The following is a 70526-nucleotide window of genomic DNA, read 5'->3' on the forward strand; positions in this document are numbered from 1 at the left end:
AAGTTAAGCTTGAACAGATTACAGACATCATGGTTGTTAATTAGCCAGCCGAGTTTACCAGAAACACCCCGCAAACTTCTGTAAATGTCAAACTTTGTCTTTACGTAAACAGTTTTGTGTCTGTGCAAGAACATTTGAAGCCGACCGCAGGAAACGGAGAGTTTTTCAGGTAGCAAAGATTTTCGTGACTTTTCTTTCAGGTCAGTTAAACCGAATTTACCACAAATAACTGCGTTTCATGAGAGTTACGGCAGCTCGGTCTCAGAGGCAGAGGTTTCCAGTTAGTGTCCAAAAAAGTTTAAATGAGCTGTTTTTTAAACGGTCTCTGGTGAGAACGTCACCTCCACGAGTCTCTCCAGCAGCTCCTCCTCGGCCCCGAACACCAGCTCCTCCAGCAGCTTCACCGAGCTATTCTTCTCCCCCAGCACCGCCAGGTTCTTTACGTTCCTCCGCCGCTCCTCCTCCTCTTCCTCCAGGCTAGACTGCGGGAGTTTCGCCCTCTTCTTGGCCGGCTGTTTGCCCTCATCGGCCGGCAGCTTAATGAAGCTCATGTCCTCCATGTTTGTTCCGTCCTCTGTACCAAACTCCAATCAGAAAACTGCGAATTTAAGCCAGCCTCACAACACTTGTAATCCTTTTCTTAGCATGGAGCAGACCGTGTTGCACATGTGGAGACCAGTGCGTGTTTTTTCCCCCCCCCCTCACTCGCAGTGCAATCACGTGCTTCCGGTGAGATGACCTCCGAACCCGGAAAAATAAAGTCCGCCCCCTAGTGATTGAAAGCAGAAATGCCAAAAAGAAAATAGATTTTTAGTTTTTAAACTCTAAATGTAAACTCAGTCTCCACATAAATATCAAATAATATAATTACTGAATTAATGTTGTTTTTTCTAAATGATATTTATTTTCTCAAACTCTTTCATGTTTAGACTGCTGCTAAAAAATGTGATTTTTGAGCTAACTTTCATGTAATTTCTACACAACATCAGATTTTATAACAGAGCCATAGAAATATTGTGTGAGGAGATGAGACAGGACACAGAGAGTCGCTGAGGAGTTTATTGAGAGCAGAGGAGCATGCTGTTAAACTGGGACTGAAGGTTCAGCCTCAGTGAAGCTGCAGGACAGCCCGACACTATCGTCACTACGGTTACCATCACTACCACCACCCTGCAGCACACGGGTCGCTTTGTTACAGCTTTTAGTAGTTTCTTTACAGAGTCTAACTGTGTGTAAGGCAGAACAGAGCAGGCATGGGGCAGGAGGCTCTGCTGCAGTTCAAAATGCATCATCAAAGAACACAAAATCAGACAGTTTGCTATAAAATGGAACGAAGCGTGCAGACTGAGCCGCATTCTGCTGCTGCAGGACCGCAAGCGAAGATCCAAAGAAGAAGAGCCGAAATCTGCTCTGACCGCAAACACCTCAAACCTGAGCACCACATCAGATTCAGTCTCAAACCGCTCATGGGTCACGTGACCAGGATTCAGGACACGATGGGAAAAAGGCTTCATGTGAAAAACAAAACGAGTCATCGAACATGAACGTACGTTTAAAAATATCGAAACAGTCACAAGAAACTGGAAACATGAGTGTGACACGGACACGTTAGAGAAAACGAGGTAAATGAAAACATCCTGATTTTACACGTTACAGTTTCTCTTTTTCAGCTTTATCAAAGAAATGTAATCAATCGGACTTCATTTCCAGAAATTTCCTCATTTTCTCTAAATGTCATTTTGTTATTTTAATCAACTCGAGCATTAAATCAAAATTATTTTCAGAGCTTTTTTAAATTAAATGTTTTATCACATCAAACATTAAAGCATTTCTACTGACAAATTATTCCAACAACTTTCATTAGTATCATTTTTACTTGTGTGAATCTTCATCGGGACTTCTCGACTTCGTCGCTCTCAGATTATTTTACATCGTCAGCTTCCTGATTTGAACCTCAAACAAAACTCAAGATTCAGCTCCTGAAATCAGAGCGAGTGTCGACCTGCTGCTCACACCTGCGCGCTCTGCATCATGGGTAATTATTTAACACTGCATGTTAAAAAAAAAAGAAATGTGCTCTCTCACGCACACACAGCTCAGATAAAGACAACATGCACCAGGTTTAGTCTGTAGTTAGAGGGAAGAAAAAAGGAAGGAAGTCCTCGCTGCAGGTGGGAGACTTCCAGTCTGTCTGTGATGGTTTGTTCCATCACCCCCACACAGTCCACAACATGGTATAAGCTGCTGATGACCTGCAGCAGGAGTCAGCTGATCCCAGATGAGTTACTCCCACTTGGCACTTAAAGACCCGCCTGCTCACGGACCAGCTCCAGTCTCAGTAAGAGGTCAATGACATCACCACGGCAGGTGACGATGACGAAGCAGTTACGCTGCCATCGTGTCTCCTCACACAGGAAGTGAGTTCCGTTCAGGTCCCGATCCAGCTTTCTACAGGAAACATGAGTTGAAGCCTCGTTAAAGGAGCGACTCAATGTTTCGTCATGGTCTCAGGGACACGACGAGTCTCCTGTCAATCAGCTCCTTGTAGAAGGTTTCCTAAAACGCCGAGCGGCTCCTTTCAGCTCATTCACTGAGTGACTTTGTTCTTGTGTCCTGCGTCCGTGCAGACGTCTGTGAAAACAAAAAGTGCCGGTGCAAAACTAAAAACGGTGCAGAGAGGAGGCTCAGCGCCTCCAGAGCTTCACATTTATCTCGGAGGACTCGTGCACGGACGTACTGGCCCTTTAAATCAGGCTCCTCAGTGCTTCCTCCCGCCATCTCTCTGAGACTCGTCAGTCTGTCAGACCTCTCTCAGCCAATCAGCTGTGAGCATAGATGAGGCAGCGATGGAGAAGGCGAGGATGACGAAGCCGGAACGCCGCAGACTTCAGACAGGATGATGGATGTAAGGTGTGTGTGCCTCTGTGCGTGTGTGTCTGTGTGTCTGCGTGTGTCTGCGTGTGTCTGTGTGTCTGTCCGTGTGTCTCTGTGTGTGTGTCCGTGTGTGTCTGCGTGTGTCTGTGTGTGTGTCTGTGTGTCTGTCCGTGTGTCTCTGTGTGTGTGTCCGTGTGTGTCTGTGTGTGTGTCTCTGCGTGTGTCTGTGTGTGTGTGTGGTCCAGGTGTGTGATCTTCCTGGTTCACCTCCCGACCGGAGGAAGGGGAGGAGCTCCTCGCATCACTGAAACAAACAAAAATGTTTGTTAAACTTCTGAGCTCCCCCTGTGTCTGCTCGGATTCTGTTTGTAATAATAATAATAATAATAATAATAATAATAATAATAATAATAAAAATAAATAAATAATAAAACATGACGGATCCACTGAACCTCTTTCTGTTTCAGCAGAACTCGTCGTCCTAACGTCACTTCCTGTTCTGTGTTATTTTCGTGAATAAACGGACGAATGAAAACAAAGACGTGCACGAGGTCGTACCTCTGTTGGCCTTGCTCGGGTAGATCTTGGTGAAGTGTCTGTACTCGTCCGGAGGAGGGAAGTCGTCCAGAGGATGGAACGAGTACTTGGACTCAAAATCATCTGCAGGAGGACGACACAGAGTCAGGACATGGAAACAGCTCAGAGTGATACAAACAGCTGCGTGTGCGTTTACACGGCTTTACAAATAAAAGGAGAAGAGGGGAGAGACAGGAGGAGGACACAGCAGCGAGGAGACGAATTCAGATCTAATCAGATCATCACAGAGGAAATCAGCAGCAGCTTCATTGACCGCCTGCTGGAGACGGACTCACCCGCAAACGAGCGAGGGACGGAGGAGGAGTGCCCGTTTCGGAGAGGAGGGGGAGGCGGGGGAGGAGCGGCTGGGGTGCGGGTGGGCGGGGGAGGAGGTTTTCCTCGGGTCGGGGGATCGGAAGAGAGGGAAGGGCTACCATGTGTCCTGTAAGGAGGGGGAGGCGGGGCTTCTCTGCCACCAGCCCTCAAGGACGTCTGGACCGGAACCGGAGGAGCTGAGGAGAGATCGACACAGGTGATCGACACAGGTGACTGTACTTCTAAAAACTGTCTAACAATCAAAAATAATTTGTTAAATTTTTATGAAGTTAAAACAATTTCATAATAAGTTTTTTAAAAAAAACGAAACCAAAGGTAAAAAATCTGAATATTTTCAGAACAAGTACGATTAAATAAATTCCATCACATGACGTCAAGAGTTGAACATGATTTGAACTCCCCTGAGGGTGAAAACCTCAGAATCTCTTCTTTTATTCCAGTATTTCCACCTTAAACCCGTCTCTGCATCTAATTTAAACCCTGAGTGTCCACAGCTCGTGTGCTCAGATCACAGCAGCTGGTCTACCTGCTCCATGACTGAAGAGCAGACACACCCACTTCATCACACACTCACTGTTGTAATTACACATCAGCGAGGAGCTCACAGCCGGAGCGAGCAAGCAGACTTTTACTAAGTAAAGCAGCTGAACGGTGTAGTACATGACTTAATAATTGATCAACAAATCAATTTACTCTGCCTTACAGAAACCTGGTTGCAGCAGGATGATTATGTTAGTTTAAATGAATCAACACCCCCGAGTCATTCTAACTACCAGAAACCTCGAAGCACAGGCCGAGGGGGAGGTGTGGCAGCAATTTTTCACACCAGCCTATTAATCAACCAAAGACCCAGACAGACTTAATTCATTTGAAAGCCTGATGCTTAGCCTCGTCCACCCCAGCTGTAAAACTCAGAAACCAGTCTTACTTGTTATCATCTATCGTCCACCTGGGCCTTACACAGAGTTTCTGTCTGATTTCTCAGACTTTATATCTAATTTAGTTCTGAGCTCAGATAAAATAATTATTGTGGGTGATTTTAACATTCATGTAGATGCTAAAAATGACAGCCTCAACATGGCATTTAATCTGTTATTAGACTCAATTGGTTTCTGTCAAAATGTAAAAGAACCCACCCACCACTTTAATCACACTCTAGATCTTGTTTTAACATATGGCATAGAAACTGAACATTTAACAGTGTTTCCTGAAAACCCTCTCCTGTCTGATCATTTCCTGATAACATTTACATTTACAATAATTGATTACACAGCAGTGGAGAGTAGACTTTATCAAAGTAGATGTCTTTCTGAAAGCGCTGTAACTAAGTTTAAGAATATAATCCACCCACTGTTATCATCTTCAATGCCCTGTACCAACACAGAGCAGAGCAGCTACCTGAACGCTACCCCAACAGAGGTCGATTATCTTGTTAATAATAATTTCACCTCCTCACTACGTACGACTCTGGATACTGTAGCTCCTGTGAAAACTAAGGTCTCTAATCAGAAGTACCTGACTCCGTGGTATAATTCTCAAACACGTAGCCTAAAGCAGATGACTCGTAAGCTGGAGAGGAAATGGCGTGTTACAAATTTAGAGGATCATCATTTAGCCTGGAGAAATAAAAAAATAAAACTAGACCTGTCTTAGCTAATTATAGGCCAGATAACACCAATGAGTTAAACTGCAGGAATGTCTACAGAACGCAAAACATTATTATTTTAAATACAATTTTTTTTATTAAAATGTGTTATATTTGTTAAAGCGTTCATGAAAATAAAATGAACATTTGCTCTTAAATTTCCCATAATGCACCCGGAGCACTATGTCTTACTGCCTGTGTAACTTAAGGACATCACCTCTCACCTGCTCCTCTACCTGGCGGCTCTCTAACAGGGGGCGGTGGCCTGTTGGCACCCTGCTGGGAGGGTGTAGGTGACGCTGGAGGAGGTGGAGGGGCAGGGCCTCTGGAAGGGGTGTGGCCCCCTGGTGAGGGGGCGGGCCTCTTGTTGCTGAGTGAGTTGTGGCGCTGTGGCAGCTCGGGTGCTGCCTCTCCACCGCCACCAGCTGGGCCGTTAGTGATGCGGTATGGTGGAGGGGGCGGGGCCAGAGAGGAGGAGGACACGGGGTTTCCTCCCGAGGTAGGAGGGCGCCTGCTGTTGCTAGGAGATGGTGGGGGTTTGGAGGGCAGTGGAGGGGTGTTGTTGGGAGTGGGGGGAAGGGGCTTCTCTCTGTTGTAAGCGGAGGTGGGAGGGGAGGGGGCGTTACCTCTGCGACATAAGGGAGGGGGTGGAGGAGGGGCAGAGGAAGAGTGTTTCATGCCGGTGGAGGGGGATGAGGCTGTAGAGGAGGGGGAAGAGGGAGAAGGGGATGAAGACAGGTTGGGGAGGGAAGGACGCGGCGTGCGAGATGTCTCCATGGGTGATGATGCCTGAGGGGAGGGGCTCTCTGCATCATCATGGCGATGGCTGGGAGGGCGGGGCGCAGCAGCCCGAGTGGAGGGAGAGCGACCGACGGCGCCATCTATGGAAAATATGGAAAGGTAACTTTACAAACATCTAAAACTTTATTAACACCCGTTTATTTTTATTTGTAAATTAAATAAAAATAAACAATAAAAATAAAAAAATATCATTAAAAGTTTTAAAATTTGACAAGATTTTTTATAAAAACAAAACAAAAAAAAAATGAAAACAAATAAAAACGATCTGAAATTGAAAAAATACAAAGTGACAAAGTAGCAAATGACCTCTCACCTCCGACTGGCCTCAGTTTGGGAACTCCGCCTGTGAACAGGCCTCCGATTGGTGCAGCAGAACCAGATGGACTGCCTGCTCCGCTCCCATTGGCTCCTGCAGCTGCTGCTCCACCTCCTTTCGGCTCTGAGAACCACAACCATCGGACAGATGAGTGAGGGCTCCGCCTCCTGACGGTGTGACATCACTGCTTCACACCGACACCACAGCTACGACACTACGATGACGTCACTGACGTGACGATGGGATGGATTAGTGCGCGAGGTAGGATGCAGGTGAGGTCAGGAGACTGCCACAGGTGAGATGAGGTGAGATGAAGTGAGACTTTAAGTTTAAGTGTTTTACGCTCCCACGCAGCTCCGATGACATCATCGCCAGCACAACAAACAGTCGAAAACACATCGATTATAACCTATTACATCACAGTGACATCATCAGGGCTGCATCAGTCAGGAACAAACTGGAGACATTGTATCCGTCAGGTAGGGCGAAAGAGGAAGGAGTCACGTCACCACCATCAGACCAGACGTCATGACGACTGAAAACATGCTACAGGAAGTAGATGTAAAGTTGGTCTGAAGTGTGGCCACGCCCACCCGTGAGATAAAATGTCTTTATTTCACCTTTACCTGAAGGCTCATTCTGCTTCTAAAGTTAGCACCGCCCCTTTTCCATGCTCATGAAGCCAGTGGGTTAACGAGGCGATGTTAGAACAAATAAATTCACCTCCAATCCTGCAGTTCCTCTACCGTCCAGTAGAGGCAGCAGTGAGTCAGAGTTTGCATTGTTAGGGGCGGGGCCTGAGTGTTAACCTCTCAGACACTGAAAGGAAAGCCCACTGACTTCAAAGCGAGGAAACAGGAAGTGGAAATGCTAACTCGAGTTGTAGCTGGTCTGAGCACACGGGTACAGGAAGCAGAGAAAACCTTCAGCAGTGAAAGCAGCAGGATGACCGAGCTGTGCAGCCCTCGGCAGGCTTCATGCTGTAGAGGAAGGTCAGAGGTGTCTGCCGCCCACTTGTCCCGCTGCAGGTTAGCAAGGTGTGTCTGCGTACGAGCTAAAAGCTAACTGATCCCGCTGCACGCTCTCAGTTTCACTCCTGAAACATCCACCCGCTGTGGACACGTTCTGGGTTTCTACTTTACAGTCGAGACAAAATTTCTTTGCACACAGCTGTTGTTATAAAAATGTTCTGGAGAGGTTTCAGTCTGGTTTTAAAGCTCTGTCCAAGGATTTTCCCTCATAGTGGTTCAGGACTTTCTCTGCGAGCTTTGGCTATTTCACGTCTTCTTCAGTTCCCCTTACTTGTGGTGTTCCTCAGGGTTCCATATTGGGCCCAATTTACTCTATTTATATGCAGCCTCTAGCTAACTTTCACATAACGAATAGAACACTTGATTGATACGCCGATGACACTCAGACTGATGAGAAGCTGCTCTGCTCCAGTAAAAGCCTTCATCAGTGTCTGGATGGCCTCTAACTTCCTAAACGTTTCGTAGCAATCGCAGCACTTTAACTCTCACCTGCAGTCTTCAGCCTTTTATTAAGTCGCACGTTAAAAATTTGGCGGTTATATTTGACAATAACTTCACCTTTAAAATACAGATTAGCTCAGTTGTACAAACTGAGGCTTTTATCCAAGGTGGGATCATTTTTATCTTTTGGACAGTTGTAACTCCTCATATGTTGCAGTTAGTCGGACCTGCCTTGTAAGACTGCAGTCGGTCCAGAATGCTGCAGCTCGTCTTCTGACACAAACTAAAAGACGTGAACATATTTCCCCGATGCTCGCCGTCTTCACTGGCTCCCTGTTCACATCAGAATTGATTTTAAAATTGTACTGTAGACTTAAAGCCCTGAACGGACAGGCTCCTGGGTGTTTAATCGGACCTCTTGCAGCCTTCTGCACCCTCTGGATCTCTTAGATCAAAGGATCTTTTGCTTTTAGCCGTACCCAGTTCGAGGCTGGTTCACGGAGGCGATCGAACGTTTGTGGTCGTGGCGCCTTAACTGTGGAATAATCTCCCCCCACACATCAGACAGGCTCCGTCTGTCAATCTATGGTATTCACTGTCTTTTAATGCACTTTGAGAGTTATTTGGTTTTTCTGTTCAGCACTTTGGTCAACGTTGCTGTTGGAGTTAAATGTGCTACATAAATAACAACGACAATGATCCTGCTGATCGGTGTGTAATAGGGCGGCTTTCAGTCGCCCGACAGAGTCTACGCAGGAAACGGCGAGCATGGCTTTCAATGACACGTTATACAGTTTTAGAAACATTCCTGTTCTGCAAACCAGCATCAGGCCAGGACATCAGCTCCACCGACAGGTGAGCGCTCAGCCGTGTCGCATACGTGCGGTCGCGAGTGCGTCGATGGTTTGGGATGAAACTGTGGGTGGCGTGGACGGCAGACATTTACAGAGCAGGAACACACACAGCAAAGCAGAAAGCATCATCAGGTCATCAGCAGCTGTGCAGGAAGCTGCAGCATCTGTTTCAACAGCCACTCCGTCACCTGCCCACCGAGCCCGCACGCCACCGCCATGGTGCAACTTTAACCTGAAGTCTGAACTCGGCGGAGAAAGGAAGAGAAGTTAGAGCAGAGACATGACGGAGGTTCAGGGTGAAGCCGACACAGACAGAACGGATCAGATGAGGAGAAACAGGAAAAGGTGGAACAGAAACAAACAGGAAGTCAGAGCCGGAGGGGACACGGCGTGTGTGTGTGGAGGTCAACTGTGAGCCCGATGACGGGCAGGAGTCACGGCCACTTTCAGAGCCGCCCGTCAAACAGACGACGAGCCGTCTACAGACGGAGGAGCAGCAGCAGAGCGATCGCTCCTCCAGTCTTTCAGCTCATGCAGTCCGTTTCAGCCTGCTTCTACAAACTGACAGAGCGCGCGTCAGAGGCTGCTGCCGGCCGTCTCTGCCTGTACAGCTGTTCACACCTCGCCGCCACCGAAGGTGCGCAGAAGAAGAGTCAAAGCTCTGACGCTCTCTCCAATCCCAACACTCATACCAGATTAATCACCTGCGTCCTCGCTGTGACGTCACACTGACGACGAGCGTGTTTGTGGACCAGTGTGTGACAGCTCCAGGAGGAACGGGGTTTCCTGCACAGGCTGGATCTTCAGGGGTGACCGCATATAAGCCCGAAGGACCCGGGTCACATTTAAACGCCGTCTGTGCGGCTGCTCCTGCTGGCCAGCAGCAGAAACACAAGCAGGTTCGATGAATTACCTGCGTGTTACCTGCCTGCGCTCACTTCCTGTTTCAACTCTGCTGAGCATTTGTCCTGAAACATGTTTAAACTTTGTTTTGGCAACTTTGGAAAACAGATCCCAGAACAGGAGTCTGTGGTGTTAATGCGCAGGGTCTGAACTAAAGCGCTAGCACTAACAAGTCACACACGCGTGGCCCACGCCATGTTTACACACATCACAGGCTGAAGCGTGAGCTCGTGACAGGGGCCGTATCAGGACCCCGTGCCCCCCCACAGGTTTAGTTATTCATCAGGATGAGTGTGAGGCGTGCTCCGCTGTGCAGGCAAGTTTAGGTCAGCTCTGATCTGACTGCGTCTGCTGGTCACATGGTTATGAGCGATCAGCTGATTTCAGACGCAGGAATCTAAAGGAAGCGCTCCGTAGCTGAGCTTAGCACCCCCAGGACCCCGTTGGGGGGTAAACCTTCAGCTGATCTGCTGACCATCAGGTCAGCTGACCTCAGCAGGTCTGGCCCCGTCTGCCCCTCTCCCTCGGTGGACAGGAAACACGGCGGCTGTTTCAGGCTGCGCTCGGCCTCCTGCACGCTGACTCCAGTACCAGAGAAGATGGCGTTCTTACTCTCCAGCGACAGCGTGGGGCTCTTATCTCCGACCGTCTTCTTCTGCTCCTCAGACGGCGCCCCCTGCTGTTTGGGCAGGCTCTGCTGCTGGTGTAGGTACTGGTATAAGCGAATGTATGGGTGCTCTGTGGGGGTTGTTTGGCTCTTTGGTGTCTGAGTCTTACTGTCGAGCAGCGGGGCGCTGCGGTCGTTTACCACCGCCACCTTCTTCAGCTTGGCGCCTTTGCAGATGTCCGACAGCAGAGCGCCACGACCTTTGGCCTCCTCTTTGCTCAGCTTCGGGGGGCTGGTATTGGCCTTTTGAGAGATGGAGGTGGAGTTAAATAACCAGACTGTGACATGCTGCAAGTCTTCTCAGGCTCACAGGTTATGAATGAGAGAAAGCTCACCTGGCTGAAGGTGGGGGGAGGCGGGGGTCCCCCAGGTGGAGGAGGAGGAGGTGGAGGAGGGATGGGCATCCTGCAGCTGATACAACACACACCTGATCACCTGAAACACAGACACACAATCCGATCAATACCTTCCTGACGATGCTGTTCTTCTTTGTCTGCTCGTTCACACTACAAATAAAATGCGACAGCAAACGCGCTCTAGTGTGAACGCTCAAAGCGGCATGCGCAAAAGAAGACGTCACACACAACGCGCTCCGTTTAGACCAAACAAACAGTGTTTGGCTGTTTCTGACTTTACGTTTCCCAGTTTTGCTTTAAGTTATAAAGTTATTTTGTTATTTACATTTGGCCTAATAATGATCCTTGTTGCTGTTTTAGAGGAGCGCTGCTTCTAGCTGCACATTTCTGTCAGAATCTGCAGATTATACAGAACAAATAAAATGTTCACGTTTCTCCAACAGTTTCACCGGATGGAAGCGTTCGCGATGTCTTCTCCGGCGCTGATAATCGGCGTCTGTCTTGTGTCAGTGACGTGAAAGACGGATTTCATGCGACATGACCATCAAACAGCAGTCGCAGATATGTGTCGGATTCAGCACCACATACGAAAGTGACCCAGGTCGGATTAGAAAATATCGGATTTGCGCCGTTCACACCGTCAGACCATGATCGGATATGAGTCGCAGAGGGTCAGAAACGTCAGATTTGATGCGCTTTCGCCTGCAGTGTGACCGCAGCCTATGTGTCAGAGGTGAGCGGCTGCTCCTGTGATGGAGGCCTGAACCCTGACGGTGCAATCTGGATTCACCTGGTGGCTTAAACCAGTTTTCTGTTGGTCAAACCTGAACTATTTAACAGCTTCTCTGCCTCCACTGGACCCCACCAGCCCGGGTCCGGGGGGGGGGGTGTTGGCTCCGGACTAACCGGCCCGGGTCTCTCTAGGATGCTGGGCTAACGATTCATCCTCCTCACCGCGCTCCCCTCCAGCTGTGTGCACAGTGACCAACATCTATCCGTGCAATCCTCCCCCCGCAGAGGCTGATCAGTATGCGGAGTTAGCTCCATCGCGAGCCCAATCTGCTAGCTCAGCGTTAGCATGCGCGTTAGCTTTGCGCACATTCGGACAGGTGAGGTGAATAAACGGTACCTGTGAGCGTCACCGCGTCTCTGTGGCCTAGCTCATGCTTCTCTCGGTTCACTGGCTGCTTTGTCACTCCCGGAGTCTCCGCCGTGAGGACCGTAACTCCGCCGTTAGCCTCAGTTCTGCAGAGATTTCTTTATTTTTCTCTACAAGAACACGTGACCTGCTGCTGCACCTGCGCATGCTCACTAAAATAACGGCATTCTGCCATTCTTATTACACAATTACAAGTTTAAACCCATTTCCCTTTAATAAAGACAAATGAGCGCATTTATAAGATTATTGTTATTTTATTTCCGTATATTTCCCCCTTTTTAAAAAAAAAATAATAATCTGATGTTCAGATGTTCACTGGGAGTGAGCAGGATGGAAATGAGTCCATCGGGGGTTCAGACCATCTCAGAGGGGCTGAGATGGTCTGAGCATGTGCAGAGGAGGGAGGGTGAAGGATGAAGCTGGAGCTGCCAGGCAGGAGAAGAAGAGGACCTCAGAGGACATGGATGTAGTGAAGGAGGACATGCAGAGGGTTAGAGAAGAAGAAGCAGAGATTCGTTTTGATCTCTTTTAACATGAAGTTCTCGAAATCAAATGTTGTCTTGATCACGAGCGTTCAATCAGAATATTATGAGTTTATAATATCAAATAAAATGTATATCAAGTAAATTTTAAAGAATCTCAAAAACAGCAATCATTTTCTCTATTCATAAAACACATTTAAACGTCTTTTTTAAATTCTTTCGGGTAAAGACTTGACCCTTTGTAAAAATGTAAAGTTTAAATGTAATACACCAGTTTGTACACTCTGTTCTCACTGGACTCCATGTTTTACCTGAATGACCTGACGTGGCTCCTCCCCCTCTGCGTCAGGATTAGTTAAACCTGAAAAAATACGTTTTTAATGTTTAGTATTTTGTTTCTTTCGAAGGCAAAAAAAGAAGATGTTTACTTTATAATAAACTTGTTAGTTATCTTAGCTAAATTTTATTTTCACAAATGCAAATACAGTAACAAAAAGCCTAATTTTAAACATTACTATAATGATGTTTTATGTTACATAAAATTGATTCGTGGATCACTTAACAAAAAGGCTGCGAAAACTATTACTCTTTGTAGTAATTACAAATTATTTGAGTGTATGTAATTCTTTGTATCTGTTCTGGTTGTGTACATGTTCTGTATACTGTTTCTCAATAAAGTTTAATAATTTAAAAAAATGTTAACGTTTAAACCTTTTTATTTCATGGGTGCTTTTCAGATTTCACCGCTGAGCGTCGCTGTCTTCAACACGATGATTGGCTTAACTGCCTGCAGCGTCACTGTCAGAGAGCCAATCAGCTCCCGGGTGGGAGCGCGGATATTTGAAAACAGAGATGGCGGCGGTACGAGCGTAAGTCTGAAAATATTTAATATGTTCTGATCAATCTCATCAATAAATGTTTGTTTCCACTCCAGAAACCTTTTCACACGTGAACCGTGGGTCACGCGACGGTTTTCTGCCTCGCGTGATGAAATAAAACATTGAAAATCTGAAGTTTATTAGCTGTTAGCAGCTGAAGCTAACGGTCTGCGTCACCGAGGGTTCAGTATTGACGTTTGTTCGTTTGTTTGCTGTCAGCGTGCTTCGGCGTTGTGATCCGGCCCAGCTGGAGCCCCGCGGAGAACCGGAGCCGGACTGCGACCAGGCGGCGCGGATGGTGCTCTTCCTTACGGTTTGTGGCAGAAAATAGTCCGCCTACATCTCGCAACACATCAGAGTCCTCGCAAAGCGCACAAAACCCTGACCTCTGACCCCCACTGAGGGAATAGTTAAACCGTAAACAATGAAATGGAGAGCAGACCCTGAGTTGGTGTTCAGTGTCCATACCAGAGACAGCTGATACTCACACACGCAGTTACTGAGCAGTTTCCTCTGTGTGTGTGTGTGACACGTCACCGTGCTACAGCCATCCCTGCAACGTTAGAATAAAGTAGAGGTGTTCAGCAGCTCCAGGCTGACAGCAGAAACAGACGGGGGTCTGATGAAAATCACCACAAATACATGAAGTGCAGCTACGAGGCTGAGAAACGTCAATAAGGAGGGACGCTGGCGGAAGGCTTTGCTTTGTCTGTTCTCATTAAAAATGGCTGCCGTGTTACATGACCCACAGGCAGCAGTGTGGAGCGTGCCAGTGGTTCAGTGAGCTGAGCTTCAGTCAGTCTTCTTCCTCATGCTCAGGATCCAGATGTTTTGGTGTGTTTGATAAAGTCCACAGTGCTAACAGAACACACACACTGTGAGTGTGTGTTTATGGAATATGTTTCGTATACCTGTGCTCCTGTGAGTGAGTATGAACACTGAGCCCCGTCAGTGTGTCACCCTCATGTTTCTATGATGTTGTTTTATTGTTTATTTTAAGTTGGCTCTAATTTCTGTGTGACATCATCTCTTTTATGTTGTATTTACTACAATCAGCTGACAGATCAAAACAGTCCCTGAAATCGTCCTGTCACGTGTGTTCAGGACCGCCGTCGCATGCAGAAGGTTCTGTGGCGTCAGCTGTTTGTCCTCGACTCCATGATGTCACTGCTGGAAGGACTGGAGTCTGCCCAGCAACTGATGGCACAGTCCTGCCCCCCCCAACCAGGTACACACACACACACACACACACACACACACACACACACACACACACACACACACACACTGTGGTGCTGTCTCACCTGGAAAGAACACAAATAAAGTGACTTACTGTGTGTGTGTGTGTGTGTGTGTGTGTGTGTGTGTGTGTCAGAGGGCGGGGCTCGGGGCAGGTGGAAGGCCCTGAAGGTGGAGAGCAGGTCAGGGGTGGAGGAGACCGAGGCGCTGCTCAGATCTCTGCAGGACAGAATCCAACAGATCCACGACAGACGACACACACTCACACAGCTGGCTCAGCATCTGCATAACAAGGTCTCACACACACACACACACTTGATTTCATATCTTAGTGGGGGCATCTCATTGACATGATGCTGTAACTAACTGTAACTCTGACACTAAAACCATATTTTGAGCCTCAAAATGTCTTCAATCTTGTGGGGACGGACATCTGGTCCCCACAAGTACAGTCACATTCCAATTTTGGTCCTCAGAAAGACATCACACACACACACACACACACACACACACACACACACACACACACACACACACACACACACACAGGTTAAAGTCAGTCACTAAGAGTCGAGGAGGTGAAACATCAGGTAATCTTGCTTTTCTTTGTCGCCTCATCCTCTCCTCTCCTTGTCTCCTCCTGCCCTTGTCTCCTTGTTCCCTGCAGAGGCAGCAGAGTGAGCAGCTGGAGTCGTTGCTGCTGAATGCCCAGAATGCTTTGCAGTCATGTGACCTTCAGCTGGCCCAGTTGAGTGCGGAGTCAGAGGTGACGCTCGGTCACCTGATCGAGTGGCAGCGACTTAGAGACGAGTGAGTGCCACAAAGTCACGTGACTCTATTGAAGCCCTTGTGATTGGTCGCTAACCTGACTTCCTGTCACCTGGCAGGCTGCAGGTGCACGTCAGCGCCACGCAGGACGTCATGCAGATCAACCTGCTCGCCTTCAACCAATCAGAGCTGTGTGTGGAGCTCAGGCCACACACCTCTTCTGACTTGTTGTCCAATGAACTGGAGCCGCTGAGGCTGTCAGTCACCTGGAGCCATGACGACCGCTTCAGACTGCAGGTAAGGACACAGGTGTGCGTGATGTCAGGTTTCCTCCGACACTAAGAACTGTTAGTCAATCAATAATCAATACTCATTAAAACTGATTGGATATCACAGATGCGAGGGGCGTGTCTTACAAACTGTAGATCAATCAGCGAGTATGTGTAGCCGAACTTCAAATGGAGCGTGATGAAGGCGTCTGATCCTCAGGTGAGCGAGGGGACGGCGGGCCTCGCGGAGGACAGCCTGACGGGCCGACGGGTGGAGCTGAGCGCCGCCCTGCTGGAGGTGATGCGGTGTTATGTTGGGCAGGCCGAGCTGTTGTCTGAGATCCAGAGCCTGCGGTCCAGGTGAAGCGCTGACCAATTATTGAATTGACGTGGGAGGGGCTTCTTTCCCACGCCGGCGTTTAATCACCATCTGTCTTTCAGCTTCGCCATTGATTGGCATCCCGCCCAGCGCCTCCTCGTCTACCTGAAGACTGCATCGCTGGTGTGTCAGCTGGAAGTGGAGGAGGGATACCCGCGCGTGGGGCGGGCGCGCCTGCTGTCCGTTCGGCGGGACGGGCAACATGTGGACACATCTGGGCTGAAGGTAACAGGAAGCTGCTTCACAGTCTGCTTTTAGGTGAAATTATCGAGTTTCAGGTGTGTTAGTACGCGAGGCTTGGAGTCAGGGGAAGTAAAGGATGCTTGAGTTGCCGTGGTTACCCTGCACAGGTGGGGCGTGACAGGCGCCCCACTTTACTCCACCTCCCAAAGACCGCCTCAAACATTCATCTCAGTGGTTTTGATTTCACCTCGTGTGTTCTTGCTCCAGCTGCAGCGTCTCACACGAACGTGTGTGTGTGCGTGTGTGTGTGTGTGTGTGTGCGTGTGTATGTGTGTGTGCGTGTGTGTGTGTGTGCGCGTGCGTGTGTGTGTGTCTAAGCCTCCCAGCGGTGAGCTGCGTCTGACCGAGTGGTTGGTGTTTCTCTACAGCAGTCCTCTCCTCTGAACGACGTCTTCCTCCTGTACCGTTTCCTGTCTTCTCTCACACATCCACCGGGGGTCGCTCTCTCACCTGCATATGTGTTACCTGCCCTGAAGTGTTTTTGTCTGTGATCACATGACATGAAAATAAACCTCTGCCTGCAGGACAAACTGGGTCTGTGAAACATGAAGTTTGTCTCTGATAAATAAAGAAGTTTATAGAATTTACAGAAGCATCAGTTTCACACAGACGAAGCAGAAACTTCATCTTTAAACTAACAAAAGCATCCATCAGTGTTCAGGTAACAAAGGGACTCATTTATGCACTCTAACAAAGTTCTGTTTGCAGTCAGTTATAAAAAAATAAGAAAAACTACTGAAAATAAAAATGTATAAAAAAATATTTAGGGAATAATGAAACTGTCAGTAAATATGTCAAATTAAAGGAATATTTACGAGAAAAAATAAACCAATTATTGAAGGATTTTAATCAATAAAAGCATGTTTGCAGAGTAAAACCATTTTCATTTTTAATAGAAAGGCTGTTTTTAAAAGCCCATTTCTGCCTGAGCTGGGTCTGTTTTTAAATGTAAACTTAAAAAAAAACGATGTTTGAAAACATTTCATGAACTTCTTTCATTTATAATCCAGCAGAAAAAAATGTTCATTCAATTCTTCAGCTGAAGCTTTTATTTTGTAAAGCTGCCACCGGGAGTCGCTGTTTCCTTTCGTGTTGCTGTCTGCTGCTTCCCAGCATGCACTGCTGCACCGATACTGTACAACGTGACGTAAGACACACACGCATGTCCGCGTGATTAGATAACATGTCAGGGACATGTCACGCCGTCAGAAGCCAGACAGAGAGGCTCCTGAGGGAAAACCGAGCGCAGCCCGCGGGAAGACTTCCTGCTGCTGACACACCGGGTCACGTGTTCTCATAGAAACACGGAAACAGCCACGGAGCTCACGTGTGTCTGCAGAACATGCAGGTTTAACAGCACGTTTCTCACTGGGGCTTGGTTCAAATGCACGGAAGTGTAAAATGAGCCAAAAATTAAACGGAGTTTGGTGTAACAAATAATTCTAAATTACAGCCTGTAAACTGATGCTCTTGGGCACATAGTTAGATTTTCACTGATCTTTGGTCACAGCAAGGTGTGGAAAGGTCCACCCGGAGTCTGGTGAGAGGACAGTGGAGTAAAAGCAGCTGCTGGTTAGTGTATGCACAGGAGTCCGGCTGAAGAATGAGATTACTGCAGATCACTGTGGAGTTTCCCCTCCACGCACATCTCACCCACTCTTAATACAGCGTAACGTGGACGTGTGTGACTGCTGCTGAGTCACCAGTAGGAAACTGACATCAGGAAAATATCTGAGTGGACTAAGTGAAGGATTCTGTTCGTGTTTAAAATGAGCACAAATGTGAATGGAGTTTGGTTTGAGGGTTAGCGTACGAAAGCCAGGCTGCTTCGTGTTTTTGCTCCAAGCATTTACTGATTGTCAGCATCTCCTCAGATGAGCAGACGGTTTGAGACGGCTGCCAGGCGTAATAAAAGCAGCTATTATTAGCTGTAAATACACACGTATATGCGTGGAGTCTGGTGCGTCAGTGAAGGAGCTTTAACCCTGATAAACACGTAACTGTAAAAGTGAACGTGTGAAAAACGGAACATTTTTGACTGGAGTCTGGTGGAGACTGCTTCCACGCGAAAACATCATCACCATGCAGGTGTGGATATGAAGCATGCGCCTGCAGCTCAGTGTCACACATACAAACAAGTGTGCAACATCTCAGTTCGTGTTATTGTTTATTGTCTGACGACCTCCTCCTCCTGCTGTGGACCTCCTCCTCCTCCTCCTCCTCCTGCTGCTGTAAATCAGTGATCAGAGTGACCCGTTGTCACGGTGACGCACCACACGGCTGTAAACGTGTTATATAAGTACGCACAGCACTAAAAGGAAGTGATGTGCGAGTCCATCTGAAACTGGGACACAGTGCTCGTCTCCGTCCGCTGGCTGCTCATTGGGCAGTGGGGATGCTGAGATCGAGATGCAGCTGGCCAATCAGAATCCAGAAAGTGGAAGTTTGATTATGAGGCTGCAGTTCGACCTACTTTCTCCTCAGAGTGACTCACTTTCTCCTTCTTCTCCTGCTGTCCCACTGACTGCTGAAAGCTCAGAGCCAACAGGACACTAACCTCCAAAAACCCACCAATCACGATCAGCTTCACCTCATGCTGCTCAGACACACGTGGATGTCTGTTTGTCACAGTCTGCGGCTCTAAAATCAGTGAAAAAGTCAAAGGAGTCTGGTGAAGGAGAAAGCTGGCGCTGCTGTATTTACAGCCTATAGTTCATATGAAATATGATGTTTTTCATTTGTTTTAATTAATAAGTTATCAACGTGTCTCGTTTTTATATGAAACATTAAACATTTAACCTGAAATTACACATGAAATATTTTTTCTTTTCTTCTCATACTTTACAGCTCACAGAGAGATAAATATGTGTGATGGTGAAGAGACGATGTTAGATGTTGTATTTCAGTGACAGTAGTGCAAGGCACAAAAACGCCACCAGAGGGCAGACTGTGCCGCTGAGCTCAGACCCACTGGAATATAACCCTAAACACCTTTATATTCCACTAATAAAGGTGAGCTAGGTGACACAGACGAAGCTTCGTGTCTAAATAAACTAGAATAAACCCAACATGGAAGCACTGAGAGCTGCAGTTCCTGTGGTGCCCAGCAGAGGCAGCAGTGAGTCAGTCCCATAGACTTCCGTGTCAAAATAAACACGTTTGCAGCCTGACACACAAACCGCTTTGATCGTTTCTTCATAACAACCGTACAGGGGAGGATGTGGTCATAAGTCAACTGTTTAAAGTTTTCATTATTAGGGGCGTGGTCTCTTTGACTGACGGACGGATGGGGATTTGGCGCTACTTAAATAAAACTGATTGTTCAGTTTTCAGATTTTTTAAAAAGTTTTTACTGTAGTAAAATGAGTTTTTGTGACTGTTAGTCCCAACATCATGAGCTGCTTTACAGCCTCCTCCATTTTCATTTGGGGCGTGAAGAGAGCAGCCGCTAATTGATGGCATCACCTTCAGCACATACAGCTGCTGCGGTACAATAACAGAGAGCTCGAATCAGGCTCCTCTGCAGCTACACCACCCGCTCTACAGCTGCTGCAACTACAACCAGCAGCAGCTTGAGTCTGTGACATCAAACCCTGCCACTACAGCATCTCCACCAGCCGCTGTAACTGACTCCAGCTTCTCCTCCAACCACACTCATGGAGCTCTAATGTTGCTGCTCGCATCTGCACGGTTGGAAATATCGAAGCGGGGCGTCCTGTCCTGAACCGACCAATCAGAACGTGTCAGCAGCTGCTGGTGGGTAAAATGAGCTTCGCTGAGAGAAAACTGAAGGTCGTTTTACTTCAGCTCTGACTCGTCCAATCATCAAGTCCATCGCAGTAACGTCTTTATGATCAGTGTGAATATTATAGATTCAGGACGACTCATGTGTGCATATATTTATATATCATTTTTATATAATGTCTTCACAACATAAACCACAGATTAAAACACATCAGAGATCTTCTTTCATCAGGTGCACTTCCTCGCTCGTACATACTTTAATAGTCACGATATCTGCACAGGCATATATTCATATTAACCAAAAATAGTTGTGTACAACAGATCTCAGGGAAACAGTTCAAGTATAGCTGGATCTTTGTGTTCATGGCTATGTACAGTTTCTTTACAGAACATCAGCTGCATAAGGTTTGTCTGAGACGTCGCCGGGTCACGCCCCGCCTCCTCCATCTCTGTAGTGGGTGGAGTCATCATTCCGGGCGCTCCACAGTTTGGAAGTTCAGGATGAATCAGTTCGTACTGGAAGAGTTTCTGTTTCCTGCAGAGTGGAAGCGGAGGCCGCCGCAGTCAGAGATCGCCGCAGTCAGAGATCGCCGGCCGCTGAAAATCGAAGGAGCTGATCCCAAAGTCCTTAAAATCATTAAAAGCAGCTGGATGCGTCCAGACGTTTGAAAGAGCTACTTTTAGTGTGCATCTGTCTCCAGCTGGAAAAACTTTCAAATTAAAAGCGTCTGAACTCATCATGAACGTTAACGAAGCTAAAATCAGACAGAATGATGACATCAACAGGAAGTGGAAGTGAAGCTGAACGAACAGGTTTGTCCTGTGTGAGCTCGTCAGTTAGCGTACTGTCGTCGTCCACGTCCTTCACGCTTCTTTCTTTTGTCTTTCAAACTTCCTGCTGGCGACGCTCCAGTAAAGTCAAAGAACTGGGCTGGCTAGGCTAAGCTAACGGTTTGGGCTTACACAGGTTAAAATAGTGTGGTTTAAAAATGGCAGCCTGCTCCTTTAAAACATCAACCAGCTGTTTTAAAGCAGACTTTTATTTTGGCGGGGAGACGCATGTCTTGAAAAGTTCTGCTGATGACATCATCATCCTGCCAGTCCGATGCGGTCTGGATGACGCTGCAATGTTAAGGGCTGGAGAGCGTGGCGATGCGGCGACATCGCAGTGATGTCATCAAACGTCGATGCGGAAGGACAGCAGCTTCTCAGAGTGCATGTTGTTGAGCGTCCGCAGATCTGGCAACTTCAGCAGCAGTTTGGTGAAGCGTGGCGAGTCCACGTCGAGGTGCTCGCTCTCTGGGGTGACGGGCGACTTGTTGACCAACGAGCGAAGAGCGCGGATCAGATTCTCCTGCAGCTGCTCCACCGACGCCACGTCTTCGATGCCGGAGCGGTCTGAAACCACACGGAGAGGGCAGGTCAGCGAGCAACGGGCAACCACTACATCTGCAGCAACTGCAACAACTGTTACGTCTACAATTACTGCAACTGAACCAAACCCGGTAACTACCCCACCCACTACATCTGCAGCAACAGCTGCAACTAAACAGTTTAAAAACAAACTCTACATGTGCAACTTCGACACACAACAACCAAAAATGATTAAATAAGCAACTAAACACAAGACATCAACTACGGCAACAACATCTACATACGCCGCTGCTACCTAAATCACTGCAACCACGACGCTTCGCTTACAGCGACAGCTTGAACAAACGGTACCTTTTGCAACTACACCAAACATGGCACAACCTGCAACTCAACAAGTTGGTGCAACTACAGCAGCAACAGCAACATCCCCAAAAGTTGATTCTTTCATCTGGAACTTCCAGATGAAAGAATCAACTTTTAGCGATTTCCTTACCTGGATGATTGAACGTGCATCGAAAACAACAACAACAGCTAAACCACACAAACTCGGGCTACACCTGCACTCGCCGTAGTTATGTGCTACAAACAGGAAGTTGATTTTCTATACTTCCTTCTTAAACACTCAACACGTTGCTTAAATAACTGTGATACGTTTCAGCTCATCTACGGCGGCGGCGATCTTTGCTCACCTGCTGACACGAGCACCACGGCGGTGAAGAGTCCGAGCTCCTCGCTGTCCAGCTCCAGCGCCGCCAGCTTGTGGCTGAAGTCAAACATGGCTCCCAGCAGGTCCCTCATGCCCATCGCCCGCAGCTCCTGCAGGTTGTAGGTGGCGCCGGAGACGAACGTCACCGTCTGCTCCTTCATGTTAAACAGCGATGCAAAACGCACCATCAGCACCTGAGACAGGAAACAAGGACGGGCAATCAGTGAAAGCGCGATGATGTCACCGACACATTTAGGTTTCATCCAATCTCAGCCTGACACAAGTTTGAGCAACCAACGAGGAGGCGTGTAACTACAGCAACATTACATCTGCAACTCCTGCTAATAGATCAACATCCTCTGCCTAGAAAACTCGCCACATCCAAACTCCTGCAACTAAACACAGCAACTTCAGCCAAACACCGCCTATTACAACTGCAGCAACACGTTAACTCCTGCAGCTAAGCCAAATCCTGCAACAACAGCAACTATAGCAACCACTACGTTTACAGCAACACTTGCAACTGAACAACAAGCAACTAGCCTAAGGAGCTGGGAAAGAAAGCTTTCATGACGTGGATGACTGCAAATCTACACAGAAAACAAGCAACTGCAACACAAACTACATCTGCAGCAACAAGTAAACATCATGCTGTAGCTCCAGGACTGCATCTGCAACATTTTCTGTACCTACAGTCAATGCAGCATGTTCTGGCTCCTTAAGAGTCGCCCTCATGTTATGTAGTGTTATATAACTTCATGCAATCTTTATTTGTTTCTGGCACACTGTTCATTTTATTTTGACATCCTACCAGAAGTGCTATTTCTCATTACTTCCTGTCTAGCGGGAGAAGGACAGTTTGCTACCCCTATGGCACATTCATGTATTTCAACAAAGCCAAGCGAAGCATCCAGTCAAATAAATCTGGCAGAAAGGAACAGCGCTGTGGTTTTTCTACATGGGAAGATGGTTGTCCATCTAGTTAAGTGCGAGGGCAGAATACAGCAAAGACTGCGTCTCACAATGAAACATAATGCTGCAACTAAACACGGCAACTCACTAACTTAACCAAATGCTGCAACAAGCAACTACTGCGACCGCTACGTCTCCATGAACAAATGCAACTAAACAGCAACCTGAGCTTCAGATCTTTGACCTCGGGAACGTTAGTGGGAGTTTTTAAACTCGCACTCTTGTGGACTCGAGAGTGAACTCAATGGTTTTTTTCAAAGGTCAGAGGTCATTTCCCTAAAATGTGCTCTGATTGGATGACAGTGCTGTAACTGGCTGAGTGAGAAGACATGGTAAATATCTAGAGGGTGGGTGCAGCGCCCCCAGTTTGCCTAGTGGTCAGGTCGGGTACAGCATCTAAGGAATCTCAATCACCCAATAGACTATGTGCACGTTAGCATATGCTACTTCCGGTGCGGAAACTCCTGTGGGGAGCTTTGTTTCCGGTGTCCTATTCGCGCCTGGTTTACGGTCCAAAACAAGCAAATGAATGAATCAAGCGGCGATTTACATTTCTATAGATGTCTCGGGCATTTACCCAATATATCTGGAAATGATGTTCATCGACTTGTCGATATTTTTTCCCCGCACCTCAGAGCAAAAGAGAAAAGGGATTCAAATGTTATATTTCTCAGCTGTCCCTCGTTTATCGCGGGTGTTATGTTCTAAAAATAACCGGCGTTAGGTGAAATCAAGGAGCCAATTTATTTTTTGACGGTGCAAAACGTTTGGTGGACATCGTGGACATACAGCGCTGCACTTCAGAGTCACACTGCTAGCATTGATGCAGCGATTCTGTACTGTACAGGAGAGACGGCACGGAGGAGATCGTCTGCAGCGATCAGGACGCAGGACACAATGTGATGTAAAAAAAAAAAACGTGCAAACTTGCACTAAAAAAATCTGTGAAACAGCGAGGTGAAAGGTGAACCGCGTTATAGCGAGGGACCGCTGTAATTTTGAAGGTAAGTCACAACATACCCTTCGTACATACTAATGTATAGAAACCCTTACCAGCAATCATTTTTTGTGTGGCTTTTTTCACGGTTTGTTAACATGCTGTGTAGGTGCATACTTGACTAGCTGATCTCGACATAACGGGAAACATCTGGTTTGACTATTCTTCACCTGTAGTTTGAATGCTGAACATTTGCCTGTTTAAATCATGAGACCAGTCACTATACAGAGATGTGCTTCTGCATGTGGACGATGTGTCTTCTGCTGCAGTGATGCAGTTCTGCTTGTGTTGAGTGATGTAAACAACTGATCGATCGAAACGCTTTAAACGTCAAAATTGATCATTAGATTTTTTATGACACAACAGCGGTGAGTGTTCCCACCTTCTGCTCTTTGTAACTTAACGCCATCTTTCCGTTTTAGAGTTTTGGACATGGTTTTGGAGGATATCTTCGCAGTAGCGATTGACCGCAAAGTAAAGCTACCGGAAATGCACAACCCCACATCCGGTCTCAAACCAGGAAGTTAGCATTGTCTCGTGCACAGGGTCAATCAGCACAAACCTCGCCCACTAAACCGAGTGACATCACAGGTTCACCTCAAAGGTGCCGGCCTTCAGCAGGGCCACCTGGTCGTTCTGGGACAGACCGCTGAATCCTGGGATATGTTTGGCGAACTCTACCACCTCCCTGACGGCGGGCGTGAAGGACAGCGAGAAGTCCTCCCATATCTGCTGCGGGGTCTTCGAGGGGTCGGCGTGAGGCTGCATGTTCATTGGACAAGCCTGCGGAGACAGGACAGCACCGTCAGCCAATCAGGTGACAGCTTGTAAACCCTCCCCCAGTGGATGAGCTCTTACCAGCACGATCCCCGTCTGCTTCTTCACTGGACAGCGCTGCTCCTGGGTCACATGACCAGCGGGACCGCTCTGCTGGCTTTGCCTCCCGTTGCTACGGTGAAGATGTGTGCGGCTGTTTTCCGCTAGGTAGCACTCTGTGGCCAGGTTGTTATTGTGGTGGTAGATGGTGTTGAGGCCGTTGGCATGGTAACCGTTTGGGCAGCGGTTGGGCTGCCAGAGCTCCGCCTCCCCATTGTGGTGGACGTGGTTATTGGCCAGCTTGTCGTGAGCGTATAGGAACGTCTCGCGGTGAGCGCGAGCAATAGCGCTGATGGTGGAGTCCATCCCGGGGCTGGGGGGTGGGGAGCAGGAGGGGGAGGAGCTCTGATGGGCGGGAAGAGGCGGTGGGGAGGAAGAGGAAGCCGAAGCAGGCGGGGAGGGTGAGGAGGGGGCTGGAGGCAGGGCTGAGGGCTGAGGCCGGGGGGCGATGGTCACCCCCGGGCACGGCGAGGAGGAAGAGGATGAGGAAGAGGAGGACGACGACAGGCTGGCGAGCTGGAAGTCGCTCTGCAGCTGGTCGTTCACCATGTTGTTCATGGCGCTCTGCATCTCGGCCAACATCCTCTGCTTCTCGCGCTTCGGGATCCGCCCGAAACGCACCGCTGTGGACAGAAGAGGAAGAGGAGGAGTTAGGCCGGATTCAGAGTGTGCGGGCGTGCAGGTGGGCGTGCAGGTGAGGCGGGCGCTCACCGTCGCGGCTCATGCCCACAGACAGACACTTCTTGAAGCGGCACTGCTGGCAGCGGTTCCTGTTGATCCTCACGATGGTGCAGCTCTCGTTCTTCACACACTTCTTGTACTGGATGTTCTGCTGGATGCTGCGGCGGAAGAAGCCCTGCAAGACCAGACACGCCCACACCGTCACCTTCAGCATCATCATCATCATCATCATCACCACCAAGCCCCAAAACTGCCAAAATCCGCCGACTGTATATCCGGTCTTTAAGTCTGACGTCATTAGCCGCTTCAGGTCCCAAAGCCAAACGAACACTGCAGCATCACTGAGAGTTAAAAACTGTCTAAACTCTTTCATCTGTAATAAAATCATCAGCGTTGCTGCTTTACCAGGTGTAACAATGAAGTTCAACATCCATGAAAACAGAATTTATTGATCACTGACTGTTTTTAGGGGCTTGTTCAGATTAAACAGAACAAGATACAAAAGATTAAAACATGTTAAAAACACAACAGCCTTCATAAATGCAGAGTAGTTTGGACTGAAGCTTCATCACATCATCACTTAAAGACTGTGTGTGTGTGATGTGTGTGAATAAAGAAATAACGCATTTGAAAATAAACAGGAAGTAAATAACTCTGAAATATTACAAAAACAAAAAATAAGAATAACAGTTTTAGATTTTAATTAACACAAATACTATCATTGAGTCGGCAGCTCCATGGTGTGTGTGTGAGATCTCACCTTGCAGCCTTCGCAGGCGTGCACGCCGTAATGGAAACCCGAGGCGACATCGCCGCAGACCTTACAGAGCAGCACCATGCCGTTCAGCTCTGAAACACAGTCACACACAGGAAGTGACATCAGAGGTTCCGTTCAGCTCAACACACAAACATGCAAACGAACTGCGTACTTACTGGTCAGACTGGCCACAGACTTGCTGGGCGACGTCCTCAGAGAGCCGCCGTCGTCGCGGCCTCGAGGCGAGCCTCCCGCCGACGAGGAGGCCGAGGAGGACCCGTCGTCTCCGGCTGACCCTGAGCTGGAGCCGGAGCTGAGGAACGGCAGGGTGAGGGAGGAGGAGGAGGTGAAGAAGGACTGGGAGTTGGAGTTCTCACTGTACATGGAGACCGGACTGGTCCGAGTGGGAGAGCCTCCGGAGGAGCCCACGTAGGAGATCACGCCTCCTGCAGGAGAGCAAGGGGAGGTCAGAGGTTATTGACAGCGGTGAGGGGGAAGCGTTCCACCTCTACTCCTCGAACGCTCTGAGCGACTCGGTTTTACTGCTTGTACACATCACAGCCTCCTCCTACAAAATAAAAGCCTGTAAGTGCTTATTTCTGCTCTTTGTTCTGCTCGTTGTGCAGCGCAGCGTGACTTTGTACCGCCGCTCAGCAGAGGCGGGATTTAGACTCAGACCTTCTCAGGTTTCATCAAAGCACCAGTGAAAGCTGCCGTGAATGTTGGTCTGCCACCAGTCTGCCGCCGAGCGGGCTCAAAATGAAGTGATCGGCCGCCACATGTGCACAGTGTCTGAGAGCGACTGTTTGCAGACCTGTTGCCTCCCATCAGCATCCTGTAAATCACGTGAAGCTCTGAGCAACGATTTCATCAGCAGCACATGCAGACTGTGACCGCTGAACACGATCGGCGCAGCGGCAGGTTTGATCTCTGTGGGAGGCTGCAGTCCTGTTTTTACCGCCGTGGCTCCGTGTTCGATGGCGTTGGACGTTATGTCAGGACCACGCTGCAGAGACGGGCCCTCTGTTTTGTAGTGTTCCCAAAATATTTGAATTTATCGGATTAAGTATCAGCTTCTGGTGTCCCTGTATGATACAATATCACTAACTACCTGACCCTACTGAGGTTGGGACAAACACCTTTCACCTCGTGACACGCAGCGACCTTCACAGAGCATTAGTGTTGACTAATGATGTGTCTGTTAGTCAACACACGGCGAGGAGTCAGACGCACTAACAGGAGGAAACCCCTGATTCTTTGTGTGTTATGAGAGGATGATGTTTGTCTGCACATGTCAGAGCTGCACGTGACACACACACACACACACACACACACACGACCAGTGCGAGCTGTGATCACCTTCATGTTCTGCTGCTCAGACTCAGGCTGAATGTGTGCTTTGTGAGTCTGTGCTCACACACTCACACAGCAAGGCCCGCTGCCAGCTCACAAACTGGGTCACCAAGACAGGAACAAGGAGAGCAGCCGCCATCACCTTCACGCTACACGGGGAACCACAGCGAGCTCACAGACCAGCACAGACACACAGACAGAGGACTCAGCGTGGAAATGCAGACACAAACGAGTGCTGATGAAGGTCACGTGACGTGTTTATAAAGCTGCACATGGCCTCTGAGCGTCTGACCACAGAAATATCCGAGCTGTGCTCATGTCTGTGCTGAACCTGCTGCCTCCCTCCTCCTCCCCTCCTCCCCCTCACGCAGCCTCGGCGGGAGGCTCGTGTGTACTCCGTGGTCACGCCCCTGAGACACGTGCCTGCTCCACTCAGACGGCTCTGCAACGGGACTGGAGCGCCAGAGGCCCGCCCACACCCACGCCTACCCTCCCTCTGCACACACTCTCACGTTCCCGCCATTCATCTCTCTCTCTCACACACACACACACACACACACACACACACACACACACACACACACACACACAGATCTGCAGCGTTTTCTGCTGCAGTAAAATAAGATTCTTCAGCTTAAACGTGACCTCCTCCTCACTTCCTGTTATATATCTGCTGTTGCTATGGCGATGTTCATACTCAACAATCTAGAGTTTCTCGTAACGAGCTGAGTGTGAGCCAAGACTGCAGACTGCAGACCTCTATGACATCACAGAGAGTAAACTTGCTGATCCCAGAGGATGAATGAGAGCCTGCGGAGTCAGCCCAGAGTCAGATACAGAAGGATTATTATGAACTGTGAGTCATGCAAAGCTGCTCACAGTCCAAGAATAAGAAGAGAAAGCGAAGAGGAGGAGCTTGTTTTTGGACTGATTCTTCTACTCCCAGAGCACACACACACACGCACACTGACACACACACACACACACGCACACACACGCACACTGACACACACACACACACTGACACACACACGCACACACACGCCGTTGGATGTGTCAGAGAACATTTTGGGGCTGGCGTCTTGCCCCAGCCTGGAGGAGCCAGGGATTGAACCACCAACCTTCTAATTGGCAGATGAGTTGCTTCGTCTCGTGAGCGACAGCCACTCAGAAATAATTAAAGCTGAAACCGCAGAAGAATAATAACCTTCATGTGACTTCATCAGTCACATCCTCAGAGGAGCAGTAACCAGCGTGCCCTGCAGGAAGCTCCACAAAGTGCATTCTGGGTAATCTGCGAAGGCTCCTATCAGACTGTGGGATAAGAAAGCTTCATTTCACCTCCACCTGACAACAGCATCATGCTCCAGCTGGGAATCATTTTCTAATAAAGTTTCCCGTTAGCGCTGACGCTCGCGGTGGTGACGTGGCACGTCTCTGCTGCTCACGAGGTCTCAGGACAGATCACATGATCTTCAGGCCCTCGTGAAGGTTTTAAACGATCCGTGCTTGGAATAAGACGCTGTGCTTCCTTCAGGCACTGTGCTGACCTCCAGAGGAGAGGATCCAGCTGCTGACACATGTTCACCCTCTTTGACTGAGCGTAAACGCGTTTCATCAGGGTCTCTGCTCACCGTGGGAATTTCAAAGTGGCTAACGGCTAACGACTCGAGGTCGAACGCTGACGTGTCCTCAGAGTCTCTCTGACAGTGCTGCAGTGATGTTTTACTAAACGTTCTCTAAGAACCCTCTTTATCACCTTTTAAGTACGTGTTTAAGCGTCACGCCGCCATGTTTTTTAAAGTTGGTCTGAGGTTTGTGGGCTTACTGCAGGGAAACGTGTTAGCTGAACTCTGAGCTGACAGGAAGTTCACACGAGCCAAACGCTCTTTGAACGTCAGTGCGGCGAATGTCTGTTATCATTGAGCTCAGCACCAGCAGCTGAGGCTCATGGGTAGTGTAGTGTCAGTAAGTGTCCACTGTGATGAGCTTTAAACCACAAACACGGTGATCTGTGAGAGCGAGCAGAGCGGCGCTCTATCCTGGGGATACAGCAGGAATCCTGGATCAGGAATATCAGACTTCGAGCAGACATGGAGACGCTTCCATAAATCACATACATCATTCATTCACATCTCACTCATTCACACCTCCCCTCCTTGACCTCACTCTCCTCTGATTGGCTCCTTTTGTCCCAGAAATGTAAATAAATCACCTGCACAGGTACATCGTCTCACCTGTCGTGTTCGTCACTGTGTTCAGGTTTTATGTCGAGTTTTATTTGTCGGTTTACACTTTATTACATCATGTGATAAATATATCATCGTTATTTACATCAGTAAGCCTGCAGTCTGAAAAAACTCCTGAGGGATTATTTTAACACAGATTCATGTTTTTGTGTTCTTACGTCTCCCAGCAGCTCCACGTCACCGCGGTCAGCTGCAGGTGTCTGTGGCGAGGTGTGTGACGTGTCTCTGTGTACGGCTCAACATCCTTAGTGGCATTTGAATAAAACTCCTGCCTGAAACAAGCTGAGTGCAGTCTGTGCTGCTGCAGATAAAAGCCACACACAGAACCCAGCGCTCAGCTGTGTTTGTGTTGTTCTTGTCTGCGCCAGCAGGGGGAGACAAAAACACCCAAACTGCAGCTTTAACAGGTGAGGACAGGTGAGAGCCGGACTGTAACTACTATCATCGATGAACCATCAGTGTGTGCTAAAGATCCTCATCCCGGTCATCGATCAGAATCAGCCATGATCAATAATCTGATCACATACAAATACAAACTATAAAAGTGCAGAAGAAGAGCGCAAAGGCTCCTGACATCAGTGAAAATGAGAAAACGTCAAACCACGTGACTGTGCGCAAATCTTTAAATGTGATCGTGTTTGGAGCACACAGGGGGAGGAGCCGGGGGAGGAGCAGCGGAATTATACAATGAGCTCAGGCTCAGTGGCAGCCAATCAGAGCCCGCGGAGCTCCGTGAAAACATAGCGCACATGGCTCGGTTTGCCGGTCCATGTGAACCGGCAACGGGCGCTCTGCTGGCGCGAGCGAGCGAGCACGTACACGCACATTACTGCGGGTCCACCTGACACCTGTCCACCCTCCGACATGACCGCTGTCACCCTGACCCACTTACCCGAACACACGGGCGCAGTCACGTACACGGTCCCCGTGACCACCGCCGGACATGTGCCAAGCGGGACCCGCTGTTCCAGAAACCCGGCCACGGACACCTTCTCACGGGGACCGCAGTGAGGGCAATGCGGGGTCCATTACTTGGTCTGGACCGGAACCCGATGCTCCCGCCCCCCTCGCTGAGAGAACCTGTACCGCGGACACAAACACCGGAACAGAGGTTCGCGCGCCACACAGCCGCAGGTGCTCAAAGCTTCGACCTGTGGTCCGATACTAACGATACCAACAGTTTACTCATCGACCAGTAACCTGCTCGTCTCAGCCTTCACCCCGCGCTGCTGCCGAACTCCATGTAAAATTTGACAACTTTTAAAACTCGACCCCTGAAGCAGCAGCAGAGACCCTCACACTGTTAAAAGTCAAAATAAATGCGCCGCACGCGCACAGCGTCGCTCTTATCAGCTCTAATGTAAGCGCGAGGTGCAGAGTAGGGGACGTATTTACCTGGGTTGTTGTTGTTGTTGTTCGTGTCCATGGCAGCGGTGGTCACTGTGACATCCGAGAAAAAGTCACGCACGCGACCCTCGTTTAAAAGTCCCAGAAAGCTACCGCTGCGCACGCATCCCAGGCTCGGAGACGTGGGAGAAGAAACCACCACAGAAGAAGAAGCGGGGTCTTATTCTGTGAATTCAAACTACTGCTCCTGCTGCACGCGGAACCAAGCGATCCGTCCTGCTGCACGCGCGCCTCTGTCTGCCTGCCTGTGTGTTTTGAAACAAGGCGCGCGCGCAGCAGGACGCTGATGATGATGAATGTGCGGGGGCCGCCGTGCCCGCACGCGGCAGAAAACGGGACCATGTGACCGCGGGGAGAGCCTCGTGCCCCAGTGACACACTTTCCCGCCCCTTCTCTGCGCTGCAGCCGCTCGTTTAAACCTCCGAGCACGTGGAGCCGGCTGCTCCTCGCACAGGGGCATTCTGGGATTCGTAGGCGGAGATTTTTTTTGTAGTTTTTAAAACATAATTTTAATGCTTTGACCAATCATTTAACGTTATTTATTACTACTTATATTTATGATTACTTATTCTACTTATGAGCCAAAAATGGACTCCACATCCTCCGGACTAACGACATCAGAGCTCAGGTCAAAGCCTGCAGCTCTCATGGGGGGCATCGCAGCTGACAGCTGGCACATCTGGAAAGGCTCCATCACTGCTCAAAGGTATAAACAGGTGTTAGAGGAACATCTGCTCTGACACCTGCTCCGTGCTGACGTGTGTCTCTGGGAGGCCTTCGTGTTTGAGCAGGACAAAATCGCAGACTGCATCTGTCCCAGCCGCACGGCCGCTGAACCGGCCCGCCTGCAGTCCAGACCTCTGACCAGCAGACAACATCTGGAGCATCATGTAAGCAACAACAGGACGAAGCAGAGCCAGGACTGCTGAACAGCTGGAATCCTCCATCAGACCATCGCAGACTGATGTTCGAGAGGAAACAAGGAGCTGTCCAGGAGGTTTTGTGAACTGCAGCCTGGCGTTTCTTCTACAGATGTTTACTCAGCAATAAGAAAATAGCGACACTCCACTCACACCCTCACTGTTAATGCGTTCATGGTGCAGATGTAAAGTCGCAAAGCATTGTTCAGCATCCAGTTAGCGCTGCAGAAGAGGAGCAAACAGCAGGGAAGTTCAACAGCAACTTTTCTAACAGCTCAACAAACATCAGCAAACACACAAAGTGCTTATGTGACGTTTGACACTAACCATGTGTGCTGTAGTTCAGAGGGAGAGAAACACGGGGTGTGACACTCAGAGATGGAGAAAGATGCAAAGAAGAGGAAAGTAAGGGACATTTTATTTAACTTCATAAATGATGTGTTACTGAACTAAGATCAGAGCATACAGACTTTGTGTTCTTCAAACGCTGCATGAAAACAGCTGCTCAGCGGTCTGGTTGTTTAGTGCGGGCTAAGCTGGTTGGCTGTGGCTCACAGTGATGAGTCAGACTGGGGCCCAGCAGCTGTAACCTCTGGGTGATGTCTGCTGGCTCTTTACAGGTTTACAGTCACAGCTCCAGCATTTATGGTCAAGGACAAAGTAGGTAGGTCCTCTCTTTACCACACTGAATATTACCCAGCATCCTTTGCTGTTACTGGAGTCAGTGCAGGGTGACATTTGAGACAGCAGGTGGTGCAGTTGTTTCATTTAGCAGGATTTAAGTGGGACGTTGAGAAAATAAGACACACGACCACAACACGGGAAAAGACCCAGGTAAACCGACTCAACGGACCGCTGCTGTACAGGAGACACTAGTACTAGTTTGGTCTACAGCAATCAGAACGCACAACACAATGTACTGTAAAAAATAAAAAATTAAAAAATAAAAAAAAATCAGCGAAACAGTCCGCAAAAGGTGAAACGCGTTACAGTGAGGGACACTGTACAATAATTTCCAGTAGCACTGCTGATATATGAAATGGTGAGTTTTGAGGATGTCTTCAAACACGTGCATTGTACTAGAAAAAGGTGTTTGAAGGATTAAAAATGTAAAAAGTAATGACTAGTTTATATTTATCAAAAAACCTTTATGCAGAAAAAGTAGCAAAGAAACAAAAACATAACACATGGACACTTTTGCCACGAACAAGCTGAAGGGATGGTGATTTTTTTTAATAAACCCAGAGTGTTAAAAAAAAACACTTAGAACCAAATTTATCAGCAGCATGAATAGTAAAAAAAACACAATTTCGTTTTATCTGTCAAAGTCGATTTAACAAAATCGTACCAGACTGTTATACAGTTATTTAACTATTAAACACTTTTTTCCTCTTGCTGATGAATGAACTGAACTGTACAATGTGAAAAGCAACATTTAAGTCAACAAAGAGACTGCAGAGGTGCTGAAAAGAAGGGCATATTTATAAGTTTAACTATGAGGTATATTTAATACCAACATACCTTTGAAAGGCAAAGCATTTTTAATGTGTCCATTTATTTGCTGCTCAATCTTTGCCCTGACAGCAGGGCTGAGAGTGGGGCACAGAGGGCAGCGAAACAGCCAACACGTGGTGCACTCCTGCGATTCTGGCTTGGAGGCAGAACTCCAAATGTGATATGTGCATCTAAAACAGAGAGAAACAGATAAACACCATATACACCTTTAAGTTCAGGTTTTAGCAGAAATAACACGTTACAGTTAGCATGTAAGAGATTTGGGGAGAAAATTCTTTACAAAAACATAATTTACAAGACACTTAATTGTGACATACGTATCTATTGACATATAACAGACAATTGAACAAAGGCTAACTCAAATCTGGGCAATAAAAAAGCAGAACAGAATGGAATAGAGAATATTAGTATTTATAAATGTATAAATCTCTTTGTGACAAACTTTACAATGTTGATGCAGGTGGAATGAGAGACATGAATAAAGCACAATATGCAGTAAATGGAACGATGTGCATTGATGTCAGATAGTGAAAAGCAGTGAAGTGAATTTGTTCAATAACAAGCAAAAATCAAATACATTTGAAACTGACCACTAAATGCTAGTCAGAGGTGTTAAAAGTGCACACATTCCTTACTTAAGTTTAGATACCTCGGGGGTCTGACTGTTGCTGTAACGCCAACAAAGTGCCAACATCAGTGTAAGCAAAGTAGATGATTCCTAGAATTATATAATTATTAACAGCAAATTTATACATGGAAGACTCTGTACCAACCTTCACGATCGATTTGCAAGGTTAATGATCCATGCAGGAACGAGACAAAAAAAAAAAAATCCATGCGGGAACGTATTTCCGCCTACTGTGGAGGTCATGTGTTTCGGGTTACTGTGGAGGTCCCAATATGGCACTCCCCAGTGGCTGCAGCCAGACGCTCACTACCCGATCCGTACCAGAAACCCGATCAGTACCCCACATGCGCGAAAGTTGTCTACTTCCGGTCGAAGCATTTTATGATAGTTACAGGTCAGAGTATCTGTTAAGATGTTAAGAATAACAAGTATCACTTAAAATGTTTCCGATAATGAAACATTTAATATAATGTAGACAAAAACAAAAAAATAAAAAGATAGTGACAGATCAGGACTCCCGATCCTTACTGCGCATGTGCAGGGGTTTTCTTCTTCTTCTGTTAGTTTAATGGCAGTTTACTCCCCAGTGTACGAGGATACTGCCACCTGCTGACTGAGCGAATGAACCGTATAGGGCTTTGGAGTTGACGTCACGCCGCAATGCATTGTGGGAGCGCGGCGCCATTTTCGGGGTCTACGAATCAAAACAAACACACTGTGTTGGAACGACGACGACAAGAAACATGCTTAAAAGCAGCTCAAAAGAAAACGGACGGTATAGAGACTGAATTAGCGTCATTACAAACGTGTGTTAAAGTTGATTTAGTGATAGTCGAGTGTGTTTATGCTTGTCTGTGTGGAGAGGATTGTTGGAAAAGTGATGATAATGTCCGCTATCACTGTCAGTTGCCAGGCGGGCGGCCGGGCGGAAGTGCACGCAGACGGCGCCGAGATCGTAAACAAAGGCGAGGTAGGCGCGGAGGGCTACGGGCTAAGCTAAAGCTAACACCACACCGGCTGCCTCTACCCAGTATTTTTCTCGCCAATGTCCGTTCTCTGGCAAACAAAATGGATGAGATACGGCTCTCCATCACTAACAACAGACGGATTATGGACTCAAATGTCATGTTTTTCACCGAAACATGGCTGAACAACAGCTGCCCGGACAATGCTATCGAATTAGCAGGACGCCACACACACCGAGCCGACAGGCTAGCAGATGACTCCGGCAAGACCAGAGGTGGAGGTTTGTGCATTTATATTAACAATGCTTGGTGCATGAACTCCACTACTACTGAGAGTCACTGCTCACCTAATGCGGAGTTTTTAATGGTCAAATGCAGACCTTATTATCTCCCCAGAGAACTCACCTCTATCATACTCACTGCCGTGTATATACCCCCCGACGCTAATGCTAGGTTGGCCATGAAAGAACTTTCTGCAGCCATTAACAAACACCAGAATAAACACCCCGAGGCTGCTTTTATTGTTGCTGGCGACTTCAACCACACCAACTTAAAGACAGTCCTCCCCAGATTCCACCAACACGTCTCCTGCCACACCAGAGGAGACAAGACTTTAGACCATGTGTATTCCAACCTGGCTGGAGCCTACAAAGCCACCCCCCTCTCCCACATTGGACAATCGGACCATCTCTCCCTGTTCCTCACACCTAGGTATTCACCACTCATCCAACGTGTGAAACCTGCTGTGAGGACAATTAAAGTGTGGCCAGAGGGGACAGACGCAGTGCTCCAGGACAGATTTAAAAACACAGACTGGAATATGTTCACCCACACAGACCTGGACCAGTACGCCTCATCTGTACTGGATTACATCTCCGAAACCACAGACAGTGTCACCACCCAGAAACGGATCACCATGTACCCCAACCAGAAGCCTTGGATGAACCGGGATGTTCGTCTCCTCCTGAAGGCCCGCAACACTGCCTTTAGGTCAGGAGATGCACACGCCTACAGTACAGCCAGGGCTAATCTAAAGAAGGGCATCAAAAAAGCCAAACACCATTACAAAAAGAAGGTAGAAGAACACTTCTCCAACTCCAACCCCCGACGCATGTGGCAAGGACTCCAGACCATTACAGACTACAGGACCACCAAACCCTCCCCCGCATCCTCTGATGTCTCCTTCCTCAACGAGCTCAACAACTTTTATGCTCGTTTTGAGCGAGGGAACCCCACAACCACAACCAAAGCAGACATGACGCCAGACCACCAACCTCTGACTCTCTCCCCCACCGATGTAGGAGCGGTGCTGAGCAGGATCAATGTCCACAAGGCTGCAGGCCCTGATGGCATCCCCGGGCGTGTTCTCAGAGCGTGTTCTGGGGAGCTTGCAGGAGTGCTCACAGACATATTCAATCTGTCCTTGGCCCACGCTGTGGTACCGGCCTGCTTCAAATCCACCTCCATCGTCCCGATACCCAAAAACTCCAACCCATCTTGCCTCAATGATTACCGCCCAGTAGCACTCACCCCCATCATCACTAAGTGCTTAGAGCAGCTAGTCCTAGCACACTTCAAATCCTGTCTCCCCCCCACCCTGGACCCCCCCCAATTCGCATACCGCCAGAACAGGAGCACAGAGGATGCAGTCTCCATCGCACTGCACTCTGTCCTCTCACACCTGGACAACAACAACACCTACGCCAGAATGCTGTTTATAGACTTCAGTTCAGCATTCAATACAATACACCCCTCACAACTCATCAGGAAACTGACAGACCTGGGCATCAGTTCCCTCATCTGCAAATGGTTACTGGACTTCCTGACCAACCGCCCCCAACATGTCCGGCTGGATAACCGCTGTTCATCTACAATCACGATGAACACCGGTGTACCACAAGGCTGTGTGATGAGCCCTTTCCTCTACTCCCTCTTCACCCACGACTGCAGACCTGCTGATGGTTCCAACACCATCATTAAGTTTGCAGATGACACCACGGTGATCATCAGTGACAACGATGAGGCCGCCTACAGGGAGGAGGTGGATCGTCTGGCTGAGTGGTGCGACACAAACAACCTGCTGCTTAACACCGAGAAGACCAAGGAGCTCATCGTGGACTACAGGAGGAATGCTGACCCACATCCACCCATCCACATTAAGGGGACGGCTGTGGAGCGTGTGAGCAGCTTCAAGTTCCTGGGAGTCCACATCTCCGAGGATCTCACCTGGACGACCAACTGCTCCAAGCTGGTCAAGAAGGCTCACCAGCGCCTCTTCTTCTTGAGGACTCTGAGGAAGAACCACCTGTCCTCAGACATCCTGGTGAACTTCTATCGCTGCACCATCGAGAGCATCCTGACCAACTGTATAACAGTCTGGTACGGGAACTGCTCTGCCTCGGACCGGAAGGCGTTGCAGAGGGTCGTGAAAACTGCCCAGCGCATCGCCGGAGCACCACTTCCTGCCATAAAAGACATCTACAGGAAGCGCTGTCTGAAAAGGGCTGGGAAAATCATCAAAGACCCCAGTCACCCATCACATGGACTCTTCACCCTCCTGCCCTCTGGGAGGCGCCACAGGAGCCTCCGGACTAAGACCACCAGGTACCGGAACAGCTTCTTCCCCACAGCTGTCAGACTCCTGAACTCTGCCTCCTGACATCTGACCCACGTTAACACATGGACTGAACATACACACACCCACAACCACCTACACACACACACACACACACACAATGGACAACTGTACCCTCAAACACACAATAATAACATGGACTGAACCACCACTCACAACCACTAGCACTTTATATAGCCTCTGTAGAAACTATCTACACCCTCACTTATCTTAACTGCACTACTGTATAGCTCTGTGTAAATAATCATTCTGTACATTCGATAATCTTTAATCCTACAACTGTTTACAACTTGCATAGTTCCCATTTCTGTATAGCTGTATATCTCAAATTCTGTAAAGTTATTTATTTCATATTCTGTATAGTTTTTCATATTTATATCCTGTTCATAGCCTGTACATAGCTTGTACTCACTACAGCCTGTACATACTTATAGTTATAGAATATTCACAACATACTTCATACCGTGTACATTATAACATACCATAATAGACCCATTTCTGTAATATACTCACATATCTATATTATTGCTAATATATATTGTAATATATCTATATCACTAAAGCACTTCTGGATGGATGCAAACTGCATTTCGTTGCCCTGTACCTGTGCATGTGCAATGGCAATAAAGTTGAATTCTATTCTATTCTATTCTAAACACTTAATCTGGCTGCTGAATCTTCACGTGACATATTATAAAGTCTGTATTATTAACTCTGTCATTAGGCACCATTCTTCTTATTTTATAGCGCCGTTGTTCAATCGGGGAACGCTCTCTGTTGAGGAGAAAAGCAAAAATTTGTTGCGGATACGGATTATCCATTGTTTAAATGTCCCGGTAGTCGAAAAGGAGGCAGAGCTGCTGAGAAATGCTAGGAGTTAACTGGGCGCTAACCGTATCATTCAAATATATTGAATGTTGCAATGTTGGCAAAGAGAGGAAGTGACGTAAGATTTGCGCATGCGGGGTACCGATCGGGTTTCCGGTACGGATCGGGTAGTGACAGCTCTTGTACAAAATGGGGGGGGCGTGCCAAGATGGCGGAGTGAGTAGACGCTCTCTACCGAGTTCTGCACAGAAAGTTCGTGAACAACGGTAAAACCTCAACTTTATGCTGCTAACACTAACAATTCACTAAATAAGAGAAGATACAGCAATCATAGGGCAAGAAGCAGCAGAATGCCGAATCAGAAAGGAGCGAAAAGGGGACTGGAAAGTTCCAAGTCTAAGATAGCGCCTGAGAATGCTAACGAGGAGAGTGCTACGTCCAGCAACGTGCTAATGGATAGCTTCCATGACTACGCAGCTACTACGGTGGCACTCACGTTAGCCGAAGAAGGAATGGATGAGTTCCCACCTCTCCCTGTTACACCTCTCAAATCGCCAGCTCCGAAGAAGGTGATGTACGAACGCAGCAACTCTGACCCAGTTGATGTAAATGAGATAATTTCTCGTCTGTCTGCACTAATAAACACCAGGTCTGATAACATTGAGAGCATGGTGAGAGAGAACTCGAACATGGTGAAAGAGAATACGCTCCAGATTGAGGGTCTCAAAAAGACGATTGATTTTGTGTGCGCGGAAATGAAAGATATGAAGGGGAAAGTTTGCGACTTGGAAAAAAAAAGTAACTAAAGAGGAAGGTCGAGTGGACAACTGCCAACAGAGAATATCTGAGTTGGAAAGATATTCCAGGAGGTGGAATCTCAGACTACATGGAGTCAAGGAGGATGAGAAAGAAGACGTAAGGGGAAAGGTGACTGTGATATGCCAGTCTGTTCTGCCAGAACAAAATCATAGGCTGCCTGACGTCATCGACACCGTACACCGACTCGGAGCCAAGCGACAAGGTAGCACCAGACCTAGAGGCATCATCGTGCAATTCACCTCCCGAATCTACAGAGATGCTGTATGGAAAGCAGCCAAAACATCCTCCTACCTGCAGGACAATCATTTGAGGTTCGCTGAAGATCTGTCCAGGGAGGACAGAGGACGTCGTGACAAACTGTGGCCGATGATAGACAAAGCCCGTAAGGAGGGTAAGCCGGCTTATTTCGTGGGAGGCCGAGGATTCATCAGTGGATCAGAAGTTTTCCCTCCTTCATAGAGACGCTTATTCAGTCTCCGAAATGACATTTCTGTGAGCTTGTTTACATGGTGAACTTGATATTTTCACCCTCAGGTTAAAATTTTATTTTGTGTTGAAGAGTGTGTTTATCTATAAAAAGCTATATTTAAACCATAGTAGATCGTTAAATACTGTATTTTTATAAGCTTAGTCACTCAGGGTTTTTACTGTTCTACTACCTAAATTGTGCAGCACCCGAGGACTTCTACAGCTATTCTTAGCTGTAGAAGTTTAGAACTTACTTTTTCTCTTTCTTTTTTCTAATAACTTTGTCTTTTTCATTTGTTTCTCTTAATACCAGGGGTTTAAGACAAACATGTAAACGCAAAGCTTTGTTTTTATTTGCCAAACAATTTAAAACAGATTTTTGCTTTTTCCAAGAGAGTCATTCCACACCTGCTGATACAAATTTTTGGGAATCACAATGGGGTAATGAAGTCTGATTGTCCCATGGCTCTGAGCGTTCTGCTGGAGTTGCCACGCTTAAAAATTCTTTTTCTGGGGATGTATTACACTCTGACTGTGACACCTTAGGACACTACCTCTGCTCACTAATCAGACACAATACCAGTACTTTCATTGCAGTAAATATATATGGTTACAATAATAAAACTGAAAATGATAAATTACTTGACTCCTTAGAAGAAAAAATAAATTTTTGGCTCTCCAAATACCCAAATTCAGTCCTCTTAATTGGTGGAGACTTTAACATTGCTTTAGATAATATGGTTGATAGGTGGCCTCCAGGGCAGCAGTCTTCATACAGTGCAAACTTAAAAAATTTCATGGGAAAATTTAATCTTGTGGATATTTGGAGAGAAAAATTTCCAGATGATAGACTCTTTACTTGGAGCAATAAGACAGGATCCAGGCAATCACGTATTGACTTTTGGCTTGTTTCTGACTGTACTGATAAAGATAATATTACCGTTAATATACTTGCCACCCCCCTCACTGATCATAGAGCAATTCACATTAACGTCCAAATGTTTACACTGGATAATATACCTCATAAATTCTCTTATTGGAAGTTAAATAATTCTTTACTAAAAGATAAAATGGTTAACATGCAGATTAATAAATTAATTGTTTATTATTGGAATAAAGCTAACAGAGAGAAGTCCTTTTGTACCAATTGGGAACTTTTTAAATTTGAAGCATGCAAATTCTTGAGAAGATACGGGAGTCAAATTACTAAATTAAGGAAAGCTGAAGAACAGGAAGTGAAAAGCAAAATTGCCTCTTATTACCAGAAGTCCCCAGAAGAAATCTCAGAGGAAGATAAATTAAGTTTACTAGAACTTCAAAATAAATTGGACTGTTTATATCGATGCAAGGCTGAGGGTGCTTTTGTAAGATCCAGGGAGAGATGGCTGGAGAACAAAATTCTGCTTACTTTTTCAGGCTTGAAAAATACAGATCAAAAACAAACTCTATTCATCAACTAAATATTAATGGCATTGTCTTTGACAATCCTACAGAAATTTCACATTTCTGTGCCGAATTCTATACCAAACTGTACAACTCAAAATATAATGAGGCTGTCTCAACAGGATTTCTCAATAATATTAAAAACCTAAAAACTATTGTTGTGGAAGATAGAAGTTATTGTGACAGCCCTCTGACTGTGGAGGAAGTTTGTAATTCCATTTCTGCACTTAAGGCCAATAAATCTCCCGGCACAGATGGTTTGACTGCAGAGTTTTATAAATCATTTTCTAATCTCCTGGCTCCGTTTTTACTGCAGGTTTTTACAGAAAGTATAGAGAATAACATCGTCCCTCCTTCTCTTACTCAAGGTCTCATAACACTTATTCCAAAACCAAACAAAGACTTACTTTTTATTGATAATTGGAGACCCATCTCCCTGCTCAATAATGACTATAAGGTTATGGCTTTAATACTTGCTAACAGAATTAAAGAGGTCTTGGAAACAATTATTGATGAGACACAATCAGGCTTTATGAGAAATAGACACATTTCTAAGAACATGAGACTGGTTTTGGATTTACTTGATTACTCTGATCTGATACCTGACAATAGCTTCATTCTCTTCCTGGATTTTTATAAGGCTTTTGATACAATTGAACATCAATTTATTTTCCACTCTTTGGAAAAATTTGGCTTTGGCAAGTTTTTCTGTAAAGCTGTCAAAACCTTATACACAAATGGCAATAGTTCTATTAAAATGATTAACGGCTCCACCCCGAGATTTGACCTGAAACGTGGTATTCGCCAAAGATGTCCTATTTCACCATATTTATTCTTACTTTGTACACAAATTCTTGCAACTAATATTTCAAACAGTGTTGTACAAGGAATCACCATAGCTGATAAGGAGCTCGTCATCAGCCAGTTAGCCGATGACACCACACTCTTCTTGAAGAATGCAAACCAAATCCCTCCAGCCCTTACTGTGATTAGTGATTTCTCTGAGGCCTCTGGTTTATGCCTAAATCTAAAAAAATGTGAGTTACTAGCAATTAAAGACTGGCCTGCAAATGCTATCTGTAATGTTTCTGTTAAACAAGAAGTCACATACTTGGGACTGTTAATATCCAAAGACCAAAAATCAAGATGCTCTTCAAACTTCACTCCAATTATACAGAAAACCCTAAAAAAGTTCAACCAGTGGCTACAAAGGGACTTGTCTTTGAAAGGTAGAGTGTTAATTACTAAAGCTGAAGGGATATTGTTAGGCTTAATGTATGTGTTGTAGGTTGCCATTTAAAAAGCTACACAATGACATTTAGAAAGCTAGAATGCTTCTGTTTGCTATCTAGGTAACCTACGCATATGACTACGTGCACGACATTGATAAGGGGAACAAGCAGCCTTGAGAAGAACAGATTCTACCGACAACAATCTGGGAGAGCTGCACTCCCATCATATAACCACACACAATGTACAATCATGCTTGCACAGCACAATCACGTTTGCACAGCATAATCACGCTTTGTAACCAGTTATAGTAATTTCTCATAGGTAATACAGCAACAAGCTTTATGAATATTCATGTGTGTAACCAATAAAAACAACCTGCAGGGGGAAAGCAAGTTGAAGTGGGTTGGAGACAACTGCTTCCCTCTCGCGAGTGAAAACTTGAGCTCTGTGTGACCTCGTTCCTGAGTGAGTTTCTGTTTATCCAGCAGTATCAGGGGTAAAACTCTGACATTAATTGGTCCTTTCGAGTCGGATTCGGGATCTTGGTTTGTCGGGGAGGAGAATGACAGGCCGAAGCCTGACATCAGCCAGGACTTCCGGAGTACCTGTCGAGAGACGCAAGATTCGTTGCTGGGCCGGCTGCATAGCGTCTGCCTTCCCCTCGACGGCCACAGATCCACGAATCCAAGGCAGGACTCAATGGGTACGACTTCAGTACAAAGGGGACGGCCCTGTAAACCGTGTTCCGTATACGAAGAGTAGTTGGGTACTACTGAGTCTTCTGGGGAAGGACCGTGTAGCCCGGTGTTAGAGACACCGTCTGGCTGTCGTCAAGGACGACTAGAAGTCTTCAAGGAAAGCCACGATCGAGGATTGTGTGGAACGGTGCGTGGGGCACTGTGTGGCTGTGTAGCCCGGTGTTAGGGACGCCGTGTGGCTGACAACGACGAAAAGTGAAATAGAAGTGCACTGCTGTGTGTGTGTGTGTGTGTGTGTGTGTGTGTGTGTGTGTGTGTGTGTGTGTGAGTGCGGAGCAGACAAAAATTGTTGGTGAAAAATTAGAGATCAAAGTAGAGATCATAGAAATGGGATTGTATTATCAGCCGACTAAATCTTAAAAAGGGTTGGAAACAGACCCGACTGAATTGAATAAACATAAGTGCAAGAGGAATAAAGTAAAATAAACAAAGCTTACATTGAACTAGAGCTTAACTGTAATGTATCTAAACCGATAATAGCAAGAATACCAACTTTAAACTGCTATTAACAATGAAACATAGTTGGGATGAAGACCATGCCCTGAATGAATAGAATGAAAGAAAGTACATAATTCACACAAACACATATGAAATGAAATAGAGAGATGCATAAGGTATATTAAGGTTGTGTCATCGTTCAGCCAAGGAAAGTGTGGGAAAAGGAAAATGTCTCCAGCTTGGGAAAGGGTGAAACTGCAGATCACCTGCAGCCCTTGGTGGATACAAAATAAAATATAAATGAAATATTGTAATATACTATTGCTGTTATATAAAAGATAATAGCATTAATAATGACATAATATTAATATGAAGAGGAACCTCAGTCAGTTATGATGTGAGGTGGATAATTGTTAAAAGTAGTCTGCATCAAGCTTAAGGTTGCTCAAACTCAGTACAACGACATATGAGATGAAGAAAATAAAGAAAATATCTAAACTAATTAAGTGCATAGAGGTAATTGACCTGCTTGAAAACCTGCCATCTTAGATGAGACATTGCTGAGATATAGAGCAAACCTATACTAACAGCTAATAAGCTAAACCCTGTATACAACAGCTAAAGCTACAAGATTGAGAAGGTGAATTAAATATGTGGACACTGCTAAGCTAATGAGCAAGTTGCACATTTTCAGAGCAGGAGCTGCATGAGAACACAGAGGAAGGGAAACAGAGCTATTAAAGCTCAAACATGCAGCCGTCTGTGCGCTCAGTTTTTCCCCTCACACTTCTGATTTGTCTTTGGCTGCAGCCTTTTTGCATCCTGACTCGTGTGTAAAGAGTTCATGCCGTCAGCAACTTGTTTTTGTTTTGTTTGTTTTGTTGGGTTGAAAAATAAATAAATTTGTGATCATACTTGTGGATCACAGTGACACATAATGATTAGGCATACGACTTACTAACACAGATGTGTGCTGAGTTTTTTGTTTTTTGAAATGTTGCTTGAGTGAGGAGTACTGTTACTTCTGAAGTGGCTCTCATCATGCGACCTTGATGATGATAACCATGATCAAGCAGTGATCAGACAGTACATTTAGTTGTTAATATAGTAAATTGTGAGATGCTTTCTGCTTGATTGGTGCAGCACAAGTAATTTACTGTATGAAGGAAATTCTCTTTTGTGATAATATTTTGAACGTGCATTTCTGTTGTCCTGTCAACTTAGCGCGTTATGAGCTGATATGCAAATTAGTTGATTGTTACTAGATTTGGAAAGATGACTGGATTATAAAATAAGTGAATAAGATGTAACGAGGGTTGAAATTAGTTTCTTTTTTCGAGTGTGTGGAGGAAGGTTTTATCATGGCACACATCTGTTTACATGGGAGGAAACTCCTGGGGTCCGTTCTTCGTACCTCGCTTACTACATCCAAGATCAAATCATCGCGCCAACTTTGAGCTCGCTATTCCGGTTCCCCGAACACACCTGTTGTTGACGATTAGTACAGCTGGATCAAGTAATGTGAGATCACTGGGTGGCTTAACAGGGGCTACGCATCGATAGTAGAAACATTGATCGGCAACCCTTTGATTGGTCGGCGAAAATGTCGAAGGAGCGCGCTCGGTATTTTTCGGCAGCAGAGCAAGAACTCTTGATTGAGGGATTTCAGGAGTTTCAGAGTTTAATTAAAACGCAAGGGAACACTGCAAAGGCTGCAAAAGCAAGGAGAGAGGGCTGGCAGAAAGTTGCTGACAAATCAAACTCGTAAGTAATTTAATAATAATAATAATAATGGAGTGGATTGATATAGCGCTTTTCAAGGCACCCAAAGCGCTTTACAATGCCACTATTCATTCACTCTCACTCTCACACACTGGTGGAGGCAGCTACAGTTGTAGCCACAGCTGCCCTGGGGCAGACTGACAGAAGCCAGGCTGCCATATCGCGCCATCGGCCCCTCTGGCCAACACCAGTAGGCGGTAGGGTAAATTCATTATATTACACTATATTATATTATATTATGTTATATTATATTATATTACATTATATTATATTATGTTATATTATATCCCCTTTCACATTAGAGCCACAACAGGACCCACTAGAACATGGGAACAAGTAAAAGTGAAATATAAGAATATTCTACAGAATGGTAATATTTATCACTTATATTGCTTTTCGTCTCTTGGAAAGAGACCCTGAAATAATCTGTTTGTTTGTTCATAACAGCAACCAAGAAAAGGGCAGAGCAACAAAAGACAGGTGGTGGTCCTGCACCCCCTCTTCAACAAGTTGGTTAAGTAAATAATACCCTCACGGGAATATCGATATCTCTCAATGAGCACACTGTCGCGCTGAGCTACAGGATCCTGTCTGTCCCGCAATATACGCTGGATTCTGAAAACTCTCCTTATCAATCTTGCACCTTCCGCAATGGGCTGCTCGCGTATACGGACAGGACATGGCTGCGACTGACCTCCCAAATCCACCTTCGCTTTTATAGCCGTGGTCTCTCATCTTGATTACATGAAGTAATTTACTATTATTACTCTAAAATATAAATTACATCTGAAATAATCACATACATGTAATAGAATGTTAATAGTACATTTCCCTTTTTTAGGAAATGACCTGTATGTATCTGTGTGACATCAATAAAAGGATCAGGTGCTGCATTATCTTTAGTTACATTGGTGTTATTTATTTATGGTGAAACAGTGGTGGAATATCGCTGTTGCTTTCGTATAAATGAAGCGGACATACCTGCGTGGCCGCGATCTAATCCTGTTTACATAAAGTAAACCTGCTCCCGAGCAGGTTTACGCTTACGGCTCTGTTGCTATGGCAGCAAGTCCCGGATGAGCTTCGGAGAACCGAACGATCCAAGATCACGCGAAATCGTCAACAATCAAATCCAGCTAACTTACTTAGCGAGGTACAAAGAACGGGCCCCTTATGTGATACAACATTAGGGTTATGTTGCGTGGCGTGAGGTGTGTGGCTGATGGACGAATGTTTTGGGATTAATCTAGCTGATGATTTTTCTTTTGTTGCAAAGTTGAACCTGCCAATTAGGTTTGGTATGATTTACCCTCCTGAGATAAGGAGCATGTGTCATGACTTAACTAGGCCTTTTTATTCCTTTTTTGGTTACTTTCACAGTGCACTGGAAGTTTTGTTTGATAATCTCTGTCGTTTGAGCAGATATGCACGATTAGAACGGAAAGCGCTGTACGACACATTGTCGGGAAAATGGTTGCAAGTGAGCTTTTCTACATTAAAATGGGTTCTGGAGAAGGCCACTTATTTGGGACGCCATCAGAGAAGGAGTCCCGGTCTAAAAGGATTCAGCGAGGTAATCCGACCTAAATTCTTCTTTTTCTTTTTGAAATGGCGTCATATTGCTGACAGTGAGAAACTTAATGCGACGACAGATTCTACTGCCAGCAATGAATAAACAAAAAAAATAAAATAAAAAATGGGGACCTGACTGGACTGACAGGAGTTGACTGAGCTGCCTGACTTAACACCAGTGGCGGCTGGCCCATAGGGGGCGCTCGGGCTCCGCCCCCCCAAATGTGGAGGAGTAAAAATATATATTTTTAAAAAATTCATCAATGATAGTTTTACTATGTGTGTGCCCATATACAGCCAGGCGTATTTTAACATTTTCACCAGCTGACTCATTAAAGTTCAACCAACAAACGGTGTTTTTCTTCTTCTGGGGCGCTCGTCAAAGCGCCCTTGATATGCAGCGAAATAGCCTATCATTAAATGGTTGCCAGGGGAAAATAATAAATATTTGACCTATCAGCGTCGCTGAATTAAATGGTTTGGGGGCGCTTAAAATTGCGCCCCTGCAGAAAACGCGCGAAGATTTGCTGTTCTAGAATTTTACCTCAGTCAGTAGCCTAAGTGAGCTATAAGGTCAGAGAGAGACGATGGCAGCGGTATTGTTAACGGTTGAGGCACAGCCTCCCCCAAATTCGGTTAGATCGCTTCTAACCTACCCTTTTGCCAGAAGGACAATGGCAGAAAAACTGCAAGTTAAAGAGTTGGGACCTGACAAGCCCGAAATTCAACTAACCCAGGCAACGAAGGAGAAGTCAAAAGCATACAACAGGACTTTTTGTCGGAGTTGGTTCCAGCGCAAGTCGTGGCTGACAGGCTGTGGAACAGCTAATGCACTTTTTTGTTTCCCGTGCATACTGTTCAAAAGTGACAAGTGTGATTTGACGTGGACACAATCTGGACAAACCGACTTAAAGCACCTCTCCGAACGAATCAAGAAACAGGTATCACTGTATGAGTTAATCACCTAGCAACAAATTAAAATTGTGTTGTTTGATGTACTCATTAAATGGGTCATTTTAGTCGATATCATAAAAATTGCCCCCCCTGAGATTTTTTTCAGGAGCCGCCACTGCTTAACACCAACATGCAAGAGTCCACTTCCACCCCGATATGACAAAGGGGTGGATATATGAATGTGTGTTTCTCTGTTTTTGCAGGAGCAGGAGGATGACAGAGTCCAGAGGGGGAGACCAGAGGGTCACATGAGAATGTGGGCCCTACAGATCTAATCTTTAACTGCAATTTATGTGTGAAGGAAACCGTGTTTACAGGCTATGTGTTGGTGATGCAATTAAACCATGCTGTTGGGAAAATGTTGAATATTACTGTGAAACACATGCTGTGTTAAAATCGGTATCACTCCTTTCACAGAAAAGGAGGGTTGACCACATGATTTACAGCAGCACCTCTGGAACCTGTTGATCCAGGCCTGACCTCCACGACACTCCAAGGCTAATGTGTTGTTTCTCCCTAAGAGTGCTTATGAAGGATTCAGCACAGACAGCTAAGTGACGTTAGAGCAGACGCGCAGTGATTTGAGGACATTTTTAATGTTGAGCTTATTATTTGACTACTATTGAGCTCATAGTGATGAAATGAGTAAGTGACATTATTTAAGGAAAGTCACTGATTACAGTATTTTGAAATAAACACATGGGATGATCCATGATTTGGGGCAAATTATAGCAATAGTAGTGGGTTGAATGACTTGAAAAAAAGAAAAAGAAACTGCATTTAACACTTGTCTTTGTAGTGCTGAATACTTTATGATCTACTGTTGTTTGCAATGGAGAAGTTTGATTTAGCTTACAGATTTGTCTTCTAGGATACAGGCTCCAAGCGGAACAACTTTAACGTGAAAATCACTGACTAATATTTTTCTTATAACAGGGTTACAGGCTTGGAGTAGAGCTGCTCCGAGGGACAAGCCCCTCGGGAAGCCCCGGGAATCTTTAAGAGAGAATGTGCAACAGCACGCGGTCAAGTTCTATACTCTTGCTAATGACCTACTAATTGTATTCAGGTGTGTTGCACCAGGGACAAAGTTGCATGACACTGGCCCTCGAGGACTGGAGTTTGAGACCCCTGTCATACGGAATATGACAGGTGTGGCTGAACTGCATGAAGACTGAAGTTTCTCTTCTCTTCTGGGAGGTCAGGAATGTGGCCTTGTCCTGTGAGCCACTGTAAGGATGTACTTTGAGTAGAACTGGACTGTCACCGGCCTCAGGCTCTTCACCTTTTCAAAGACAAAGCAGTCATTTAGATAAAATATTAGATATTGTTTACCTGTAAATGCACAAAGAGAATTTAGAAATGTAATTATTGTCAAGAGTGAACAAGCACTGATAGTGTAATCTACAGCTGTGGCCAAAGGTTTAGAGAATGAGAAGTGTTGTTTGCTTATTTACAAAGTTTGCTGTTTCAGTGACAGTTGTATATCATATTATATCACTTCAAACAGAGGTGACCCAGTAATGCTGCACTAATGAATTAGACTAACTATTCACTTTAGCTAAAGTTATTAAGTTAGCTAAAGAGTTGGGATGCTGTGCAAGACATAAATAAAGCTAAAATACAAAGGTTTGGACACCGTTTTGCATGTTTCCCTACTGTAGGGGTCTCTGCAAGCATACAGAGCGGGTACTCTGAGAGGGTCCAAGATGACAACTTTGGAATTCTACTAGAAACAGTCGATCATATTTGTTTGTCAAAGCTGAATTCAGGGCAAACTACGCTAAATTAGCGTTTTTAGCTAACAGCTACAATAAGCATAGAAGTTATGCAGATCTCGACTTAAGACTAGAGGTGATCGATCGTTTGTTCTTGTCGCACCTGTGCTGTGGAACAATCTCCCGATTGGCATCCGGGCATCTGATTCTATTCATTCTTTTAAATCACAGCTTAAAACATATCTTTTTAAACTTGCCTTTTCCACCTTTTAACTGCTGGTTTGTTTGTTTGTTTGTTTGGTTGCTGTGACCTATTGACCTCTTGTATTAATTCCCTCCTATCTTTCTATTGGTGTCTTTTATTATGGTGGTACAGCTTTTATCTTGCTTTTACCCATGTGCTGTAGTCATTCTTATTGGTAGCTTTTATCTATGAACATAACTCATTACTTTTATTTTATCCGTTATCAATGTTTGAACCTTTTATTTTTTTATGTAAAGCACTTTGGTATGCCCAAGGCTTTTAAATGTGCTCTATAAATAAAGATTGTTGTTGTTGTTACTGTACGGCTATCATTTGTTAACATGACGCTTGTTCTTATACATGTAATACATTTATTACCAACCTGAGAGTTTATCCGCTGCTCATTCGACATGACGAATGACTTCTGAAGTCTTAATTCAGCTCAAGATGCTGTAGATTCCCGCCAGTAACACTTTCGGTCCGCTAGTAAAACGTAGTTCTATTAATCTGCGCTCGATTACTCTTGAACCGGAACCGGATGTAAGTCCCAAAAAACTGAATTTTGGAACTGAAATTGAATTTAAAACTGAAACTGAATGGTGAGAAGTGAATCTGAAATTATGCGAGAGCTAAATTTTTAAAGGATAAAATACAGTTTCAAAGCAAATCAATTGATTTTTAAAATTCAATTTCAATTTAGTGATGATCATTTTCAAACCAATAAATTGAATTTCAAATTAGGATAATTCATATTCAGTTTTTAAAAGCATTTATTCAAGTTATAATTCAGATTCAATCCAAGCAATTCAAATTCGAATTTAACTTATTCAAATTCAGTTTCTGATGGCACAGATTTCTGCCCATAACAATCATTTGACCCTCTATTAGCAAGCACTTGGCAACAGCGGGAAGGGGGAAAAAAACCCTTTAATAGTAGAACTGGAGTCCTTGATGATCCTCCCCGCTTTCCTCAGGCAGCGCTTCCTGTAGATGTCTTGGAGGGAGGGAAGCTCACCTCCAATTATCCGTTCAGAGCACCGCACTACTCGCTGGAGAGCTTTGCAGTTGTAGGCGGTGCTGTTGCCATACCAGGTGGTGATGCATCCAGTGAGGATGCTCTCAATGGCACAGTGATAGAAGGTCCTGAGGATGCGGGGGTTCATGCCGAATCTTTTCAGTCTCCTGAGAAAGAAGAGGCGCTGCTGCGCCTTCTTCACTTTTTTGTTTGTGTGTACTGACCACGTAAGATCCTCAGCCAGATGTACTCCAAGGAACCGGAAGCTGCTCACTCTCTCCACAGCAGCGCCGTTGATGGTGATGGGGGTGTGTACTTCTCTGCACCTCCGGAAGTCCACTATCAACTCCTTTGTCTTTGCGACGTTGAGGGTGAGATGGTTGTCTTGACACCAGTGGGTCAGGGCACTGACCTCCTCCCTGTAGGCCTCCTCCCTTTTCTCTTAAGTTCTTGGTGTACATCTGGCTGAGGATCTTACGTGGTCAGTACACACAAACAAAAAAGTGAAGAAGGCGCAGCAGCGCCTCTTATTTCTCAGGAGACTGAAAAGATTTGGTGTCACGGCGAGTGAGAAGAGCCGTGTGGAAGAAATGAAGGAGGATCCAAGCGCAGGCAGTCGTGAGGGTGTGAAGGTGGTTTATTGAATAAATGGCAAAGGAAGACAAACTAAACTATACTGGAAAACAACTGAACTACAGCGCAGAAACCAGAACACGAACGATGGGCGAGCAGAGGCAGACGATGGTAGACAGCAGGGAAACACACAGATGAAGCAGGGTTGAAACACAGACGGACCAGCAACTACAATGACAGAGGACACGACTTAAATACACAGAGAAACACAGGGGAATTACACACAGGTGGTGGACACAGCTGGGAATAATCAACAAGACGAGGCAGAGGTAAAACTGAACACACTCACATGAGACGCAGACCTTCACAATAAAACAGGAACAAGAAACCATCACACTAAGACGCAGACTCGACATAGAGAGAGAGACAGAAAATGACACCTGGAACTAAACTAAACCTGCAAAAACATGACAACTCAAAATACTGGGTCAAACTGACCCAGAACCGTGACATTTGGCATGAACCCCCGCATCCTCAGGACCTTCTATCACTGTGCCATTGAGAGCATCCTCACTGGATGCATCACCACCTGGTATGGCAACAGCACCGCCTACAACCGCAAAGCTCTCCAGCGAGTAGTGCGGTGCTCTGAACGGATAATTGGAGGTGAGCTTCCCTCCCTCCAAGACATCTACAGGAAGCGCTGCCTGAGGAAAGCGGGGAGGATCATCAAGGACTCCAGTCACCCCAGCCATAAACTGTTCAGACTGCTTCCATCAGGAAGGAGGTTCTGCAGCATCCGGTCCCGTACCAGCAGACTGAGAGACAGCTTCTTCCACCAGGCCATCAGACTGCTGAACACGTCATAGACACCTCAGCTTCACTACTGGAACTTTAACATTATGCACTCCATACTGTACAGTAATGCCACTGTTCTGCACATGTCTCACTCTGTATATTTTTATATATTTTATTTATTGTTTACTCTATTTAATTTGTAAAATATGTGTACACACACACACACACACACACACACACACGTGGAAAATATTTAGTATACACATCCAGAAATGCATATACTATTATATATTGTACATATATTTATTAGTTTCAGATGTAGCCATTCTTATATTTTGCTTGTTTACATTATTGTATTTTGCACAACTCTGTTGCTTGTGAAGCTCGCACACAAGAATTTCACTCACATGTGCTGTACCAATGTACCTGCACATGTGATGTGACAATAAAAGTGATTTGATTTGATTTGATTTGAGAACCAGGCTCAGGGAGGGGGAGCCATCCACCACAGTCTGTCGGGATAAGGAGATGAAGACATGACAAAGAGACTCTCACTGTGGAAAAGAGCCAGAGATTCTGCCAATTCGACCAAACTGATAAAACTGAAAAATCTAAAGGTTTTCAGTTCTTTCTTAAAGGAGCACAAAGGCATTCACAAATTTGGCTATGGCCCCAGACTCTTTCAACCCCAGCTGGGTGAATTCATTTTCACATTTTTTCATTGCAAGCTCGACTGATGTTTTCTTGTCGTATCCACTCCTCTCTATGTCTTCCACACAGCGTTTGACTGTTTTTATCCCTTTAAACAGATTGCTGTAAAAGAAATGATAAAGTATGATAATCACAGGCATGAATTCTGTTCCAGTGTTGCATGTTGGAATTACATGTTGCTGTATTTGTGTCCAGTAAATTGACTTTAGCTCATAAAATGAATGCAAACATGCAAAAACGCATTTTATCCTCTCTTTGTATTTATGTCATTACACAGTAAATAAAAATCATTTTCACACTCACTCGATTTCCTGCAGGTCACTCTTCATCCTCTTAGAATTAGTCCGTATAGATTCAGCGTTCTCTCTCAGGCTCTTACTGGCTTCTGTATCACAGTCATCCAACTTTTTGATGTTGTAAACCAGCTCTGGAACTGAGATTGCGAGTCCAAGTACTCCTCCTATAATCTGGTCATAAAAAGTAAATCACATGAGTTATAATAGCCTCTCATCTTTGAATGCAGCACACACAAAAAATAAAGGCTGAAAGATGTGTTTGCCGGACTGCACAGAAACTCTGATCCATGAATATTAACATTTCAGACAAGTGAAGACAGAAATGATGAAGTGCTCATCCTCATGCTCTGCAGTATGACTGAACCCCCTCCACCCCAAAACAAACCTTTCAAAGAGACCGCTGCGCACCCACCTGCTGCCTCAGCACACCCCTGGACTTAAACACTGATGCAGACTGCTCAGATCACAAAATGAGGGGAAAGGATTTTCTAAACTTTTAGGCAGTTTAGCCAAAATATCAGAGTCATGATATTTAACATGAGAGAAACAGCTGATCCAGACTCATAGATATAAACTGATAGTCTCAAGAGGAATCAGAAGTCTTACACTATGAAGTACTTTTCTCCTAAGTTCTTAATAAACGGTCAGGTTTAGCCAACAGTGTTTGACAGCTCTCACAGTGAGTCCATTTTTGGTTCCTGTGTAGATCTAATGAAGCTTTTTCTTCACTTAGCGTCTCCTATTCAGTCTGAGAGACGTGTGAACATCTGCGTGCAGGAACAGCTGCAGACTACATGACTACGTCAGTCTCTACATTTACCCCTGAGTGATCAAGGCAGGAAACAGCGCCCCCTTCTGTGTCTGCTGTGATACTTACACGTCCCACAGCTTTTCTTAATGTTTTTCCTCCTGCAGTCTTTACAGTTTCTCTTGCTGCGCTTGCTGTTGCCTTTTGTAGTAGTTTTGTCAGAGACTTCTCTATTATGACTATGAGTGTTGCTGTTTCTTTTGCTAGTAAAAGAAAAGATGTGATTCTTTTCGTTTGACTCTGACCAACATGGTCTTCAAGGATTTTCTGTAAACTGACACTGCCCTCCAGTGTTAGTCCGTTGCGTTCAGCCATTCCTCTCAAGATAACCTCAATCACATAATCTTCACCGGAGGAACAGTACGGCTGTTGCTTCTTCTTTGCTTCATCTCTCAGTGAATCCATGTTGTCTTTAATCTCGTCATGAAGACGGGCAATGTTCTCTACAACCTTCACAGCCTCTTCAGAGGTGTTTTTTGCTTGATAGAAGGTTACAGCATCTGAGGTTGCATCAGTAAGTAAACCAACCCAGGATACTGCTCCACTTGTCATAGCTATAATAGGTAGTGCTGCTCCACCTGTGAACAAAGTTGCTACACCTGCTGCAGTCATGGCAGCGGCTCCACCCACAGACAGAGAACTGCCAACAACTTTAGCAGTGTTAACATTCTTCTTTGTTCCCTCCAACTCATTGGCCAGTTCGTCCAATTTATCTGCACATTTTGTTTGAAGATCCACAGAGGAGAAGATTTTTTTAATCAGAGCATCAGCAGCATCCATGATGATAATGATGATGATGGTGGTCACAGGGAAGTGAGCAGCTCTACAACAGGAACAGACAGAATAGCATAAGAGCATTAACAGAGAGAGAAAAGTTGACTTCCTGCTGACAGTAATGAAACTATCAGTGAGTCCTGCTGCAGCTCTGCCTGTAACTTTATCACAGATTCAAATCTGAGATGAACAGGACAGATGTGCAAACCCTGATCACAGCTGGACAACAGCAGCATTCACATCCTTTGGTAAAAAAATCCCCATGTGTGCTTTTACTGCTGTGATGAGCTGAACAAAGACTCTGGACTGACAGCTAAACGTGGTTTTGATTGGACGAGCAGAGAGGGCGAGGACTGCACTGCTTCTTCCTCTCCTGCTGGCTCGGTCCTCATCAGACAGTAAGAGTGAGAGATGATGGTGGAGATGCCTTCATGTCATGACGGAGGGTCTCAGCTCTGAGTTATTACCTGTGTTTAAGGTTTCAGAGACCGTCACGTGTCTCTGAAACACACTGAGAACCATCACCTGAGATCAGCTGACAGAGGGACCATTGACCGTGTTAGGACCACACGGTGTACATATTCACATGTCATCATGAGTCTAAGTGATGCTGATGGTTCAAATGGTCCACAGCAGACTGTCAGTGCTGTGTCCATCAGATCAGGGATGTGTGAGTGTCAGTAACTGTAACAGACATGTTATGAAGGAAGTTTTCTAACACTGAAAGAATCTGATGAGTGGTTGTCCTCAGGAAATCTGCTGCTTCCAGGTAACAAAGTAAAATCAACTCACTGAAGCTCAAACAGCTGCTTTTAAAGAGCTCCTGTATCTCTGCTTAATCGTCTCCCTGTCACCATGGAGACCAGGTGAGTGTCAGACTGTCAGGCATGTTAAGAGTTCGCAGGTTAAACAGAAACAGAGCTGGTTTTTGTAGGAAAACACTTTTTCTTCATGTCTGGGATCATATTTGACCTATAAATTTAAAACAGTTCATCTTTAAAGAAAGAAAATCATGCAAAGCCCGTCTGGGAGTCATGATAGAAAGACAGGACTGCTGAGGATGGACAGGATACCTGATCTGAAACAATATTTATGAACTCGATCAATGGATAACTTATGGAGATCAGAAGCCTCTGATCTTTAAAATGTGATGATCAGTCGATTACAATCATTACTGTTTTATACAGACAGCATTATTTACATTAAATTAGGTGGACGGTAGTATCACAGCCCTCATGCTGGACTGATTCCATCCATACAGTATGAATTAATCACCAATATAGTCTGACTTATTAACAGTCCTATTAACAGAACATCAGTTTAAGAAAAGAAGAAAAAGGGAGAACAAAAAGAAATGACGATGAGATATAATTTCATTTGAAAGGAATAACTGAATAAAAAGCCATAATAAATATAGTGGAGGTTAGGTGTTTTGTCTTACCTGCTTCGTCCTGTTGAGAGAAGACTGATAGTCTTTGTTACTGTGACTCTGTGCTCAGGCTTTTATACTGAAGCATTGGGGTGGGGGGCTTGTTATTCTGTGCAGTCAGAAAGAAAGTGAAAGTAATCATCTTACCGTAAAGCCGCATGCTGTAATTGTAGAAAGAAAATCAATTTGTACTTGTACAGGCCGCACCGGATTTTCACTTGTAATATGAGATATTTACACAGAAATATTACACGTGAGGATTTTTAACGTTTAATTTAATCCGTAAGGTAACATAAACATGGTAACATAAACATGGTAACATAAACGTTATGGTAACATACAAAAATACATACGCAAATGCTTTTCCCCCTCGAACAGCGCCTGTAACACGGCTACCTTTAAGTACGTATCAGTAACACACAAATTACGTTGCTCATGGCTCTTTTACGGAACAGCGCACAAACAACATTACAACGTCTCTTAACATCCGATAAAAATATATACCGTATATATACTACTTATCATTTTGATTGGTCTACTGTTACCAGGTAAAATGTTTTTGGCCGCATGAAAAAAAAATATGCATTAGCCGCACGTCAGTATAAGCCGCAGTGTTCACAGTGTGGGGAAAAGTAGCGGCTTATGACCCGAAAACTACAGTAAGTAAAGTGTGTTCTTGTATGGGAAGCACCCCAAAGAGTGTGTTTGTGAGAGCAGAGGAAGCTGGAGGTTTCATTTTCATTTTCTCACTACGCCTTCAGGGCTGAATTTCTTTCACTGGCCCAGTTCCAGCTCCTGGCTTCCTCCCACAGTCCAAAGTAACACAGTTAGTGGGGTTAGTTTAACTGGAAACTCTAAATTGCTCACAGGTGTGAATGGTTGTCTGTGTGTTATGGTCAGGGGCTGTATCCCAATCCAGGGTCTGCAGCCTTAAAGGCTGCATTGTAAGGCCGATTACGTCACAGTGGTGCACCGAAGGCTGTCCCAATTCAAAGGCTGCTCGAAATTATCGTCTCTCTCCCATATATAATATCTTATTGGAACCGATATGTTCCAGATATCAAGCGGAAGACAGTCTGGATGGTCCCCCATAAATATTTGATTGTAAATAAGGTGAAAGAAGTCTCATTTAAAATTCTACATAAATGTTATCCAGCCAGTCACTACATGGTAAAATTTAAAAGGGACATAAATACTAATTGTACTTTCTGTGGGGATCATCCAGAAACTGTGACACATCTTTTTTGGTACTGTTCTTTTACACAGAGATTCTGGAAGGAATTTAGCAGCTTTGTTATTGTCCATATTTTAAGGGAGTTTTCTTTACGATGGGAAAATGTTTTATTCTGTTTCTTTTAGTTCCCCAAGAAGTATGAGAAATGTTTTTTATGATAAATTTGTTGATACTTTTAGCTAAATTTTTTATCCATAAATGTAAGTTTACTAACAAAACACCATATTTCTGTCATTATTTTAAGGATGTGCACATGCACATACAATCAATATCAGACTGCACCAACAAAAAGGCTCAAAACAATATATGTATGTGAATTTCTGCGTGTATTCTTATAATTGTTACCTTTTTCTTTTACCCTTGGCTTTTTGTGTTCATGTTCTGTTGTTTTGTATACTTCATCTGTTTGTATGTTGTATACTCATTGTTTGTTAAATAAAGTTAAAAAAAAATAAAAATAAAAAAAATAAATAAAATAAAAGGCTGCTCGAAATGCGGCCTCAAATGCGTCCTTCATTTCCCTGAAGGCTGTGGCGGTGTAGACTTCGTGGTCCCATATATCCCACAATGCATGGCGCGGCCGTCGGTGTGGATAATTTTGCCGCAGATGGCAGAAGCGGAGCGGCCGAAGAGTAAACTGGTAAAAGTAAGTACTGAATATGATGTCACTTATTTATGTGCAAATGTTTAATAATGAGGAACATTAAAACATTACTGTTGGCCACATGTCGGCAAACTTATGTGACATTAGTGATGTTTGTACGTTCAGCGTTAACTTGCTTTCAAAGCCTTTAAAATATAATAATACAATAGTCGACTTTAATCTTACAGAGATGTGATGATTTTGTGGATAATTAAAGTCAGTCATATATCCACAAACACAACAAGCTGAAGGTCAGTGATGCTGCTCGGTTTGCAGTCCTGAATATCACGGCACAAGCAGGATTCACTGCACTGTTAATGTTAGCTGTGTTATATTGCTGCCTCTGTTCGGTGGTGTCGAGCCAAACGGACTTTAACGTGTGTTTGAACGAGCTGACGGTTCACTCGTTAGGCTGAAAGAAAGATGCTTTAATCACAGCAGTCACACATGTGTCCACTGTACCATCGGGAACTCTTCTTGTTTACACTCGTAATAACACAAACACTAAATCCTGCTTCTCTGGTGCTGTTGTGTAGCAGTGTGTACACCTGAGACTGTCACCTGTCTGTCTGTCCTGCACTCTCTCTCTGTTTCTTTCTCTCTGATTGTGGAATAAAAGTATGAACATGTGTTTATAAGTTACACTTGTGTTTGAATCCTGCAGCTTATCACACATTTGATTTCCATGTGTGACGACTGCAAGTGTCCAGAGTGAGGACAGACTGAGGGACCCACTGCTGCACATCATCTGTGAGGCTTTGCAGCCCTGATGATCCACCAGGACAAACTCAGCAGTGTGTGAGGAAGAGGAGGAGGAAGCAGCAGCTGACAGATGGAGAGAATAGACAGACTGTTCCCTGTTTGTGAAGGACTGCTAGGAAAGTTTAACATAACTGTCTGTGCTGAATCAGTCTTATTAGGTAATGTTCAAATAATGTTATCATCCCAGTGTTTTCAGTGTGGGAGAAAGTACTCAGAGTACTCAGGGCCTTCAAGTTACACACTATGAAAGGCAGCAACAAGTTTAATGTTCAGAAACCTAAAGTCTGTATCAGCAGCAGAATGGAGCTAAAAATAAATGTTGGTTTCAGTTCTATGAAGCTTTGAGTATTTTGGATCAGTAGCTGCTGTGTTTGTTGCATCATATTGCTGTAACTGTTTATATGCTTTATATATTCTGAGCTAAGTTGATCTATAGTGTTACATCATATTCTATAAGGATGTTATGTGTTTGTAGACTTTCTGCCCAGTTTGACCCATTTAGCAGACGTCAGCCTGTTTAAGGCTCTGATATCTATTCTGTGTGACTTAAAGCAGTTATGACATGGTCTGATTTTCTCACCCAATAAAGGAATATTTCATATATCAGTCGACTCTTCATTCTATCAGACACAGTTATCACAGCTCGTACATTTTGTTTTTACTCATGTGTAAGCATTGAGCCAAATTTAGTACCAACATATTAAAACAACAATATTTGTCTCTTATATATAAAACATCTGTATACACACTGTCACAGATACTTGAGTGTCTTTGAGTGAAGATTTAAGGTGATGGGAAATATAAATAACTGCAACTTGAATCTTTACTGAAGCTCAGTGTTTGACACAGAGTTCACTCACATGTGCTGCACCAGTGTACCTGCACATGTGATGTGACAATAGAAGTGATTTGATTTGAGAGTTCAAACTCACTGCTGTAATAACTGATAATGATTAATATAATAACTATAATATTGGCCACATATATTTACACTGACTTTAGTCTCATGAACAACATCAGCTGATTGTTATTTACTAGCTGATCTTAAATGACTGTTCAGCACAGATATGAAGCCCAACAATCATGTTTCACAGTCCTGTGGTCTCAGCCTCAGACACTTGTTAAATCACACAAAGCTCATGTAGAAACAAACAAACGAACAAAACATGTTCTCCTTCATTTCTGTCAACCACACGTTTCCAGCTATCATGGTTGCTAGGCAACCTGGGCAGCGCGACGGAGGCTAGACCGCCCATTTCACAAGCCTCGCACTTCCGGCCTTAGCGGTCTTTGAGTACGCGGCCCTTGAGGACCGTTGAGGCTGCAGACCCTGAATTGGGATACAGACAGGGTGTGCCCCGCCTCTCACCCTATGGTAGCCGTGATTGGCTCCAGCCACCCTGACAAGGATGGATGGATGAGGCAGTTCAGGTCACAGAGTGACAAGCAGGGTCCATCTGCACAGGTCACCAGTCTGTTGAAGTGTAACACACAGAGACAGACTCACACGCGGGTGTTTGGACTGTGGGAGGAAGTGGGAGAACCCGGAGAGAACCCACGCATGCTGGGGTCATCCTTCATTTCTGTGAATACAACCTGCTCTGTGACTGCCACACTCAGTTTCAAACTCCACAGGCAGCTGCTTTTAGAGAGCGCTTACACTCACCAGCCACTTTATTAGGTACACCTTGCTCTCATTGTGTTGGACCCTGTTTTCAGAAGAGCTTTCAGTTATTTGTGGCATCGACTCAACAAGGTGCTGGAAACACTGATCAGAGATTTTGGTCCATGCCAACACAACAGCTTTCACTTAGCCGGTATTATTAGAAAACACTGCATTGTTTCATTGCCTTGCAGATGTTCTCCTGTTATTCTGATCCATGAGGTCATGTGATGAAACTCAGTGAATTAAACCATAGGAATGTCTTAAAAACATAAAGATGACCTCTAATTTCTTGCTTCTAAATATGTTTTTTTCTTCTCTCTATGCTCTTCGTTTCTCTTCACCTCCACCGTTTGCATAAAATCTCTAAAATTAGAAATATCCTGTCTGAGAGTGATGCTGAAGAACTAGTTAAAGAACATGGAATGAAAACCGAATCATTTAGAAATCTCATGAACTGACACTTGATTTATAATAAAACACAGAAAACATCTGTCTGTCCAAGATGCTCTTTTATAGCTAATCATGTCACTGACCTGCTGCCAATTAACCAGATTAGTTCCAAAATGTTCCTGAAGTTCTTTTAAAGGTTTTCAGTACCAAATATTTTTCCAGCCTTTTCTTCTCACGGGACATTTTTGTTAAGACATGTTGTAGAAAAAATAAAAAATCTGGCAGTTTGTGAAAGAAAGTCAAAATGAAGAAAGAAATAACTGCAGCTGATCTGACTTCACAGAGAGGTTTTGGGTTCCTGTAAACTCTCTGTTTACCAGACCAATGTAAAACTGAGTGATGCATGACGGTGACTGCACTCTGTAGGTTGGAAGGATCCATTCCAGATTTTACTGAAAACACAGACTGCAGTTAAGGTCAAGGGTCACGCCGCTCGAGTTCATGTCAGCCATTGCAAGAGGCTCTGACATCTGTGGTCATGAAGTCATTTGAGCGCCTAGTTCTCTCCCATCTCAAGACCCTCACGGCCCCCCTCCTGGATCCCCTACAGTTTGCATATAGAGCCAACAGGTCTGTAGACGACGCCATCAACATGGCCCTACACTTCATCCTGCAGCATCTGGACTCCCCAGGAACCTACGCCAGGATCCTGTTTGTGGACTTCAGCTCTGCCTTCAACACCATCCTTCCAGACCATCTCCGAGGCAAGCTTTCCCAGATGAATGTGCCTGATCCCATCTGCCGGTGGATCACTGACTTCCTGACGGACAGGAAGCAGCATGTGAGGCTGGGAAAGAATGTCTCGGACTCCCGGACCATCAGCACCGGCTCCCCTCAGGGCTGTGTTCTTTCTCCTCTGCTCTTCTCCCTGTACACCAACTGCTGCACCTCCACCCACCAGTCTGTCAAGCTAATCAAGTTTGCAGATGACACCACCGTTATTGGGCTCATCTCGGACGGGGATGAGTCTGCCTACAGGAGGGAGGTTGAACGTCTGGTGTCCTGGTGCAGCCACAACAACCTGGTGCTGAATGCCCAGAAGACAGTGGAGATTATTGTGGACTTCAGGAAGCACACAGCCCCACTCCCCCCCATCATCCTGACTGACACCCCCATCACCTCTGTGGACTCATTCCGCTTCCTGGGTACCACCATCACCCAGGACCTGAAGTGGGAGCCCACCATCACCTCCGTCATCAAGAAAGCCCAGCAGAGGATGTACTTCCTGAGGCAGCTGAAGAAATTCAACCTGCCAACACGGACGATGATGCAGTTCTACACTGCTATCATCGAGTCCATCCTCACCTCCTCCATCACCGTGTGGTACGCTGGAGCCACTATCAGGGACAAACAGAGACTGCAGCGTGTTGTGCGCTCTGCTGAGAAGGTGATTGGCTGCAGACTCCCATCCCTGCAGGACCTGTACACCTCCAGGACATTGCGGCGTGCAGCTCGGATCTCAGCTGACCCTTCTCACCCTGGACACAGTCTGTTTGACCTGCTCCCCTCAGGCAGGAGGCTCCGGTCCATTCGCACCAGAACCTCTCGCCATAAGAACAGTTTCTTCCCCTCTGCTGTCGGACACATGAACAATAACCATATGACTGTCCCCGCCACTAACACATGACCCTACGCTGTGTCACTGCATCATTCCATGTTTGGCACTGATCAACACCTGCACTAATGTATATATCTTTCTACGTAGCACTCTTAATTCTTATTCCCATGTATATATCTCATGTATATCTCATGCACATATCTTTCTATGTAGCACTTTTAATTCTTATTCTTATTTTTATATCTTTATGACACTATGTTTGCACTGAAGCACCGCAGCAATTTCCTAATGTTGTAAACCTGCTCAACATTTGGCAATAAACCCCTTTCTGATTCTGATTCTGATTCTGATTCTGAAGAGAACTCCAGAACCACACTAACGACCCTAAAGAGGAGGAAAACAACACGTTTTTACAATGTGATTGACCTTTGACCTCCCTCTGAGCTGGATCCAAAGATGAGGGGTGATGGAGCGCCCTCCTCCAACTGGATCGTGTCACCTGCAGAGCACGACTGTGTCACCTACAAGGGATCAGCGATTTGATCAAAAATAACTTATGTATTTGTGAATGGAAGCTGATCGAACAGCGAGGATGGTGGAGAGCTTCAGGATGGCTTTCTGTGCCGTGTCTGGTCATTTTTACACAAACACAGGAAGGACGTATGAATCACTCCCTTTCTGACAGTTTCATCCCTTTTCAAATCATGACATGATCAAAAATAACTTGTGCATTTGTGAATTTCACTGCTTCACTAACAAATAACTCATGCACATTCTTACGGTGACGCCTCACAGACCTGCACATCAGATCTCAGTAGGCCTTCAGGGCTAAGTGACTGACTGCTTCGTCTCCTCCATGACTCCACTGATGTGGCCACAGTCAGTAAAATCATTTAGTAATAAGTTAGTGAGGTGTCCCTCGAGGGTCACTGATGAGCAACCAATCAGATTAGCACAGGATTCACATGGTGGTTTCCATTCTTTGAACATGTGACAGAAACCAGCAAAACACAGATGTGGACAAATTGCATTTATTATAACCAACAAAGATTTGCTTATTTCACTAAAAACGCACTTACAGCTCGAGGAGAATCAATACATGCAACTAGTCTCATAACAGAACTGCTGTAAAAAGAGGTGTGTGTGTGTGATGTGTGGGGATTTGATCCTAATGACACTGCTGCTTATGGTTCTTTTACATAAGCATTAATTTAGAAACACTGGCTGAGTGTTTCTCATCTTTACTCAGAGGTGGATAAAAGGACTCAACCTCCAACCTTTTTAAGGCTAAAGTTATACAGAGTGCTCCAACAGAGGACAGCTGCTGATAACAGATGCAACTGGAGGATTGTACTTCCTTAAGAGGAAGTAGTATCAACATTCAGACTAACAGTGCCGCTGAGTCTCCTCCACAACTCCCTCCAAGCCCTGCATTGCATTGTGGGTGATAACAAGGATCAGAGACTCAGAGCTTCCTCTTCTGGGGGTATCTGATAATGGTCGATGTTTAAGTGGTCTGTTAGGATTTGTGGGAAACAGGAAGTCTTGCCATTGTAGCTCTCTGAGCATCGTGTGGATGCTGTGGATGTCCTCCCCAGAGGCCTGATTGTTGGATAAATGTGTCTCCCACTGACTGGCATCCTTACCTCCTGCCATGAAAGAACAGCTGCAGTTGTACCTCACTGGACACCTCTCTGTGATGATTATGATGATGTAGGATCCACAGACCATCAGCGAAGTGAAGAGGAGGTGTACATTTTTAATTCTTGTTACTATTGTGATCATTAAGATGCTTTGAAATAACAGCTAAGGCTACGTTACCTTCAGCTAACTGAAACCCAGGTGTGTAAGCACTGATAGTATATGGAAGTTTTATTATTATTAGCACTACTGCATTACTGCTGCACACAAAAAGATGGAGATTTGTGCTTTAACTCATCTAACCTCTGTGTACTGTAGCTATGTAATGTTAGCTCTGTTGTAACAATAAGTGTGAAGATGGGTGAAAGTGAAAGTAATAAACTGCCTTCAGTTATTTGTGGCATGAAAGAAATGTTTATCTTTTTCTAAAATGAGCCCACGATGAGACAAGCAGGAAACCAGTCCCAAACAACACTGCAGATGTTACCAATGGTTTTCTGACACAATCAGAAAGTAAAAGTGAAGAAAGAGAAACTAGCTCGACCTCACAGAGAACGTACGTATTCCTATAAACCATCTGATTCACCAGACGAGGGGGAAGCAGCTGCAGTGTCTTTTTAAAAAGTCATGAATGAATAAAAGTGTCTGTGTTTGTTTTCTATCAGCAACAAAGTCAGTGAAACAGGTTCCTGTACAGATTGTTTAATGATAAACTCTGAAAAATGATTTGCAGTCAAACACAGTCGAGTATTTAAGGCTGTAATATCTGCCCAGTGAAAGACAAAGAGCCCTCAGGAGAACATGCAGGCTGCACGATTACAGCCAAAATAATAATCATCATTATTCATCGCTGTTATTCATTGATCTTATTCAATTCAATTCAATTCAATTCAATTCAATTTTATTTATATAGCGCCAAATCACAACATAAGTCGCCTCAAGGCGCTTCATAGATACAGAGAAAAACCCAACAATCATATGACCCCCTATGAGCAAGCACTTTGGCAACAGTGGGAAGGAAAAACTCCCTTTTAACAGGAAGAAACCTCCGGCAGAACCAGGCTCAGGGAGGGGCGGGGCCATCTGCTGCGACCGGTTGGGGTGAGAGAAGGAAGACAGGATAAAAGACATGCTGTGGAAGAGAGACAGAGATTAATAACAGATATGATTCAATGCAGAGAGGTCTGTTAACACATAGTGAGTGAGAAAGGTGACTGGAAAGGAAAAACTCAATGCATCATGGGAATCCCCTGGCAGCCTACGTCTATTGCAGCATCACTAAGGGAGGATTCAGGGTCACCTGGTCCAGCCCTAACTATATGCTTTAGCAAAAAGGAAAGTTTGAAGCCTAATCTTGAAAGTAGAGATAGTGTCTGTCTCCTGAATCCAAACTGGAAGCTGGTTCCACAGAAGAGGGGCCTGAAAACTGAAGGCTCTGCCTCCCATTCTACTTTTAAATACTCTAGGAACAACAAGTAGGCCTGCAGAGCGAGAGCGAAGTGCTCTAATAGGGTGATATGGTACTACAAGGTCATTAAGATAAGATTGGCCTGATTATTTAAGACCTTGTATGTGAGGAGCAGGATTTTGAATTCTGGATTTAACAGGAAGCCAAAACAGGAGAAATCTGCTCTCTCTTTCTAGTCCCTGTCAGGACTCTTGCTGCAGCATTTTGGATTAACTGAAGGCTTTTCAGGGAGTTTTTTGGACATCCTGATAATAATGAATTACAGTCGTCCAGCCTGGAAGTAATAAATGCATGAACTAGTTTTTCAGCGTCACTCTGAGACAGGATATTTCTAACTTTAGAGATGTTGCACAAATGGAAGAAAGCAGTCTTACATATTTGTTTAATATGTGCGTTGAAGGACATGTCCTGGTCAAAAATGACTCCAAGGTTCCTCACAGCGTTACTGGAGGCCAAGGTAATGCCATCCAGAGTAAGAATCTGCTTAGATACCATATTTCTAGGCTTTTCAGGGCCGAGTACAATAACCTCAGTTTGAGCTGAATTAAGAAGCAGAAAGTTAGCGGCCATCCAGGTCTTTATGTCTTTAAGACATTCCTGCAGTTTAACTCATTGGTGTGTGTTATCTGGCTTCATGGACAGATAGAGCTGGGTGTCATCTGCATAGCAGTGTAAATGTATGCTATGTCTTCTAATGATGCTGCCTAAGGGAAGCATGTATAATGTAAACAGAATTGGTCCTAGCACTGAACCCTGTGGAACTCCATAATTAACCTCAGTGTGTGAAGAGGACTCTCCATTTACATGCACAAACTGGAGTCTATTAGATAGATATGATACAAACCACTGCAGCACAGTACCTGTAACACCTACAGCATGTTCTAATCGCTCTAATAGGATATTATGGTCGACAGTATCGAACGCTGCACTGAGGTCTAGCAGGACAAGCACAGAGATGAGTCCACTGTCAGAGGCCATAAGAAGATCATTTGTAACCTTCACTAAAGCTGTTTCTGTGCTGTGATGAGCTCTGAAACCTGACTGAAACTCTTCAAATAAGCCTCTGCAGATGATCTGTTAGCTGTTTGACAACTACTCTTTCAAGGATGAGGATGTAACATCCTGGACAGGGAGGAACGCTGGTTTGAGGGCGGAGTCAAGGAGGCCATTTACGTGAAAAGGGAAAGACCATCTCTGAATCGAGGAGGGGCCTAAGGGTACATCTGTCACCATCTTACATGCTGTGATTGCAGCCATTCCCCAACTCTCTGTGAATGGGACTCATGGACATTGATCAGTGGTTGCTGATCAATGGTCATGAGAATTTGCATAATTATGATGAAGGAACTGACCTCCCAGCCCAGTGTTCCCTCAGTGGGCTGGTTTCAGTCATTATGTAAATGTGCTGCAGTGAAACCTGCAGTCAGCTGAGACTGAAGACGTCACCTGATGATGACGAAACGTTTCTCCCACAAAACGCTACGTCCACATGAACAGATTCAACTTTTGGAGATTTACTTTCCTGGATGATTGAGATGCATCAAGACAAGCAGTTTAACTCCAGGGAAAGTTACCTGAGTCTCGGCCCTCTGTGGTACAGGCGCTGTTGATGTTGTTGGACCTGGAACAAAACCCCAACACGTGCAGCCTTGCTCTCAGGTTCACGACATACTGAATCTTGTTTCTCGCCCGACTTGGACCTTCCTCAGAGTTTTCTTTAATCAGGTCCAACAACCCCTGCGGCTTCCTGCAGACAAAATGAATATCTACAAAATACAAAAACTGTTCCTTAAACATGAATCCAGGAAGATATCCAGACTAAGACCAAGACAGACTTTTAATTCATTTGAAAGCCTTTCCTTGTTATCATCTATAAGGCCCAGGTAAACCAGGTTCACCTGGGCCTTACACAGAGTTTCTGTCTGATTTCTCAGACTTTATATTTAATTTAGTTCTGAGCTCAGATAAAATAATTATTGTGGGTGATTTTAACATCCATGTAGATGCTAAAAATGACAGCCTCAACATGGCATTTAATCTGTTATTAGACTCAATTGGTTTCTGTCAAAATGTAAAAGAACCCACCCACCACTTTAATCACACTCTAGATCTTGTTTTAACATATGGCATAGAAACTGAACATTTAACAGTGTTTCCTGAAAACCCTCTCCTGTCTGATCATTTCCTGATAACATTTACAATAATTGATTACACAGCAGTGGAGAGTAGACTTTATCACAGTAGATGTCTTTCTGAAAGCGCTGTAACTAAGTTTAAGAATATAATCCACCCACTGTTATCATCTTCAATGCCCTGTACCAACACAGAGCAGAGCAGCTATCTGAACGCTACCCCAACAGAGGTCGATCATCTTGTTAATAATTTTACCTCCTCACTACGTACGACTCTGGACATAGCTGGATTGGCCGTCGACCCACTGGGCCGATGGTGATTTTTCGTTTTTATGGGCCAATGGGGTTTTTTTCTTTTGTTTTTATAACGGTATAAACAATGAAAGGTGGTGGATTGGCCAGATGCTGGCAGATGTGTAAAAATAACTCAGTTGTTTGGTGGTGGCTGTGGCGGAGCTTCCACAGAGGCCAGCAGGTGGATGAAGGGAGGCGGAGGGAGGAGGAGGAGAGACCCGAGGCGGGGCCGGTGAGTGTAAGGTGAACTGAGCTTCAGGTAAGAAGTTATGAGCTGCAGTCTGTCTGGATCAGATATAAACCAGGTTTAGTTTATTTTCGTTGTGCTGACTTTTTACAGTCAGTTACAATAACTGGTACTGCTACTAGCTAGCATGACAGAGTTTCTACAGCTGGGTGGTGCTATGATGTTACTGATAGTGAACTTTATTTTATTCATAAGGTTAGTTAGTAGAGTTGCCAACCATCCCGTAAAAAACGTAATCCTCCCGCATTCAGAGAAAATATTACGCGTTTCGTGTTGAGCTGAAAAGGAACAGTTTGTCCCGGACTTCAGCTACAATGAAAAAGACACAAAGCTGAATTTATTCTGTGTCTTTGCTGCACAGCTGCCTCTTCTCCTCTCATCCTCCCCCCTCCCTCTCCTGTTGCTACTTCAATCATGAAACTGATCAATGATCAGCTGATCGGCTTTTCTCTCTTGTTTGTTTATCGTCCACTTTGTGCCAGAAAGAGGAAACCAGCGGATGTCGCGCTAAACAACAGCAGCACATTTAAGCTTGATCAGCTGTTGTTAGAATTTATTTGATATTACTTTCTAGTATCAGCTGATGTTTGCTGGAGCCACAGCTGTAAAGCTGCTGGTCATGATGTCGGTTTGGATATGTGGTGAGAGGGAAACATGAAGATGAAACCAGGAGATGTCCTTACTGGATCATCAGAGCTGAACAGGTGATGGAGAAACAGGTTTACCTTTTAGGTGACATGGATGAGTTGAAGTTATGAACTGTTTCTGAGAGACAAATAACACCAGGATCCTTTTCTAAGCAGCTGACAGCTGGTAACTGTGCAGGGGCGGGTCTAGCAAAGTGTTGTCAGGGGGCAGGTAGGGCATTAACAGGGAGAGGGGGGCACAAAGACATACTTTTCTTTCTTATTCTCATTTAAAATGTCTCACTTTTAATAAATAATTATCTGAATCGTACAACAAACGTTTTCATCTGATGTAAAATGCATAGAAATCCATTATTGTACATAGTAATTTTTTAGGGTCCCATCATAATTTCTTCAGAAGTAACTAAGTACTGTATATGATGCCAGTATTTCCCCACATTTTCTAGATTCTGCACCAGTGTGTAAAATGCCATCAAAAAGTCAGTTAAGTTTTATTCTTTCTCACCTGTCTTTCTGTCTCCTTTCACTTTTTAAAGGTTGCCATGTTAGAAAAAATATTTTGCCCTGCCGTGCTGTTTATTGATGTGGCAAATGAATGGTTTATGAAAATATATCTAAATCTGTCATCAGTAATCAGTAATGATCATGTCTCACCTCTTCTCTGCCTTAATTTCAGGTTTCCTCCAAGTGTTGTAGATAGTTCAGGAGGTTAACTCGACCAACAGTCTACTTTTAATTTTTATTTTTGTATATAAATAAATGTTGATGTTGTGCGACGGGATTGTGTGCTTCAATTTTACTTATAATGTGCCAAATCACTACAACAGGCGGCTCAAGGCGATGCCATCCAGAGTAAGGATCTTAGCCACAGCGTTTCTAAGATTTTACGCCCCGTTACAATAACCTCAGTTCTATCTGAACTTAGAAGCAGAAAATTAAAGCTCATTATGTGTCTAAGACATCCCGGCAGTTTAACCAATAAAAGCGGGTATCATACGCATAGCAGTGAAAATGTATGCTATGCCTTCTAAAGCACGTATAATGTAAACAGAACTGGTCTTTGCACTGAAGCCTGTGGAGCTTCATAATTAACCTCAGTGTGTGAAGAGGACTCTCCATTTAATAAT

At 45.2% G+C, this 70526-nt stretch overlaps 5 protein-coding genes across 8 annotated transcripts in view; 1 reads left to right on the plus strand and 4 right to left on the minus strand.

Annotated features, from left to right (window-relative positions):
* utp18 (UTP18 small subunit processome component) overlaps positions 1–742 on the minus strand; it is a 12531-nt gene extending 11789 nt beyond the window's left edge. The window contains exon 1 of one of the 2 annotated variants that reach the window (XM_040031750.1): positions 342–742. In XM_040031750.1, the coding sequence (XP_039887684.1) occupies positions 342–560 (219 nt within the window). In that variant the 5' untranslated portion in view covers positions 561–742. The remainder of the gene's footprint in view (positions 1–341) is intronic. The other variant, XM_040031749.1, reaches the window with a different exon arrangement.
* A 2292-nt stretch (positions 743–3034) lies between these two features.
* On the minus strand, positions 3035–12115 carry wipf2b (WAS/WASL interacting protein family, member 2b). 2 transcript variants are annotated; one of them, XM_040031751.1, is made up of 8 exons: positions 11930–12115; positions 10780–10879; positions 10390–10687; positions 6546–6671; positions 5656–6312; positions 3747–3962; positions 3433–3534; positions 3035–3178 (listed from the first exon to the last, which is right to left on the minus strand). In XM_040031751.1, the coding sequence occupies exons 2-8, from the start codon at positions 10846–10848 to the stop codon at positions 3138–3140; spliced, it is 1509 nt and encodes a 502-aa protein (XP_039887685.1). In that variant the 5' UTR covers positions 10849–10879; positions 11930–12115; the 3' UTR covers positions 3035–3137. The 2 variants fall into 2 exon arrangements, with proteins under 2 accessions (XP_039887685.1, XP_039887687.1); XM_040031753.1 differs by having other exon boundaries at positions 10555–10687; positions 11930–12114.
* A 1069-nt stretch (positions 12116–13184) lies between these two features.
* Positions 13185–16761, plus strand: si:dkey-225f5.4. Its single transcript, XM_040031754.1, has 9 exons — positions 13185–13310; positions 13539–13632; positions 14424–14547; positions 14695–14852; positions 15226–15368; positions 15446–15623; positions 15816–15955; positions 16037–16199; positions 16536–16761. The coding sequence occupies exons 1-9, from the start codon at positions 13294–13296 to the stop codon at positions 16599–16601; spliced, it is 1083 nt and encodes a 360-aa protein (XP_039887688.1). The 5' UTR covers positions 13185–13293; the 3' UTR covers positions 16602–16761.
* A 3340-nt stretch (positions 16762–20101) lies between these two features.
* Positions 20102–31704, minus strand: nr1d1 (nuclear receptor subfamily 1, group d, member 1). Its single transcript, XM_040031748.1, has 8 exons — positions 31322–31704; positions 26501–26770; positions 26328–26416; positions 25598–25742; positions 24869–25509; positions 24608–24793; positions 22025–22235; positions 20102–21359 (listed from the first exon to the last, which is right to left on the minus strand). Exons 1-8 carry the CDS (start codon positions 31350–31352, stop codon positions 21139–21141), a joined length of 1794 nt encoding a protein of 597 aa, XP_039887682.1. The 5' UTR covers positions 31353–31704; the 3' UTR covers positions 20102–21138.
* A 21326-nt stretch (positions 31705–53030) lies between these two features.
* Positions 53031–56870, minus strand: LOC120733503. 2 transcript variants are annotated; one of them, XM_040031758.1, is made up of 4 exons: positions 56670–56870; positions 54524–55277; positions 53654–53817; positions 53031–53452 (listed from the first exon to the last, which is right to left on the minus strand). In XM_040031758.1, the coding sequence occupies exons 2-4, from the start codon at positions 55232–55234 to the stop codon at positions 53272–53274; spliced, it is 1056 nt and encodes a 351-aa protein (XP_039887692.1). In that variant the 5' UTR covers positions 55235–55277; positions 56670–56870; the 3' UTR covers positions 53031–53271. The 2 variants fall into 2 exon arrangements, with proteins under 2 accessions (XP_039887692.1, XP_039887691.1); XM_040031757.1 differs by having other exon boundaries at positions 54524–56870.
* Positions 56871–70526: the final 13656 nt, after the last annotated feature.

The sequence above is a fragment of the Simochromis diagramma genome, unplaced genomic scaffold, assembly GCF_900408965.1.
Source record: "Simochromis diagramma unplaced genomic scaffold, fSimDia1.1 OVJJ01000228.1, whole genome shotgun sequence".
Classification (NCBI taxonomy): domain Eukaryota; kingdom Metazoa; phylum Chordata; class Actinopteri; order Cichliformes; family Cichlidae; genus Simochromis; species Simochromis diagramma.

Excerpts from the sequence above, each read along its gene's own strand:
- wipf2b (XM_040031751.1), bottom strand. The coding sequence starts at position 10,848 with ATGCCCATCCCTCCTCCACCTCCTCCTCCTCCACCTGGGGGACCCCCG. Across the intron at positions 6,672-10,389 it reads CCCCACGCTGTCGCTGGAGA|AGCCGAAAGGAGGTGGAGCA; the intron begins GTAAGAACGCCA and ends TGTGGTTCTCAG. Across the intron at positions 3,179-3,432 it reads CCCGAGCAAGGCCAACAGAG|TGATGCGAGGAGCTCCTCCC; the intron begins GTACGACCTCGT and ends TGTTTGTTTCAG.
- si:dkey-225f5.4 (XM_040031754.1), top strand. Across the intron at positions 14,853-15,225 it reads CTCAGCATCTGCATAACAAG|AGGCAGCAGAGTGAGCAGCT; the intron begins GTCTCACACACA and ends TGTTCCCTGCAG. Across the intron at positions 15,956-16,036 it reads ATCCAGAGCCTGCGGTCCAG|CTTCGCCATTGATTGGCATC; the intron begins GTGAAGCGCTGA and ends TCTGTCTTTCAG.
- LOC120733503 (XM_040031757.1), bottom strand. The coding sequence starts at position 55,312 with ATGCTCTTATGCTATTCTGTCTGTTCCTGTTGTAGAGCTGCTCACTTC. Across the intron at positions 53,818-54,523 it reads TAAGAAAAGCTGTGGGACGT|ATTATAGGAGGAGTACTTGG; the intron begins GTAAGTATCACA and ends TTTTATGACCAG. Across the intron at positions 53,453-53,653 it reads AGTGACCTGCAGGAAATCGA|CAATCTGTTTAAAGGGATAA; the intron begins GTGAGTGTGAAA and ends TTTCTTTTACAG.
- nr1d1 (XM_040031748.1), bottom strand. The coding sequence starts at position 31,352 with ATGGACACGAACAACAACAACAACAACCCAG. Across the intron at positions 25,743-26,327 it reads ACGCCTGCGAAGGCTGCAAG|GGCTTCTTCCGCCGCAGCAT; the intron begins GTGAGATCTCAC and ends CTGGTCTTGCAG. Across the intron at positions 25,510-25,597 it reads TGTGGGCATGAGCCGCGACG|CGGTGCGTTTCGGGCGGATC; the intron begins GTGAGCGCCCGC and ends TTCTGTCCACAG.